The sequence below is a fragment of the Lygodium microphyllum genome, chromosome 17 (genome assembly GCF_053477565.2).
Source record: "Lygodium microphyllum isolate KBCC chromosome 17, Lygodium_microphyllum_v1.1.10, whole genome shotgun sequence".
NCBI lineage: Eukaryota > Viridiplantae > Streptophyta > Polypodiopsida > Schizaeales > Lygodiaceae > Lygodium > Lygodium microphyllum.
The window spans coordinates 132,910,911-132,982,999 of NC_141151.1; the positions used below are offsets into that span (position 1 = coordinate 132,910,911).

General features: G+C 41.0%; 1 protein-coding gene across 1 annotated transcript; it reads right to left on the minus strand.

Moving 5' to 3' along the window:
* Positions 1-18,774: 18,774 nt before the first annotated feature.
* LOC148022374 (cilia- and flagella-associated protein 65-like) lies at positions 18,775-53,109 on the minus strand. The gene is made up of 9 exons (XM_087697994.1): positions 53,011-53,109; positions 52,808-52,933; positions 52,528-52,683; positions 44,663-44,929; positions 44,189-44,464; positions 23,531-24,849; positions 23,178-23,385; positions 20,689-23,085; positions 18,775-20,595 (listed from the first exon to the last, which is right to left on the minus strand). Exons 1-9 carry the CDS (start codon positions 53,071-53,073, stop codon positions 20,305-20,307), a joined length of 5,103 nt encoding a protein of 1,700 aa, XP_087554120.1. The 5' UTR covers positions 53,074-53,109; the 3' UTR covers positions 18,775-20,304.
* Between the last annotated feature and the right edge of the window lie 18,980 nt (positions 53,110-72,089).

Genomic DNA, 72,089 nt, shown 5'->3' on the forward strand with positions numbered 1-72,089 from the left:
GCAATGAGATGGAGCTAATTTCTTTTGTACGCACAAGACCTTAGTGGATTTATGAGAATATTGTTGTAGAAGGTAAGCTTCCAAATAACATTCCTACATCAAAAGAAAGATTGATAATTGTTTATGTTAATGGAATGCTCTTGAAGGATTTAAAAATACATATAAAGAGGACTGATTGTTGGAGGGGTCCAAACCAATCTAGATTAATGGAAAAATTTTATGTATGGTGATGCCAAAATGACAAAAAGTTCTTCTAGAATTGGCATATCGAGCAAGTGCCATGATTTGAGTTGTTTTATAGGAGGGCAAAGCTAAAGTAGATTTTGTCTACATGCTTCCCATTCACTATGAAAAACCCAAATGTTCTTATAAGTAAAGTTACTTGGAGCTTGTTAGTGATTATGTGTTTTGTAGTCTAATTAATTAAGAATTATGCTATATTCTTTGTACATATATTTTCTCAAAAAGAGTGAGAAGTATGGTGGGAAAGTTTTCATGATGTTCCTTACGTTGATGCTAACTACTAGCCAAAGTGCCTATTTTTAAAGAACTTCTAGAAAGTCACAAAAAAACACCCTTAGTTTGATGCTAGTAACATGATACTTTTGAAAAACACATGTTACAAGTCTTTGAAGAATGAATATGAAAACTCCTTAGCAATCTATTTCTATGAGCAAAAAATGTAGCCACTTGATGATCCATCCTATCTGCTTGGATATATTGAGCATTGGCTTCAACGATGGATTAAATATCCTTGTCTACTAGCATACTGTAGGTGACACATGATGTTTGATATCGAAGATGACTTGTCTCCACTGGAGGGTAAATACTTTATTTAGATGGAAGGCTATTCATATTGATTTGAAACCCTAAATGTATGATTTATCCCAACTAGCATGTGATATTCTATGTACATTTTAATTCATATTTGTAATTCATCCCTAAGGTTTAAAAGTTATATAATAGCCTTGCTATTCACATCCACTCCTACCTACTAGATTGTGTACTTATTTTTTGTATCAATTGTTAATATCAAAGCATTTTTTTGGTACTTTGGATACCTCAACATTTTCTAGTATATAGTTTTTGACATGTTTTAATGTTTTGTTTGCTCTAGTATCCTGAGGAACTATTGGAGTCATTAGGGTCTAGTTAATCATGATGTTATAGGTGGAACTTTGTGGTGATTTTAGGGCTTTAAAAAAATTCAAAGGTGATTATGGTAACTTTGGTGTTGATATTAGTTGTATAGTACCAAGCTTAGCACTTCAAAGTATCAAATGGTGATTATGGTACATTTGGTGCCCATAGTAGCTATGTACTATCAAGCTTGCACTCCAAAGTATCAAAATTTCATGCTATTTAAACTTGGCATTGTATTAAAATAACAAGAAAAAAAGGCTTTAAGATTTTGGTATTGTGTAGCTTCAAGATTGGTTCTACGTTTAAGTATTAAGAACAAAAAATTTCAAGCTTTGATATTGTATATACAAACTTTGGTTAAGTAGTAAAGAAGTAAGAACAAATGACTTGAAACTTTTGGTACTACATTGTATCAAATTTGGTATTTCAAGAAACCAAATTGGGAATTGTATTAAAGTGGTAAGACCAATGGAATTTACGAATTTGATGCTATGTAGTAGTTTCAAGTTTGGTACTATGTTAAAGTACCAACAACAAAAGAATTCAAACATTTTGTATATTATAGACTAAATTGGACCATGTAATAAAGACCCAAAAACAAAGATATTTCAACTTTTGGTATTATAGAGTCTTACATTTGGTATTGTGCATAGCATCAAATTTGATACTCTATAGAACCAATTTAGCACTATTAGACAATAGATATGTGTTTAGTTATAAATTTGGTATTCTAAGCATCGGGTTGCTACTATCACAACATAAGAAACTCAAAAGAAGGACGAAAACAATCTTCTTTAATAAAAAGAAGTACATAGTTGGATTTTTTGTATTGAAAGAAGTTGTCATAGAAATCTGTTTATACTTTCTACCCATTATCTGGCACTATCTATTATAGGATTGTTGCATCTTGATCATCATCGTCATCATATGGCATGCTATTATATATGCTTTCATAAACCTCCATAATAACCTAAATCTATTTTGGCATCCAGGGATAGGTCACATGGAAACCCTGATTGCTCTTACAAGGTGTGGGTAGATCATAAACAGAGATATGTGACCTAGAAGGCTATATGTGTTGATCTTGTCTTCAATTTGGCCATAGTACAAGCCTTCAACTAATTAACCCCAATTTTGTTGTGTCATACATCCTTTTGTGCCTTCACTCTCTGTTACATAATTTTGATGCATTTGATCATATGAAAAGCCTCACTTTTCTCTTTTGCCTTGACTACAAAGTTGTCTCCAATGGACAATAGCTCATACAAATGATTAGGGTTCCTTTCATAAGGTCAGAGACACTTTGCACTTAGAGTAAATCAAAACTTGAATTGCCAATGTCTCCATCATCATCATCCTCATCCTCATCAATGTAACATTATCTGATTCTAAGATAGGCTGGATGGTGAGTTATTTCCATTCTTTTATATAATGGCAGTTCTTACATCTTCTCCATTGTCCACAAATATGTGAATTACATAAATATGAGAATGTTAACAATGTAAAGCACATGAATTATCATTTGAATATCCATTACTGTAATGCAATGAGTGCGAGCTTGTAACATGCTTATAGCCCCATAGATCATTGCATTACCTATCTTCCTTAGAATCTAGGTGAAAAACTCTTTGTGTTGCATCTATGCACCATATCTCTAGACTAAAATGTCACATTTAAATAGTTGACTATACCAACTGCACCTTTCATAGGTTAGCCATTTGGTTTCAACTCCTTTGTGAGTGAGGATTTTCATTTAGATTTCCCTAGCTTCATTGTGCTCTTCTTTCCATGTCTTCCTTCCAAAAAGTTATGCAACATATGTAAATCTATCAAGTGATAATACCTAACCACAAGTAGAAAGGTGTTCAAACTATGAATTGAGATGCTACACTATTTGACCATACCCAGTGATGCTATAAAGAATGGCCATTCTATTTCAACCACATGTTATGGAGAAGAAAGCATTGCTATACAAAAGAGAACATTATGCACCTTATTGTCAGAAAAATGAAGCATCTTTTCCATAATATCTCTTGTGTTTTTGACATAAGTTACGTAAACAAGTATTGTAACTTGAATAGACCACTAGTGCATAGATTATATCTCCTTTTGTATCTTAAATGAGTGTTTCTTTGTAAACTCAATAAATGAAACAACATCAAATGAAAATTTCATTAAATATTCTTTAAATTGATGTGCTACCATTGGAAAATAAAGTTATACAATATGAAGTGTCTAAGGTGAGAGGAGAATGTGTCAATGAAAGTAGAGCTTCTCATTTGTTGTACTACTAAGTCCTTTATTTTATTCTCATCCCCACATGCATCCACTTGCCTTGTTGAGATATTCACAAATATCTTTATAGTCACGCCCCTACTATTCCACCATTGAGGTCTCATCGACACATTGTCAACCTATTAATGCCATATTACCACAATCCCCAAACAATGCCATATTATAAATCACAAGGCTTTGGACACAAGTAATTTTCCATATTGGTGATGCTATGATATACTAGTTGGTTTGCCATACATTAACTTAGATAATCCTTTTTGTAACAAACAAAACATGTGTAGGCAAGATCCTTTCCATGGTGCCTAAACTTGTTTTATGTCATAAAATTAAATATCCCCTTAAAAATATATCATTCGAACATGATATACACACTGACACGTATAACACTCCAATTTTCAAACAAAGTAATGCTTTAATGCCTCAAGGTATCTAAGAGATATTTGTATTTTTAGATGGACCCTTTTGAATCTCTAGTACAACTTAGTCTATGATGTTAAAAATTGAAACTAATGGGATTAGTTTTTCATTAAAGACAATTATTTGTACTGTATTAGAACATTTTGATTGCCTTATTTGGTGCTATAAAATATAGATTTGGAAATCTACAATACCAATTTGATACTTTAAAGTACCACATTACGACTTTATATTTGAAAATTTGGTATTATGCTAAGAAATCTAATAGAGTGTTAGACCTATTTGGTAACCCTTTTTAGTTCTATTTAGAACCAATTTGATACTATAGAAACATTTTGGTACTCAATTATAAAAAATAACAAAGTATTAGTACCCCTTTTGGTATTATATAGATCTAATTTGATACTATATAGACCCAATTTGGTATTATATAGATCCAATTTGGTACTTTACAAAATAATTTTGGTATTGTGTTATGAAATATAACAAAGTACTTGAGCTATTTAGTACCATAAAGTTCAAATTTTAACTTTTGTAAAAGCATTTGCTACTATTTTAGAAAATATAAGAGTACTAGAGCCATTTGGTACTTTGCTATACCAATTTGAACCTTTATATTATTCTTTTGATATTGTTCTAGGGAATTGACTTAAGTATTAGACCATTTTGATAATACACAATAATAACTTGATACTTATACTAGTATCAAAATCAAATGGAATGCTTTATGATATCTCCTATATGGAAGTAATGAGTAGCATTAGGAGAGTTTTGAGGTCTCAAAAAAGCCTTGTAAGAGATATTAAAAAAGAAAATATTTGAAAAAATAATTAGATCATTAAAGCAACTATTTTTTATAAATAAGCATATCTAGAATCGTGAAATATCATTATCATAATATTCTTGTGACTTACATTAAATTTAGAAATCTAGGCCTCCGTAAAATTGATAATGGCTAGCCCAATATTGATTCTACCTTTTTATCACAATAATGATAATGGATATTCAATTTTTTTTTTGACTTTTGGTTGTCTCTCTCCATTTGCATTTTCTTCTTTTGTTCTCCTTCTCCTTGCTAGTTTATTTCTAGTTCATTTTCTTTTTTGAATTAATATAGTTTTTTGATACTGATATTCAAATCACATCCTGAGCTACAGATCAATCATCTAGTGATCTGTGTATTACTAGCAAAAAAGCTCTTTATCATCTTCATAATGAGCTAGAATGTGAGTATGAACAACATTGTTTTAGAGTCCATAAAGCATGTTTGAAATTCCAAGAAAAGAAAAATATTGATCTTTGGTTGGATGAAAGGCTATATCCTAAAGATCCTGTAAAAAATAACACATTTTCTTTCTATAATAGCTCTTCATTAATGAGATCTACTGGTGATAACTATAATTATTTTTAGGATAGAACTCATTCTCATTGCAAAAAAAGATGATTTGAGATTGAATAATTACTTATTAACAAACATAGAGATGAGTTATTATAGAAACTACACAATTGTCAAGAGAAGATCCATTCAATAGAGAAATGTATTACAACAAAAACAATCTATTTTAGATCCTTGAAATCAATGAAGAGTTCTCAAAGACATAAAAAATATCATAATTTTGTTTAGGTTTCTTCTTCAACCAAATATATGTGAGAGAGATGGTTCAAAACCATCTTAATTTTAGTTTCACCTTTTATCTTTAGCATTTTCAGAGGATATTCTTGAGAGAGATAAATTCAAAAAAGCAAAGAGATAATTCTTAAATTCTTTTATTAAGCATCATTCTTTGGATAGTGAGTAGATGTAGAAGACTTTGGATAGTAGTGATATTAGTCAACACACACACACACACACACACACACACACACACACACACACACACACACACACACACACACACACACACACACACATGTATGTATGTATGTATGTATGTATAAAGCTAATATATATATCTGTGTGTGTGTGTGTGTGTGTGTGTAAAGCTAATGCAATCAAATATGAAACAAGGTCAAGTGTGCAATTGTTTTCTTCTAGTAAAGACTGTTAGATAAAGAGTGAATGATAGAGTGATTAAGCTTTTGGGAGAGCCTTTTCATATTAGGGAAACTTCAAGGGTAAGAAAAAAGGAGTTTCTTTTCAATGAATTTAACAACAATTTTTAAAACTTGCCTATCTTGCAACATTTGATGATCAAATCCATAATCTATGTCTAGAAGAGGCACAAGGAGTAGCCTATCTTGCCTATCTTGCAACATTTGATGATCAAATTCCATAACCTATGTCTAGAAGAGGCACAAGGAGTAGCCAAGTTTGTGGTTGAAGTCTCTTTTTCTTTTGTACTTTGTTTGATTGCTGGTGGACACCCCAGATGATGAATTTCTGCTGTCACTGGCGATGCGTTTGACCGATCTTATTCAAGTATTTCAGTTGAAATCTTATCAGCAGGCCAAACTGCACAACTTGACTGACACATTGCAAGATAGTGCTTGTCAGACTCATAAGTTCTTTTGCACCTTGCATGCTTCTCCTGCTCGAGAAAATATGGCTAGACTCCAGGATTCAGAAGGTCGCATAGTCACTGATATGCAGACCATTGTCAATATGTATAGAAATTATTTTCTGGATCTTCTTGGTTCTTCTCCGTCGCCTTCTAACCAGGTTACGCATGCACGCTCAATCTTCTATGATCTGGTCCGCCAGCAGGTTCCACTTGATATGCAAGCTACTTTGGAGGAAGATATTTGCGAGGAGGAGGTTATGGATGTTTTGTTACACCTGCCTAAGGATAAAAGTCCTGGTTGGGATGGTCTCACCAATGAATTCTTTGAGAGCTCGGCCACCCAGCTGGTGAAGCCATTGGCAGCTATGTTTCAGCAGGTTTGGGAAACAGGGGTCATGCCTTCCTCATGGAAAGAAGGCCTTATCAAACTGCTTCCAAAGGTTCCTTCGCCATCAATGTTGCAACACTGGAGACCAATTTCTTTGATGGGTTCGATGTATAAAATCTTTTCCAAAGTGCTGGCGAATCGGCTTCACAAGCACCTTCCAGCTATTGTGCATCCTCTTCAATATGGTTTCATTAAGGGCCGCAACATTCTGCATAATATCTTAAATGTGCAAATGGCTGTTGACTATGCGAGGTACTCCGATCAGGAAGTGGTATTGATTCAATTGGATCTGGAAAAGGCTTTTGACTATTTAGATTGGTCTTTCATTGCAGAACTTATGTCTGCTATGGGTTTTGGTACTCGGATGTCCCGATTGATCTACACCATTAGTGCTGTGGCTTCTTCACGCGTTATGCTCAATGGTGGGGTTACAGAGCCATTTGTCCTTGCACGCTCGGTGAGACACGGTTGCCCTTTGAGTCCTCTCTTCTTTGCCCTGGCGACTCACCCGGTTCTTTCAATGTTATCTTCAATGGCAGCTTCTGCTCAGCTGGCCGGATTGTCTCTTCCTTTGGGACAGCACTTCATTAGCCAATCTCTGGCTGATGATAGCTTTATGATTTTGCGTGCGGACAAGGACAACCTATTGAGATATCGAGCTCCACTCGTGATATGCCAGGGTGACCATTGTGCATTTATGTCACCGATTTGTCAGTTGCAGATGCGGTTGGTACACTGTCCATGAATAATAGCTAGATGACAGCTATCCTTATCTACTCTAGTTCGTGGCTCAGTTAGTATGCCACCTTAGTTAGTTGAGTTTGGTTTGAGACTCATATATAGGGTTCTTCTATTTCTATGTACTTGAGTTCTTTTGGCTTACACAACTAAGAAGAGGAAAACTGTTTTTAGCCTCCACCTTTGTGTGTATTCCCCCATTGTGCAAGCAAGAAAGCTACAAGTGAGATTCCTTCCTTCTCTCCCACAATCTTGACATGGTATCAGAGCCTTGTTCGTGGTAAGGAGCTCAAGAAAGCAAACCAAGTTCACGGTGTTCTGGTAAGAGGACCAGTGTTGCTTTCATTTTTCTGTTTTGGGAGCAAGTCTCTACAGGTAGCACAGCCGGAAAGTGCAAGAGTGCATTGTCTTAGATTGAGAGACCCTTCGCAGTGTAGCAAGAGGGCCATTTCGGGGCCTGTTTTTTTGATTCGAGGCCATTTCGGGGCCTGTTTTGGAGGCGGAAGTTTTCTGCATGCACTCAGAAAAATGCGCTGTTTTATGCTATGCGACCACCGTTCTACAGGTTGGTGAAAAGTTACTGTAGAAATTGCATCGTATGCCTGTGCGCAGAGACATTGGGAGTTACAGAATCATCCTTGTTGCCTGTTGATGTAAAATCGTCACTAGGAAGTGACTGTGTGGTCAAATACCACTTTTGTCAGTTTTGTAGATTTGCCCTTGTGAGGCTGAAGTTGTGTTCTTTGCAGTGACAGAATTTTTTGCAGTATTCTGTAATGGCGTCTGATTCTCTTTCACAGATTGTCATTGAAAAGCTTGACAAGAACAACTTCCAAGCATGGAAGTTTAGAATGATGAATTTCCTTATGGAAAAAGGATATTGGAAATTCGTTGCAGGAAATGAAGAAGAACTAGTTCTTCTTGATGTTCCCAATCAATAGCAAATACAGGCATTTAAAGCATGGCATGAGAGAGCCAGGAAAGTTATGCAGTGGCTGTCTATCAGCATTTCAGACTCTATGATTGTGCATATTCAAGATGCAAGTACGCCAAAGGAGGAATGGGATACTTTGTCAAAAATGTATAGCATAAATACGCAAGCCAGGAAAATGCAGCTCAAGCAAGAGTTGCACAATGTGCAAAGAGAAAGTATGAGCATCAATGACTACCACATGAAGGTGAAGAAGATTGCAGATGCACTTGCTTCCATTGGGTCGCCAGTGGAAGATGATGATTTAGTTTCTGTGACCTTGAATGGTCTAGGAAAGGATTATGCACAGTTCCGAACATCCATTTCCGTCCATGAAAGATTTCTTGATTTTGAGGAGTTGATTGCTCTTCTAATTTCTGAGGAGCAGAGAAATGGTGATGCATCTTCTTTAAGAGGAACTTCAAAAGAAGATGTCTTCTACTCAAATGCTGGAAGAGGTAGAGGCAGAGGTAGAGGAGGCCGATCTGGAGGCCGTGGTAGAAATCAGAATATGCAGAAAACTCAAGAAAACCAGTCCTATGGAGGAGGACGTGGTAACTCTAGAGGCAGGGGGAGCCAAAGAGGTCGTAGTGGATGGCAAAGAGGCCAAAATGCAAACAACAATGTTGAATGCTGCTACTATGGTAAAATGGGTCATATGGCTAAAGACTGCTATAAAAAGCAGAATGACATCATAAATGGAAAATTACAGCAAGGGAATTATGCATCTTCTAGTAGACAGGGTGATGACAGAAATGAGCATTTGTTTATGATGTAGCACATGACCAATTCTGTGACAAGTGCAGAAGAAAGAAACGATGTGTGGTATGTTGACTCAGGTGCATCAAACCACATGACAGGTCATGCAGAATGGATGCAGGATACAAGGAAAATAGAAAAACCAGGATTTGTGGAGGCTGGTGATGATACTGCACATCCTATTGTGCAAATTGGAAAAATTCCTTTGTCTATGCAGGATGGGAAAAAGAAATACCTGTCAGATGTATTTTATGTCCCGAATATCACCAAGAACCTGGTTTCTGTTGGTCAAATGGTTGAGCAGGGCTTGCAGGTCAGATTTAATTCTCATGAATGCTTTGTTGAGGATATGAAAAATAAAGGTTGCTTGATAGCAAAAGGAAATAAGAAGGGCAGAATGTTTACGTTGGATGCAGACATGCCTGAATTGAGTGCAGCAATGTTTGCACATGGGACCGATGTAGTTGTTGCAGATATTGATATCTAGCATAAACGCATTGGCCATGTTAATGTACAGCGACTTAAATCAATGCAAGCCCAAAATATTGTTGCAGGATTGCCTAAATTCAAGGTTGCAGAAATGCATAAGGTATGTGAAGCCTGTCAATTTGGAAAACAGGCAAGGAAACCATTTCCTAGACATGTTCGAGAGAGTAAGAAGCCATTGGAATTAATCCACTCTGATGTGTGGACTACTAAAGTTGCATCTCTTGGAGACTGTCATTATTTTGTCACTTTTATTGATGACTATAGCAGAAAAGTTTGGGTGTATTTTATGAAAAAGAAAAGTGAAGTTTTTGGGCATTTCAAAACTCTTAAAGCTATGGTTGAAAAAGAAATAGGCCTGCAAATAAAATGCCTAAGGTCAGATGGAGGGGGAGAGTACCTCTCAAATGAGTTTGCAAGGTTCCTACAGGAGCATGGCATAAAGCAGCAATATTCATGCAGTCATACCCCACAACAAAATGGAATTGCAGAAAGAAAAAATAGGCATATTAGAGAGGTATCTCGTGCCATGCTCAACAAAAAAGACTTGCCAAATTTTTACTAGGCTGAAGCAGTTGCTACAACAGTCTACATAATGAACAGGACTCCCACTGCAGCAATACATGGGATGACTCCAGAGGAGAGGTATACTGGTAGGAAACTAGATATTTCTCATTTGAAGATTTTTGGTTGCATTGCCTATGTTCATGTGCCAGATGAGTTGAGATCCAAGTTGAATCCAAAAGCTGAGAAGTGTATCTTTATTGATTATTCTCTGCAGCAAAAAGGGTATAGATGTTATAACCCTTCTACTCGTAAGTTTACAGTGAGCAGAGATGTTGTTTTTTATGAGATGAGTAGCTTGTATAAATCAATAAATGTGATTGATAATGTAGAAGCACAAAATGGTAATGTTGCACAGAATTCACAGCAGCAGTCACAAAATATTAGTGGACCTGGAGTGTCCTCTAGCAGTGGTTCACATTCTTCACCATGGACAGGTAGATTGAGATCAGGAGAATCTCCTCAAAACAATACAGATAGTGGTATGCAAGTTTCACGAAAAGGAAAAGAGAAGGTAGATCAGCCCATGTTTGATGTGAATGCAGGTCAATCTTATGTAAATGGTAAATCCAGTGGCTCAGAACAGAGCATTGATGATGAGTTGGGTATTCCTTCTATTGTTACACCTAGAGTAAGGAAGACTAGGGATTTTTTGAGAGCACCTCGGAGTGAACCTACTTTGCGCAGGTCTACCAGAGCTAGGTATCCTGTGGATAGGCTGAAATATGATGGATTTACATCCATTCACTATGCATATATGGTCAAAGTGATACAGGAATTAGAACCCACTTCTTTTGAGCAAGCCATGGGAAAAGAAAAATGGGAGAAAGCTATGGATGAAGAAATGGATGCCTTGGAAGCAAATGCTACATGGGAATTGGTACCTTTGCCTAAAGGTAAGAATGCAATTGGTTGTAAGTGGGTTTATAAGGTGAAGTACAATGCAGATGGTTCTGTGAACAGATACAAGGCAAGATTAGTAGTCAAGGGGTATGCACAAACATATGGCATTGATTATGAAGAAACATTCAGTCCAGTTGCAAGGATGGCAACCGTAAGACCAGTCATTGCTATGGCTGCATCAAAGGGATGGTCTTTACATCAGATGGATGTAAAGAATGCATTCTTGCATGGTGATTTGCAAGAAGAGGTATATATGGAGCAGCCACCAAGTTATGTGCATGCTGTTCATCCTGAGTTTGTTTGCAGGTTGAAGAAAGCCTTGTATGGCTTGAAGTAAGCACCTAGAGCATGGTCTGACAAGATAGGACAATATCTTGTCACTATTGGCTTTCAGATTTCCAAGGCAGATTTCTCACTTTATGTGAGAAAAACAGAGAAAGGTATTATGCTACTTGTCATTTATATTGATGATTTGATTATGACAAGTGACAGTGATGAAGATATCCTTCATGTGAAAATGCTATTGAAGCAGAAGTTTGAGATGAAGAATTTGGGAGAGCTGCGTTATTTCTTGGGCATCGAGGTGATTAGATCACTAAGTGGGATACGGCTCTTGCAGAGACAGTATGGATTGGACATGCTGTCTAAATATGGGATGACAGGCTGTAAGCCTATTTCAGTTTCTTTGGAGCAGAATGTGAAGCTGAGCGTAGATGCATGTGAGCTTCTGGAAGACCCTACTATGTACAGACGCATAGTAGGAAGTTTGATTTATATGACTATTACCAGGCCAGATTTGAGCTATGTTGTTGGATTGGTAAGTCAATTTATGCAGGCTCCAAGGAAACCACATTTGGATGCGGCTAGACACATACTCAGGTATGTGAAGTCCACATTGCAGTATGGACTACTTTATGAGACTGGGGTTCAGATACAGTTGCATGGATACACTGATGCTGATTGGGCTGGTAGTATTTCTGATAGACGATCTACCAGTGGATATGTATTCTCTTTTGGGAGTGCTGCAGTCACTTGGAGTAGCAAGAAACAGCTTAAAGTTGCCTTGTCAAGCACAGAGGCTGAGTACAGGGGTGCAACAATGGCTGCATGTGAGGTAGCTTGGTTGCATAAGCTACTTTATGATATGCATCGGCCTACAGATGGGCCAGTTGTCATTTATTGTGACAACATGAGTAGTATACACTTGGCAAATAACCCAGTCTATCATGCTAGAACAAAGCACATTGAGGTGCATTATCATTATGTGCGGGAGAGGGTTTTACTAGGTCTTATTGATCTAGTTTATGTCAACACAGAGGATTAGGTAGCTGACATATTTACGAAGGCATTGGGCGCAGAGAAGCTGCGCAGGTTCAAAGACCTACTTGGTGTGCAGGAATTGGGATTGAGCTCGAGGGGGAGTGTTGAGATATCGAGCTCCACTCGTGATATGCTAGGGTGACCGTTGTGCATTTATGTCACCGACTTGTCAGTTTTGCAGATGCAGTTGGTACACCGCCCATGAATAATAGCTAGATGATAGCTATCCTTATCTACTCTAGTTCGTGGCTCAGTTAGTATGCCACCTTAGTTAGTTGAGTTTGGTTTGAGACCCATATATAGGGTTCTTCTATTTCTATGTACTTGAGTTCTTTTGGCTTACACAACTAAGAAGAGGAAAACTGTTTTCAGCCTCCACCTTTGTGTGTATTCCCCCATTGTGCAAGCAAGAAAGCTACAAGTGAGACTCCTTTCTTCTCTCCCATAATCTTGACACAACATTTGCAAGGCATTAGATGTTTGGACGCTCTTTGGTCATGCTTCTGGTCTTCACATCAATGCCTTCAAATCAGCCATTCTCAGTTGCATGGAGTCTGATTTACAGCCATTGGGCTGGCAAGGTCAGGTTGTTCCCCGTGGCTCCATTGTCAGGCATCTTGGATACCCATTGGGGGTTGATCTTCGGCCAAAGGAACTACTGGAGTGGATTTCACAGAAACTGGCAGCTAAGTTTATGTATTGGAAGTCGCAAGCGTGGCCATTCCATGTCCGCCTCAAAGTGGCTCAGACAATTATGCTGCCAATGCTCACATATTTCTTGCCATTGCTGCTGTGGACTCCTACTACTTTGAAGGCTCTCACTCACCCCATTCGTTTCATGTTATGGAAAAAGGATTCATTGCACGCAGGTATTTCGTGGATTTCATGGTCACATACATGTACCCCCAAACGCCTGGGTGGTGGAGCTATTTTGGATGCTGAAACTCATATGCTGGCTCTTCGTTGGTCTCTTTTTCATGCTATGTGTGTGGATCATCACCCGTAGACCATTATAGCCCGTTATTTTCTTAAGACAGCAGGCTTCGGCATGGTAATACATGACTTCGATGCTCCTGGTGACATGTCCTTAATGCAGACTCCCGGTTTTCTAGTCCCTCCTCTCTGTTACTGCATTTGGTCGGCTCCTGGAAAGTGGTGCTCCAAAAGGCGCATTGGCATCCAGTGGGGAACCGCTTACATACTAACTGCTTTCAACTGGAATTGTTGGTACTCTCGAGATTACTTTCATGGGAAGACAAACATGAGCTCAGACCAAGATTTAACTGCATGGCCCGTTTGGGTGTGACTTCAGTTGCAGATGCCACCCTTGCCACTCGTAATGTCTTCGCATCGTTTTGTACTGCCAGGAGACTTTTCAGAATCCCGCGCAAATACCGTGGTTTATGGGAACAGCTTTTGTCAGTGCTTCGGGGCAAGCAACCCTTTCCTGCCCTGGCTGTGGATCGTCCTTGGCAGGACTGAGACCTTGCAGGCCGGTTGAGTCTGGAAAAGGCCTCTGCTAATCAGGTGTATCATCTTCTCATTAAAGATCATCAATGGCGGTGTGAAAGCTAATACTGTATGGGGATTGCGGAAATCTCAGTCATGGTGGAAGGCAACTGTGATGGAGGGCTGGTTGAATAAGACACATTTCAAATGCAAGGTTTTTCTTTGGCGGGTGATGATTGGTGGTCTTCCTCTTGCCTCGGCCCTTTCCAAGCGTAGAATCTCGAACGACAATTGTTTCTTCTATACCACTACTGTGGAATTGGCCCGACATCGATTTATTTCTTGCCCGCTCGCCAAGAATATCTGGTCACTCTTGTCACAGGTTTGGCGTGCAGTGGTGGGGTCCTCACTAACCCCTTTCGATTGGGTTTTTGTGCGCCCAAAATACCCCACACTGCCACAGTTGCATATGAAGATCTTATTCCACTTTTTCAGATACTGGGGATGCTGGCACATTTGGACTACGCAAAATGCCTTTCTTTTTGATTCGGCCTCTAATGTACCGAGACACATTGCCTGGCTTAAAGGTCTCTTGCATTGGCAGATAGATCTCATTCGGCACTTGGACTTGCTCCCTCGGGAGGACTTACTTCCCTGGCATATGGCAATTTCCTCTGGGTCTTTGCCATGACTTGTGTAACTTTTTTGTGGCTTAGTATTGGGATTTTACACACGTTGGCTTAGGGCCCTCGTGTATCTTGTAATCATGTAAACTTGTATCTTTTTTTCATAATTAATACAATTACCTTTTACGAGAGAGAGAGAGAGAGAGAGAGAGAGAGAGAGAGAGAGAGAGAGAGAGAGAGAGAGAGAAGGTGATATGGTGACCGATCCTATCTCCATTATTCAGATGACTGTTGACTTTTATAGGGCCTTGTTGGGTCCACAAGAGATTCTTTCCGATGCTGTTCTCTCGGCTTGAACATATATTTGTGGCCTAGTTAGTAATCAGGTCAAACCAGAATGGGTGAATCTAATGGAGGCTAATATTTTTGAAGATGAAGTGGAAGAGGTGTTGTCTTACTTGCATAGAAGGAAAAGTCCAGGTTGGGATGCGCTTCCTAATGAGCTGTTTTCAGCCCATGTGCAACAGCTTAAGGACCCATTAACACACTTGTGTCAGAAGGTGTGGAACTCTGGTATGATGCCTATGGATTGGAAGATTGCTGTCATCAGATTGTTGCCCAAGGTTCCCTCTCGGACCTCTTTGAAACAATGGAGACCCATTTCTGTTATGGGATCATTGTATAAAATCTTCCCCAAAATTATTGCCAATAGATTGCAAAATGTTTTTCCGCTCTTCATTCATCCACGTCAATACGGTTTTATTATTTAGGTTGGAATATTATGCACAACATTTTGAATGCTCAGCTCAGAATTGACTATGCCAAAGCTTCTAGCCAGCAGGTTGTTATGCTTCAGTTGGATATTGAGAAGGCTTTTGATCATGTGAGCTGGTCTTTCTTGTGGCAATTAATGTCTACAATGGGTTTTGGGCCTTGTATGATTTCTCTAGTTGATACTATCAGTCAAGGTGTTGTGGCCCATATTGCTCTTAATGGAGGGATTATTGAGGAAATTGCCTTATCCCAGTCCCTTTGGCAAGGCTTTCCTCTTAGCCCTTTGCTGTTTGCTTTGGTTACTCACCCCATGCTCTCATTACTAGATAAGTTGGCAGTTCAAGGTGAGATAGTTGGCTTAACACTTCCTGGCGGTGACCGGCTTGTGGGTCAATCTTTGGCGGATAATTCTTTTATGTTCCTTAAGGCGGATGGTATTAATGTTAACCGGGCAATGGTGGCCTGGAATCTTTTTGCTTTGGCATCGGGTCTTCACATTAATACTCAAAAATCCACCCTTCTCTCTTGTACGGAGAATGATCTGTAGGCCTTGGGCTGGAATGGAATTATGATCACAAGGGAAAATATAACCAGACACTTGGGATACCCTATTGGTGTGGAGGTTGCTCCTCGAGCCTTGCTGGATTGGATGGCCTCCCGAATTCATGACAGGTTCATGTACTAGAAATCCTAGAGTTGGCCACTACATGTCAATGTATAATGATCAGTATGATCTCATTCTTTCTGCCACTACTTCCTTGGACAAAGAAGTCCATTTTGGATTTGGTTCAGCCTATCAGATTTATGCTCTGGAAAAATAAAGGCAATCGTTTGGGATAGATATGGATCTCCTAGCAGTATGTGACCACTCCGAAAAGGATGGGGGATGCAGCTTTGCTAGATGTCAATTTGCATAAGGCCGCTTTGAGGCTTTCCCTGTTGCAGAGTCTATGTACTCAATGTCATCCTTGGTCAGACATTGCCAAATTCTTCATAGAAAAGACTAGCATCTCTCATGGTAGCATGGTTATTCATGCTTCCTGGTGGCATGTGCTTAATTCTATGAGGCCTTTAAAGGTCTCCCAGTCTTTTCTTCTTTCTCATTTGATAGCTTCCTGGCAGGAGATGCTTCATTTTGCAGTTTGGCGTCCCCTAGATATTCATAAAGAGGAAAATTCGCTACAAGGAGAAATACTGGCTTGCTCAAGGTTATTGGATTGGCCACAAAAAGATTTGCAGTGAGACAAGTTCAATCGGATTGCTAGGTTGGGGTTGAAGACAGTCAGTGATGGTGTTATTCCTGGGCAGGCCCGTCTTTATTCCTTTAGGCGTATTCGTCAGTACTTTCGGGTGCCTCATGGATATAGGGACATTTGGTCGTTCATACACGACAGTCTTCAGAGGTTTTTTCCTTTGCCTGTATTATAGCCATTGGATCCTTGGTGTGGCTGGATGTTTGTGCTTCCTGATGATTTTGGGAAAAGGTTAGCTAATCAGATATATCATCAGATGGTGGAAGCCAAGAGATGGGTCATGGGGAAAGTGAATAGATTATGGCATCGTAGGGACAATAAAAAGTAGTGGCGGGAAAGATTTATCCAACTTTGGAAGTCTAAGGTTCCGTATCAGGGAAAAGTGTTCATGTGGCGGCTGCTCATTGGAGGTCTTCCAATGGGCGAAGGGCTCCGTGCCCGAAAGATCTCTGCTGGGCATTGTATTTTCTGCACTACGTGTGATGAGGCATTGCTTCACCCCTTTATCTCCTACCCTGTTGCACGATAGATCTGGAATTTCATTTCCCTTGTCTGGTCCTTGGTGACTTAGCACCACCTATCAATTCGTTCGTGGATTATGGGAGATATGTCCTCTATGCCCTCTTTAAGTTCAGATTGTTCCTGCCTATTTCATTTCCTTAGATGGACAGCCCTGTGGCATATATGGCATACTCACAATGCCTTATTTTTGATTCAGCATCGGGCATCCATGGGCATGTGGCCCGTGTGCGAGGAATAGTGTTATGGAAAATCTCCTCTATGATGTCAGTGGACCTGGTTCTTCCGGATATTGCTGCTCCTTGGATGGCGATTGTTCTCTCTACTCCAGCTACTCTTGTGTGATCTGATAGTACTGTTCATGTAATAGGTTCTTCTGGTTGTTCTGATAGCCTGCAGGCCTCATGTAAATATTAGTTACTTAGTTACACAGAGAGTGAGAGAGACAGAATATGCTGACCTCTTGGTCTGATGTAATAGAAAATAACTGCTACAGATAGAATGTTGACCTGATGGTCTGATGTAAATATTCACTATCTTATTCAATTCTCCTCACGAAAAAGAGAGAGAGAGAGAGAGAGAGAGAGAGAGGTCTATGTGTGTGTGTTTATGGTTCATATGTGTGTGTGTGCATGCATGTGTCTTGTGCCATCTCCTTTCACATTTAATGCTAATGGAGTTATAGATTGCTCTCTCATGTGCAACCACCTTTCACAGTCAATTCGGTAGTACTCTCTCCCTCTCTACACACACGCACACACACGAATATAGTGTCTTCACCTTTCATTTTCTGTTCCATAGCTCTTTTCCTCTCTGTACTATCCACAAATTAATTCAACAAGGATAATCTGTGGCAACTTCTCATTTCAAAAAAATAGGCCCAAATTAATTCAACACGGATAATTTACATGGCAACTTCTCATTTTAGATAGATAGGTCCAGTGAGAATTTGTAAGGTATTTTTAGCATAGGTATTGTCCAAGAAATCTACAAAGTTGACTATGAAGAGGAATTTTTGTCCTATTTTGGAGTCCCTTTGTAAACCCTCCTTCCTCCTCATCTTATTTCTTTCAAGCACAGCATAACTACATGCACACATTGAAGACCTTCAACTTACAAGGAAGATATGATTAATATAATGTGTGGAGGAAGAAGTGAGAAAAGTGAAGTTGTTGTGCAGAAGCACGATAACTTAACATCCCTAACAATGCTACTTTTCTATGAAGTAGCCTGGCCTTCTATGTGCATGGAGCATGCAAGGATTGCTAGTACAATTTTACATGAATCTCAATAACTTTGACTTGAGAAGAAAGTAGGTAGAGACTCTACTGTTGCCATAGGTAGGGTTAAATATGGATGTGTTAGTAGTAGCTTCCAATGAAAGAAGATCATTTTGACAAGGTTGTCAAGTGGATTCTAAGCATGCTAGCTTGTCTGGGGAAAGATCACATTGAGGTGGTTGTAAGAAAGCTTACCAACTATACCCATTAGTGGTAGACTTATGATCTGTGATAATATAAATCTGATCAAATTTTTAAAAGTGATGTGAGGAGGGGGATTTTCTTAAAATACATGTTTTTAAGCAAAATTTTGCAAGAACGTGAAAAATGCATGATAAGAAGGATTGACATATGGTTTCCCCCAAAAAAAATTTGAACCTTGCCCTCAATAGCAAGCTCTACCTTTTCCTTTGGTAGTCAAATGCAAGAAAATTGAAATGTTTAAATTCAAGGGAGGACATATTATGGTTGCGGGAGTGAAACCCCTCTTTTTAAGTCCTACATAGCTGATGATAAGATCCCTTAAATATGACACCAAAAGCTACACAAATGCAAGTTTTTTGTTGTGCCCAATCTAGCCATATGCTGGTAAGAGAACTCTAAATCACAGAATACCTAACAAGTTTTTTGGAAGGTGGTACTAAACAAGCTCTTCTTCTAATATGACCCCTTGAGCCTTATCTGCAGGATTGAGAAATTGCCTAATCATATATCATCAATTTGTGAAGCTCCAGCTTTGCTGCTCATAATTCAGTTGATGGACCTTACTTTTGCCTACAATTCCCTGTAAATCAATACCAGGTGCTCTTCATGCAACCTCTGCAGCTGGCTTCTAAGCTCAGCCTGATAACCATAAAAGATCATCCATACTGTAAATTTATTCTAAAACAGTTTGCTCCCATGAGGACAAAATAGTGATTTGTCCTGCCCATTTTTGACAGGAGAATTCAGGGGCAGTATGATCAGCACCTCAATCTTCAGCAGAAAGCACTCTTCTCATCTTTGGTGTCTGACCCTACATTGCGTAGTTTGATGTGAATTATGACATTTAGCTCGAGATTTTTAACTGAAACTTATTGCTGTAAATGGCTCTCTTTTCCATCATAGTTGCAATAGATTCTCTGCTGCAGGCATCATTGGCATAGAAAATTTTGTACAGAAATCATTGGCATGAATTCTCTGCCACAGACATCTGCATATGCATGTGAATCTACAATCCTTTAGAGCATACAAGCCACTCCTCTGCAGTCTAACCACCCCCCTGCTTCCTTGAAAAGTCACAGTGCAAACCAAGCTTCTTCCTCAATTTGCTGCTTGTGAACCTTTTGCGACATTTTCCCTTCTCAATAGAGACCACTTATGAAGATTTCATTGGTAACAATTTGAATCTTTCTTTCTCTGGTACATCTCCAACAACAAACTTTGCAGCCTTGTTACTGTAGTTGCTACCAAATGCTTCTGTACGACTGAAGTTTGATCTACAAAGCTAGAAAAACAGCAATCTGGGTTTCCTGCATTGCCTTGAAGCTTGTCTCAACCTTTCAGCCATGGATTTATACAGTTCATGAAAGGTGAGGGAAACCATCAGAGCCTTCAAAACTTCTGTTAAGGGATGCAGTTCTAGGACAAAGCTTTCCATGAAACGCATGATATCCTGATATTGTCCTGGAATGCCACATCATATCCTGATGTTGCACACGGGTGAATTCTTTGAGATAGACCGAGTATAACCATGTGCAATAGGGGCTCATACAATTGATGTGACATGCATACTTTTCTGACTAACTCAATAAGGGCTAAATTCACAGGAGAAACTGTCATGCTCACCTTCAGGTAGAGGTTGATATAGGACGTATATATGTGTATGGCATAGTGTGCCACTGCAAAAAATTGGTTGCCATCATGTACATCAGAGAAAATCATAGTGTATTCATGAGCAGAGTTTGGTTTTCATCATGCAGATCCTTCAGCACATCAAAGAGCATAAACTCTAGCATCTGCTTGGGAAGCTCAAACTCATCTACATGGTGTTGAGGGCAAACCATCTTGCAGGCCCATGCTTTTTTTGAGCTGCACAAGAGCTCCACGATCCCTGGTTGTTTTCCCTGTGAGCAATCACCAATGGTTGAAGGTATTCCTTGAAACTGCTCGAAGAACAATGGTCCCTGATCTTGTCCCTGTGCTTCCAACCAGCCTTCTTCCATGACTTCCTGCAGCAGACTGAATACTGTGAGAACTACAGAGATGATACAAGTTTCCAATGACAAGGGAAGGAGTACAAGGGATCTTTCATACAAACTTACCTTCACTCCTTGCTGTAGCATTTCTTTCAGAAGCAATTCTATAACTTCACCTTCTGTGCAGCATTTCTCCTGGAGATGCTGCTCTTCTTCTTGGGTGACAGGTTCTGTTGGCACCCGTGATTGTGCATCACCTTCTGCTGCTTGAATGGACAAGGAAACAGTCAAGTATAGCACACCTCTTTGCAAGGAACTCTCTTGAACATCAGTACTAGATGCTGCTGTGGACGCAAAACAAAGATGCTTCTTTTGAGCAAGTCTTGGGAACTTTTGTTTAACTGTGTGTGTGAGGTTTGTCATAACACAGTGATGAGCTTGATTCTTATTGAAAGTAACAGACCCTAGCTGGTTCCAGTCCTCTTCCAAAACCTCCTCATCACGCTCTTCCACTATGTTTCTATTGGTTTCCCTTACAACTGTCTCTAGGGGCATCTCCCAGACATGGCAGTAGAGCGTTGTTTCAAAGATTTGTGGGTGCATTCCTGCAGTGAATGTTATTTTGCACACACAGCTTTTACCACACTCTATCACCCCTTCTGAAGGTATGACTGAGAAGTGGCCATAGACGGACCTGTCTGCAGCAAAACTGCAGTGCCAGAAGAAGCCTATTCTGGCGAGACTAAAATTTCTGACAGCTACAAGCTTTCCCGAGGAAGATAACATTTGAACTTCTTTGTAAATCAAGTGTTCAGTTGAGAGCATTGCAGGCAATCCTGTCCATTGGCATGCCTTGGGGTTGGGCTTAGGGGTAGATGCTCCATCTCGAGAATCCTTCCTCCTTTCTGGAACCTCCAGAAGCTTAGTGATGCCGGAACCTCGGATTGACAGCAGCACACCTTCACCATGCTCCACTGAAATTAGCAGGTCCACTGAATATTCTTTAGCTTGGATGGGTCGAAAAATCCAGTTCAGCAGCACTGTCTCATTAGGTGGTATGATGCCAGACGGATTTAAGCATACAAGTACATTGAAATTGTAGTTGTCCTTTTGAAGACACATTAGTGGATCCAAATCAATGCTGTATTCGAGTTCTGACAATCCATCATTCCGAAGCTCAAATGTTTGGACTGGTGGATTTAGAGTTCCAATCACAACAGGCTTCAATACAAAGGTGCTATCTTGTGCTGTGAGGATCTTCATGCGCCTAGGCAAAGTCTCTCCCCAAATCCTGAGGGGCAGGGAGCTCCCATTTTCTAATTGCAAAATGGCAGGAAGAACATGCATCCCTCCCAAGTTGTGCTTGTACTCAAACCTGATATGCAAATCTTCTCCCGGATGCAGAAGTCCTTCCTTGGGAGACACTTGGAACAGCCCTTGCTCAGAAGTGGTCATATACAAGCGTTCCCTTTCATTCGGTTCCGGTTCTTCCACCCAGTTTTCCAAATCCAGCTCTTTATCATTCCACAATTTTATTTTCCATGACACCACCAAGCAACTGCGGGTTGTGAAAACCAGCTCAATGGTGGTTGGCTTTGTGCCTAGGTTACTGCGGCCAAAATAGATGCTGAAAGGAGGTGTGGGATTTTCTGGAGCTCCAAGTCCAAAGAAGTCTTGGCTGATCCCATTCTGCTTGACCTCTGCCTGAGCAAGTAGGAGGTCTAGCTCATCAAGACACAGCTGGCGCCACATCTGTGCTCCACTCAAGCCTTCAGCCCTAGCACCACAAAGGGAGAGAGAAGGGAACATCGCCCGAGCAGATAAAATACTATGGGGCATTGCTGCAAACTGGTTAGCCTTCTCGTCCTGTGGAAGGGCAGGAAAAGCATTGCAGACAATGCAAACACAAAAATTGGAAGCTGTCTTTGGCTTGAATGTTACGGTGATGTCTTTGAAAGAGCGACAGGGGATGCTTCCTTGAGAGCTATCAAATTTTACTGTGTAGTCATCTTGAGTTGTGTCTCTCAATGAGATATAATCCATCATGTAATCCAAAGTGCAATTTGTGGAATTGTAAAGGCTTAATTTGGTCCTGTGAGGAAAACCGACAATGAGTGAACCCAAGTTCAATTCCCGAGGTTCAACATTCACAGAGCCACATCTTCCTTGTCCTTGAAATGTGGCAGAGATTTCGCCTGTCTTAAAGGAGGGACACCTCTTGACTAACATTCCATGTGTGCTGTAAATGGCCTTCTCAATCACAGGTGTAATAAAGCATGGAGCTTGGATGCAGTAATTTTCTGCAGAAGCTGGACAAAATGAACATGTAAGCTTCACTTTCTGCTTGCCCATAATGATTCCACTTGAAGGATCCACAGAAAATACCCTTACAAATGTCGGTGGTATTCTCCAGTCAAAAGAGGCAGGAACATTGGACAAATTTTTCATAGTAATCACCCTACTGACAGAGACACCAATGTTACTGCACTTGAAGAGAATAGAAGTGCTGCTGTCCAATGTGATCTGCCCAAAGTAAAAGAAATTTCAAGCATTTCCAATTTTGTGGAAGTACTGGCTTTTCATGATTTCTGCAAGAACGTTATTGGGAACGATACCTGAGGAATATCACAAGTTGCAACTAAGGGCAATGACATCGCCTCTCCCTGCATATTATTTAGAATACAAGGAAGGTTCACCATATGTGAGCTGGGAGTGGTGGCATTAAATCTGAAACTTATAAGTTGGAAGCTACCTTCTGGAACCAGACCTTCGGAAGGCTTTACAGAAAACACGTGGCCAAGACACTCACGTTTGAAAGAAAACCTACAGTTTCAGACAGACATCAGGATAAGTAATTTATACACAGCTAATGCTAATGTGTACATACCTCAGAGGTTTTACTAGTTCTACTTAGTTCTTCACAGGTTCTACAGTAAAAAAACATATTGGTCAATCTAGTTTTATTCACCTTAAGGGTGTGCACCCTTGATTCCGAAGTGCAACAGTTTGGTATGCTGAAACCCCTGGCATCACAGGAGGGAAGAGAACCTTTGATGGAAAAAAGTATGCCTGAGGCACAAATTCCTGTGACTCACAGCTGAAACTATTTCCTGCTACCTGAAGGTACAACAGTGAAGGTGGCATGGAGAGGGTTTTGTCCTTGTCACTATGCGAAATGTATAGATTCAGTGTGTCCTCATAATACTGATTTTCCTTATCAGGCCTAAATGTAATATGGAATGTTATGCTAGCATGTGGTAGCAGTATGGCAGCTTGTGGTGAGACCTCAAAAATGCATTCTGCCTTTTTATCATCACTCCATGGTCCTGTGCTTCTCACAAGTTCAGGTGTCTTCATGTCACAAGTATAGGTTTGCCAATGACAAATAAATGTGTTGCTGGAATTATTCTTAACTGTTACATCCTTTGCGTTAGTTGTTCCAAAGTGTGAAGCAACTCCAAATTCTAGGGTAGTGGGTTCCATCTCTATTGAGTTGCATTGTGGAGTCTTTCCAAGAAAGTACTCCTCCCATAATTCATCTGCTGTGCAGGCCTGCTCAGAAACTTTATCACAAATCCTTTGGGTCTTTCCATAGTATGATCCATCTGATGAACTTGCGCATGTCGCAAATGGACTCTGTATGTGAGGTTCACCCATGTAGAGCGATAAGGAGGGACTGCAAGTCCTTGTTTCTTTGCAAGTTGACCCTTGGTATGGGTGATCCAGGAGCAAATCACTTGAACTGTTGGGATCACCCTTGTCAAAACAAGCAGTTTTGCCCAAACTGTCTGCTGTTGTTGAGACAGTTCTGTCAACATTCACCTGTTCTCTGTATTTGATCACGTGATGTGGTTTGAGTGTTGGAAAGTTTACTTTATCGTGGAAGCAACTCCCAACTAGGTCACAGTATAATGGATGCTGATCTTGCACAATGCAAATAGCTCTTTTATAGTAGTTTGCAGCTTCAATTGGAGAAAATTCTATATGAATAGAAACAGCAGACTGGGGCTTGATGACTCCTTTTACTGGCCAAATACGAAATACTCCAGACATGGAAACCATGAATTGGAAGCTTACATGGACATTTGACATGTTGATTACATTCAGAGAACGAAGATTATCACATCCAAGTGGTACACTACCAAAATCCAAAGCATATTTGGAGATGGCAACATGAGGTGGAAGAGCATAGCCTGTGCAAGTTAAAGAATCCACACATTGCAAAGAACTTGTCACATCTATCTGCCCAATGGAATGAGTGCCTGTTGAGAGCGGACAGTACAGCACCTGTATAGGTTGCTAGAGACTCATCAAACTCTGTAGTGCTTTAAGCAAAAATATCACTTGATTACTGCTTTTATTCATCTTAAGTATTAGCATGATGTCAAAGTCATTTATGCGAGTTTGAGAGCTTTCTATTGATTTTGAACTGAGTTATACAAACATATGAAGCTTTTTACCAACTTTTGGTTTTAAAATGATTATTGACCCTTTCCATTAATATTGGTACAAAACTTGATTTACCTTGTTAAGCAATCCAGAGAACAATTCTTTTTATCCTTTCTTAACAGATTTTGGAAGTCTTTTCTTGACATTGGCTTGCTATACCCACCGACTGAAGTTTGCAATTGAGGAGAAATGGAAAAAGGGGCCTACAATACTGTGGTGATTCATAATGAAGTCCAAAGTAAGCTCATCATGCTGGAAACACGAGTTAATGCTTTGATGATGTCAAATGGAATATATTTGCCATCTTCATCAGTTAGTTTTCAGAACAGAACAGGTCATCTGATCCTCCTGATCCATTAAATAGCTTCAGACAAGAACAGATCAGTCAAGTCTCCTGATCTCTTTAGAGCTTTGAGCATTCAGCACGTTGCTACAAGTAACTCCAAAGTTCAAATTAATCCAGGAACACTGGAGATTTTACATACTGTGAAGCTTGAGTAAGTGTTAAATCGTGTTGAGTTAGGTTACATTTCTCGCAGAGTTTGTGCTTGTGCAACCATGCTATCTCAACCACGTATGAGCTCAAGATTAAGATCTTGGGGTTTTGAGCCATCTTCATCTTTGGAGGATTTTAGTTTAGTTTTTTTTTGGTGAAGATAATTGAATTAAGTAGTAAATATTTACATCAGACCATCAGGTCAGCATTGTCCCTGTATCTCTTACTGTCTATTACATCAGACCATCAGGTCATCAGAGAAACTGACGAAAGACTATCAAGACTTTTTACATAAAGAAAAAAATAACACAGAAAGGACAGTTGGAGTAGAGCGAACAATAGTCAGCCAGGGAGCAGCAATGTCAGGAAGAACCAGGTCTGCTGATATCATAGAAGAAATCTGCCACAGCACTAAACCTCGAACATGGGCCACATGACCATGGATGCCCGAAACTGAATAAAAAATAAAGGCATTCCGAGTACGCCAAATATGCCACAAGGGAGTCCATCTAAGGAAATTAAAAAGGCAGGAATAATCAGAATGCAAGGAAGGCAGAGAGGGCAGCTTTCCCATAATCCATGAACGGGCCGTTATCCGGTGCTAAATCACCGAGAACCACATGCGGGAAGTAAAACTCCAGATTTGTCGAGCAACCGGACAAGAGAAAAAAAGATGAAGCGATGTTTCATTACATGTAGTGCAGAATACACAATGACCGGCAGAAATCTTTCGAGCACGCGACCCCTCTCCAGTTGGAAGACCACCAATCAACAGTCTCCACAAGAAGACTTTACCTTGATAGGAAACCTTAGACTTCCAAAGCTGAATGAATCTTTCCTGCCACTTCTTTTTGCCATCCCTTGTATGCCATAATTTATTCACCTTTATAGTGGCCCATCTCTTGGCCTCCACCATCTGATGATATATCTGGTTAGCAAACCTCTTCTTGAAATCATCCGGAAGCACAAACATCTAGTCATGCCATGGATACAATGGTTGTAGCATAGGCAAAGGAGAGAACCTCTGAAGTCTGGCCTATATGGATGACTAGATGTCACAATATCCACGGGGTACCCGAAAATGCTAACAAATACGCCGAAAAGAATAAAGACGGGACTGCCTAGGAATACAATATCAAAAACTATTCGCAACCCCAAACGAGCCATCCGATTAAACTTGACTTTCTGCAAATCTTTGTCTAGCCAATCCAACAACTTGGAGGATGCCAGTACTTCTCCTTGTAGCAAATTCATCTCCTTATGAATATTAGGGGGGCGCCAAACTGAGAAACGTAAGATCTCCTACTAGGATGCAATCAAATGAGAAAGGAGAAAAGATTGGGAGACCTTAATAGGCCTCGAGGAATTAAGCACATTCCACTAGGAAGCATGAATAACTGTGTTGTCATGAGAGATGCTAGTCTTTTCAATGAAAAATTTAGCAATCTCTCTCCAAGGATGACTCTATGCAAAAGGGCTAACCTCAAGATTGACATATGCAAATTAACATCCAACAAAGCTGTACCCCCCATCCGTTTAGGCATAGTTACATGTTGCCATGAAATCCACACTTGTCCCAAATGATTGCCTTTTTTTTTTCCCACAATATGAATCTGATAGATTGAACCAATTCCAAAAGGGACTTCTTAGTCTAGGGTAGTAGTAGCCAAAAGAATGATATCATAATGATCATAATACATTGAGCAACTTTAAGTCTGACATGTAAAGGCCAACCTTGAGATTTCCAGTACATGAACCTGTCATGAATCCGAGAGGCCATCCAATCCAGTAAGGCACGGGGAGCTACCTCCACACCGATAGGATATCCCAAGTGTCGGTTTATATTTCCCTTTGAGATCACAATTCCATGCCAGCCCAAGGCCTGTAGATCATGCTCCATACAGGAGAGAAGTGTAGATTTCTGAGTATTAATATGAAGACCCGATGCCAAAGCAAAAATATTCCAAGCCATCATTGCCCAATTAACATTTGTTGGGGGTAAAGGCACCTTCGCCTAGCCGCCCGTGTATTACTACACTGACAATACCCGCCACTGCACAATGTAGGTGGCGGGCACTTGTCACAGTCACTTATTCTTTATTATTTTAGTGACAGTTTGAATAAAGGAAGGCCGGGCCACACATTGTGGTTGTTGGAGTTCCCACTTTTGAGTCTCTCTCTCTCTTGACTCTTGTTCTCCATCCGCCATAGCTCTCACCGCCAAGCTTCTTCCTCCTGGGTTCCACTTCCCTTTCAACTGGTATCAGAGCAAAGGCGGCAATGTACCAGGCCGTCACTAAGAGGACCTGGTTAACCACCACGGCTCGGCCAGCTAGTGAGAGACGAGCCATGCTCTAGTAGGTCAGCTTCCTCCGAATAGAATTGAGGACTGGAAGAAACTGCTAGGCGAGAGTAATGTCGAGTTCCACCTGGAACCCTAGGTACCGGACGGTCTATCCTCTGCTCACCCATCTAAATCCCAGGTGGACGCCCCACTCCATGCTAGAGTCCGGGTCTATGAGGAAACCAACCGACTTTTGCCAGTTGATTTTTGCTCCCACTACAGAACAGAACACCTCAAGAGCCAGCCTCACTCTCTCCAGCATCAACTCATCGTCCTCTATGTAGAGTGTTGTATCATCTACATACTCTAAGTCTAACAACTCGGTCTCCTCTCTTACTGGAAGTCAGAGGCCACGTAATCCACTCACACGTGACCTGAGGAAGTGAGACATCGCCTCTGCAAAGAGAAGGAACAGGTACGGGGCCAGGGGGCAGCCCTGTCGGACCGATATCTTGGAAACATATAAAAGCACATGTAAGCAAGATAGTCCCCTTCATAGACTTGGGGGAGGCCATCAGCATTATCTCAAAAGGTACATAAGCAAATGTTAGGACATGGATATGATAGAGAAGGTAGTAGTGACGAAATAGACAAGAGTGCGGATTGCGGATGAGCTCTCCAACATAAAAATCGACTAGCAGAACTAGAGAGGCAAGTTTCTTTCTTTCTTTTGCAAACTAGGTGCTTTCTTTAGTGCAATCATGGAATGGGTCAAGATTGGGTCAAGATCCAACAGCTGGTCACAAACACCATCAACAAAGCCAAAAAAGAATCTAATAATGCACTGAATACAGTAAACAGGCAGCTGAATGAAGGGACCAAGAAGCTCGACCTAAAGATAGAATCCCAAGATGAAGAAATTGCATCCCTTAAGAAGTTGGAGGAAATGCAGCTCAACTCCAGGTTGGAGGAGGGAGAGATCAAGCCCAATCTAGTCAAGGAGATCAGATAAATCAAAGAGGAAGTAAATCAGCTCCAAAAGAGAGAGGGGGAGACAAAAAAGGAAGCCAGTTCTTGGGCAGAGATGCTCAAGAAAACTCAAAAGTAGGTGGAAGAAGCAGAGTAATAGATCCAAGTGGCCAAGAAAGGAAACAACCAGCCCATACATCCACAACTACCATCATCAATGTGACACGTTGGAATAAGAACAAAAACCGAAAGTAAGAGCACTTAATGTTTGGGTGGTTGAGCTGAAAATGCATTAGAAGGTGGAAGAAGACACCAAGGAACTATATACCTTGATTAACATCAAGAAAGATTTACGCACATCTGCTTGGAGAGTGGGTAAGAAAACTACCCATGATAATATGGGGGAGAGTTCGAAAGAGTGCCCTCATCCTCCCCATGACACTGTAGAGGCTAGGAGAGATTTCTTAGCCCAATGGCAAACATTGAATGGTACATGGGTGTTTTTGGGTGATGACCTCACACTGACCCAATTGGCCTACATGAGGGAGTGTATGCCAAGAATTAAGGTGGCCAAGGAGGAGGGCCAATTGGCATTTTATAGAGGAGGAAGAGTTGTGATCATGGGGAGATGCACCAAATGACAATGTGAGACCTATGGGACTAGCCTTATATTAGTAGTTTTGGAATTGTAATGGAGCCTTGAAATTGGATGTGGGAGCATTCAAGGAGACATTCAGAGGGAGAGACATAGTATTCTACTCAGTGACACATCAAGGGCTGCATACTACAGTCCCATGAGTGACAGGCTATAGATGGGAGTTAGCATAGAAGAGAGAGACATGCATACATCGCAGTAGCCATGGTTCAAGTGGAGTAGTAGTGTTGTTCAGTAGAGACCTTCACCCAATAAGTCTCATACATACATGGCCTATGGGAGACATAGATATGTACGACCAGTTCTTGAGTCCTTCCAATAGCTTGCCAAATAGGGAGATACCTCATGTTGGTATGCACACATGTCAGCCTAGTTTGAGCTACATGGCTTTAGCATAGTCAAACTACCCCCCTTAGCATGGACAAACTACTGCCCTTTCAATACTCCCTCGATGCACCATCTCTACCTTTGAGCTGCTCAGATACAAGAAGGATCATCAAGGTAGACCTCCCTCAGCTGGACACCAGGAGGACATGGTTAGCACCAGTGTAGGAGTTGGGGATGAAGATGGCCTTCTATAGAGAGCATCTTCTCCATACTACAGATGATGGCTTTATTGTCCACCTGAGATACATGGACACCCACATTTCACATGGGATTACATGTGTTACTGGACAGCTGCACATCTCCTCATATTAGTTAGAGATTGAGACTAACAGATATAGATCCATACCACCAAAGGAGTGCATAAGTCAGATATGTCAGTTAGAGCCAGAGACAAAGGACCATTCCATGTGCTGCTGCCCTGCATACTATGAGATTCGTAAACATCGATACATCATTTCATTTCTCTCGTGTGCAAGAGACCTTTCAAACTTTGATCTCCACCCACCCTGAGCATTCATGCCTGAGTGAGTCTTTACCGAGCTCAATTGGCTCCCATGGCATGACATATACAAGATCTAATTCTCAAAATAAAACTCTTTTCCCCTATTCAATTGAGATGTCTGCTTTGAAGAGACTAGCACCTCTAAAAACCACCTTTCCCCATTAAAAACTTGGTGTGAGTGCCATTGATCATGATTTTGAACCATTGTGCCAATTCAATGGGCTTGGGAGGCTCCTGTATAAACAAGACCCTAGCAGTCTTAGTGTTAAACATTTAGGATATTTTTGCAGACTTGTCTGCACCGAGATGATTTTCTTCTCTTTCCCTTCCATCTCATGCTCCCATGACAATTAAGGCCATAACCTAGAAGATTGGTGACACTTCGTGGATCTCGGTGCTGAGTCTCACCTAGAACTCAGCTTCATTGTCAGATTGATGCTGCACTAGATTTTTGAGGAGCCTTGCCCACCACAGCTATCATTTTGAGCTTCCTACTCTCTCTCTCTTCTTGTTAGAGTGCATTATTTCTTTTGTTTCACAGCTGACTGAAATTTTCTTCCAACTCTCAATATTCATGCAATCGAGGTTGACTTGATGCTTCCTGAGAAAGAGCTAAAAATGCATGGGAAAAGGAACCTACAAGCTGCCACCTCACTCACCTTGTAGAGGGCTCAAGATGTGGAGTTACTTTATGAGTAGTAACATGAGCCTTTATTTTTCTAATCTATCTAATGACTCCCCACTCTTCTCAATACTTGTTACTAGGTTTTCTTCCTTTGTTGGTGAAATTCCCCAAGTTATAAAGTCTAAGGTGATGGACTTTCAATTTTCTGGTTCGTCCAACCCACTTGTGGATACTTATTCCTCAAGTTAGAGCTGCACAAATCAAGGAAGAACCTATGGTCTACTATTGATAGAGCCCACCTGTTGTGCAGCAAGTATTGCATCCTCAGCAACTACATGATGACCAGATACATGGCAGTGATAGTTGAGATGTCTCCAGTTATTTGATATGCCACATCTTTCAGTCTTGAGGAGAGCACATCGTCAGCAGCATAATGGAGGTTACTGCTGCACTTTATTTTTAAAAAAAATTGAAAGAAAATATAATTTAACTAATAACACCTCAGGAAAATTCTGAAGATAAAATGTGAAGTATGAAACAAGACATGTCAAAGGACTACTAAATACATCATAAATACAATGGCAATTAGTTTGGTGGGTTGTAATGCCAAACAATATGTGACTGGAAAAGTGGAAGAAGGTGCCAGAGTCTCAAGTGTGAATACAAGCATCTCTCCTCCTCATAGACTCAGAGTCATCATGTAGTCTCTCCCATTTCCAAGTGTATGGATAGTCTCTATCCAGATCGTAGAGAATCTATGCAGTAGAGATGTCTTATAGATCCAGGTGTGACTGCACCTTGCGGTCCAAATGAACCAAGCAGAAATGCTAGCAATCAGCTCCCATATATACAATGCCCCTCAGTCCACTCTACCTGGGAGAAGTACCACAAGGACCATGCTCAAGGGCTCACCACAATGAGAAAGTAATGAATCTCTTGAAGGTTCTTGTATCCATGCCAGTCCCCCCTGTTTGTGACCCAAGCTACTGCCCCCAGGTAATTATCATATTATTAGCCAACAATGGAAGACCGCCTTGAGGGCTCTCCCTCCAGACCTCCTAGGCCCTGGTGAGAAAGTCCCATGGATAGTGCCTCTGAGTGTCCTTTGGCTTTCTACATCTCACACATGCTACATGAAACCTGCCATATCCAAGCAAGGTACTAACTCCTAAACTCCCATGTCACAACTCTATAGAAACAGAATTTGTATCCTTTTTCATTAATTTGTCTATATAATGATTTATTAAATTTATTTCCTTTGCACTAATTAGATATAAAGAAAAGTGCATTGGAGCTGGCCACTGATGAGTGGTCACAGGTTATGGTGGACCCACGCGGTGGGTTAGAGAAAAGATAGTTCACACTTCCACCTATATGACCCGATTGGGCGCCTGTGACTAGAACTCATGCATATCAGGGTTAGACTCGCACACAGAAAGGATTGATGCCTTGAAGTGTGGGCTAGATCCACCAGAACAAACAGTTACAATCAACAAGATGGCATGATCATGAAATGCTTGTATAATGTGCATGTGTGGGCTGAAAGCTTGAAATGCACATTTCTTTGCATAAGAAAATCACATGAAGATTCGGATACCATTTTTGCGATGTACACGGAAAAAGCTTTCATATGATACCCATATTGGGGGGGTCCCTAAATTCTAGGAGATCCCTAAATTTTAGGAGGTCCCTAAATTTTAGGAGCCTCGAATTAGCCTAAAAATGCTAGTCCTAAAAAATAGGGATGTCATTCTAAAAATAGTAAGTTTTGTACTCTGACTGTGCTTACTAAATTTGGTTGTTTCTATTCTTGACAGTATTCAACCCAAAAAGGAAGGCCATAGAGAAGAGACAAGTGTCAAGACACTTGTCACACAAGTTTCCAAGTGTCCCACCACTTGTCACATCTCATGACATGTGGCTGGACACTTGTCTTGTGCTACTCCACTTTCCCCTTTTGTACTAGCTCTCCCCTCTCCTATAAATAAGAGCTCGTTTTTCTTCATTCAACATCATTTTTCTTTGTTGTAAACTCATGTACAGCACCCCACAGATAGCCAGAAACTGGCCCCATCCATCCCCATCATCATCTCCCACTTCTCCATTATCAAATTCCTCCATATTCCCTCTTCTATCACTGTTGTTTTACAAGACAGCAAGCCTGTAAATTCATTACAGCACCTCCTTCTTGAGCTCTTTCTTCCATTTTAGCTACAAGAAGCAAGCTCTATCCATGTACTGCTGATCAACGATGGAGAAAGGCTGAATTCCCCTTTTTCTTCTCTCATACTGTAAAGAAATCAGTTTTTATCATTGCATAATAGATAATGCATGTGTGTTTGTACATCTTTGCATGATCTTGTGAGAGTGAGAATTACTTCTTCTCACTCTCAGGTTGATTGTAACTGAGCTCTTCCCTAAGGGACTTGGGTTGAGCAGAAATACATTCCTTCGGGGGGGGTTGCCCATCTTCAACCCTCAATCTTGTCTCCATTACTTTTACATTTTCATGGCTGTAATTTTGTGAGTAATTTTCACTTTCAGCTTTAAGTGTTTATTCTCTTTTATATTAAGTCTCGAAAACAAGCGAATATCATAATTGTTAAGCATACTACGTTGTTCGGGGCGTTTACAGTGGTATCAGAGCTTTGGCTCGGTCCTCACCCCCAACACTGGTAGTGCTTACAACTATAAGTTTGTTTGTTTTCAGCCCTTGCATTGAGTGCTTGAGCATATTTTTTTTCTTTAGTCTCAATGGATCAATCGAGTGCTATCCTTCAAGCCATTCAAAGTCTTAGAGAGGAGAATCAGCAAATTCGTGAGCAACTTCTCAAACTAGAAAAAGTTGAGAATCCCAAAGAATTCAAGGAAAGAAGCCCATCTACTTCAAGGAGACAAAGCCATACCAATGAAAGGAGCCGATCAAGAAGTCCAACTACTTCTAAGAGGCAGTCCCATTCTACTTCAAGACAAAGAAAGAGATCGCGTCGAAGCTCATCCTCTTCTTCAAAGTCATCTGGCGCCTATTCTGATGGATCCTCTTCTAGTAATGAAGAGTCTTACCCTTCTCGTGGAAGACCTCATCATCGTCAAAGGCGTCGACATTCTTCACCCTCGTCTCCATTTTCATCCCCATCAAGCACTTCATCATCTTCAACCTCAAGATCCGAACATGGACGAAGGCATAAGAAGAAGAAGAAGACTAAGTCACTATCTCCACTTGAAAAGAAGATCAAGTTCAGTATGTATGATGGTTCCCGAAATCCTGATCTTCTTCTGAAGTTTATTCGTCAATTTCAAATTTTGTATGGTCGTGACAAGTATAAAGAAAAAGAAAAGATTAAGTTTGCAGCTTTACATTTAACCGACTTAGCCCATACTTGGTGGACGGGGTTGGAATATGATCATGCTGCCCCAAAATCATGGCAGTCCTTTGTTCGCCTGATACAAAGCCAATTTCTTCCTGTTCATTTCAAAAGAGATGTAAAAATGGAATGGGATCGGCTTTGGCAAAAGAAAAATGAGTCACTTGGTGACTATACCAAGAGATTTTGGGAGCTACTTTTGAAGGTCCAACATTTCAAGAAGATCACCAGTTCGGAAAAGCTTAGGAAGTTTCAAGGAGGTTTGCATTTTAAACTTCGTACTGCTCTTAATCATTATCATTGTTCTAGTCTCAGGGAACTCATTGACCATACTGAGACATGGGAAATGGAGCACAATGGCAACAAATCATTCCAAAAGAATGATAAGAAGAGAGTAGCTGATGATGAGGAGTATTCAGCCCCAAATGAAGGACAAAAACAGTGGCAAAAGCAGCCATCAAATCAAAAGAAGATGAAGCCCTATGCACCTCCTAATGCTCCTCAATTTCGCTCCAATCTATACCCACAAGCAAAGCAACTTTCCGAAGAAGAAAAGCAACGCTTCATGAAAGAAGGGAAGTGCTTTAAATGTGGACTAACAGGCCACATAGCGAAGCAATGTCCAAACAAGGGACAAAGCAAGGTTTCTGACAACAAGCCTAAGTCGCCAGTGAAAATCAATGCTATTAGTGATGTAGTTGCAAACACAACTCACACTCCAGAGACGCGCAAATTATTAAAAGCTTGGGGACAGTTGCAAGGTAAGCAAGCACTATTCTTGATAGATCTTGGGGGGCAATGAAAATATTATTTCCTTACAATTAGCTAAAGAGCTTGGATTAAAGAATGAAGAGATGGACACTCCGGCAGAAGTTCGCCAAGCTTTGAATGCTGATGAAGGTGACACAGTGAAGACTGTGATACCCTACATTGGCAAGCTCAAGTTTCAAATTCAAGGCTATAGTGATGAAGATACCTTCTGTATCGGAGACCTTGATGGTTGCGATGTGATTCTTGGCATGCCCTGGAATCATAGAGTAGATTCAACCATCTTCTCTCAGAAAAAGAAGGTAGAACTCACCAACAAAGGCAAGAAGTACGAGATCCAAGCTGGAGTTTCTGGAGACACCATACCTATGGTAAGCCATATGCAAGTCTCTAGAGCAATTAAGGATTGTGTTCAAAGTTGTCTGCTTTATGTCACTAATGTAAAAGATAATATGAATGCTGAAAACCAAGAGCAACTTCAGCTCTTGGAAAAGTATAAAGATTGTTTTTCGGAAGATCTTCCTTATCAGCTTCCCCCAGAAAGGCCAGAAGACCATCATATTAATATTATCTCGGGTAGTTCTCCTCCTAATATAGCACCATACCGTGTGAGCCGTCCTCAACAAGAAGAAATCAGAAAGCAAGTCGAAGACCTACTCAACCGTGGGCTAATTAGGCCAAGTAGCTCACAATTTTGTTCACCGGTTCTTCTTGTTCAAAAGAAAGATGGCACATTCAGGATGTGCATTGATTATCGAGCCCTCAACAAAATCATTGTGAAGAATCGGTTTCCTATTCCCAGAATTGACGACATTTTGGATCGTCTAGGAGGCTCAAAGGTTTTCAGCCGCATTGATCTAAAGAGTGGTTATCATCAAATTAGGGTAATACCACAAGATGTACACAAAACTGCTTTCCGCACTTCATACGGTCTTTATGAATTCTTGGTGGTTCCTTTCGGATTAACCAATGCACCAGCCACCTGTAATCGAATGATGGAGCGCATCTTTAGAGAGCATCGACAATATATCGGTACTTTCTTTGATGATATTCTTGTCTTTAGCAAGAATGAAGAGGAGCATCATCAACACTTGGAAATTGTTCTACAATTACTACAACAAAATCAACTCTTGGTAAATGGTAAAAAGAGTGAATTTTTCATGCATAAAATAAATTACCTTGGGCATGTCATCTCTTCTGAAGGGATTCAGATGGATCCTGAAAAGATCAGGATAATCCAAGAATGGCCTCATCTTCGTGATGTACATGAGGTGCGATCGTTTCTTGGCTTATGTTCTTATTACCGCCGCTTCATCAAGCATTTTGCACATATGGCTTCTCCACTTCATGACCTTACAAAGAAGAAGATCTCTTTCCAATGGAAGGAAAAAGAGAAGGCAGCCTTCACAAGGCTGAAAATAGCTCTTACTTCTGGACCTGTTCTTATCATTCCAGATCTGGTAAAACCATTTGTGGTGGAAGCAGATGCTTGCGGTGATTGTATTGGTGCAATGCTAAATCAAGAAGGCCATGCCGTAGCCTTTGAAAGCCGCCGTCTAAATGATGTGGAGAAAAGGTATGACATTTATGAAAAGGAGCTCTTAGCAGTGGTTCATGCTTTAAAGATATGGAAACATTATCTTTTAGGCAATGAATTCCTTATTAAAACCGATCATCAAAGCTTGAAGTATTTCAAGACTCAAAAGCATTTGCAGGAGAAACATGCAAGATGGGAAAATTTCTTGTCTATGTTTCATTTTCAAATTATGTACACTCCAGGGAAACAAAATGTAGTTGCTGATGCACTTTCTAGAGTGCCTCGCATTGCAACTATTACAGTGGCTCATCATGAAGATTTTCAAACGATGAAGAATACTTATGATGAAGATACTGATTTTGTAGCAATTTGGTCAAATTTACAGCAAGGAGGTTCTCATCCAGATTATTCCATCAAAGACGGTTATCTTCTCATGAACAATCGCCTTTGTGTCACTCTTCCTATTCGACAAAAGGTGCTTAAAGAAAGTCATGAACCCCCTTATGCAGGGCATAGAGGGAGGGCAGCCACTCTAAGTGCAATTGAGCGCTACTTTTATTGGCCAACATTACGAAAAGATACACATAACTTCATTGAGGCTTGTCTGGTATGCCAAAAATCCAAATATGATAGGCAGAAGATTCCAGGATTGTTGCAACCTCTTCCAGTGCCCAAAGATCCATGGGAATCTATCACAATGGATTTCATCTCAGGTATTCCAAGAACACCTCAAGGTCATGATATGATTTGGGTCATAATTGATAGATTCAGCAAACAATCACATTTTATTCCATGTCATAAAACATTGAAATCCGCACAAGCTGCAAGACTTTTCATTCAACATATCTTCAAATTACATGGTATGCCTTCTGAGATCATTTCAGATAGAGACTCCAAATTCACAAGTAACTTTTGGCGTGCTTTATTTGAGAATTTGGGAACCACTTTAAAGTTCTCCTCAGCTTTTCATCCTCAAACTGACGGCCAAACAGAGGTGATGAATCTCACTCTTTTGGATATGTTGAAAGCTTATGTTAGTGAACATAAGTCACAATGGGAGAAATATCTTCCATTATTGGAGTTTGCTTACAACAATACAGTGCACTCATCCACAGGGAAAGCTCCAAATGAAATAGTACAGGGTAAAGTGATTCCCCCTCCAATTATTCGCACTAAAGATAAGATTTTTGCTGCTGATGAGTTTGCTTCAGATTTAAAAACCGCAGTGGATCAAGTTCGAGCCACTATCAAAGTTGCCCAAGAGCGACAAAAGAAGCAAGCAGATAAACGAAGAAGACCTTTGGCTTTTGAAAAAGGTCAATATGTCTTGCTAAAGTTTGATAAAAGCAGGCTCAAACAAGGTTCTGGTCAAAATTCAGCTTTTCCAAAGCTCTCCAGTAGATACTTTGGACCCTTCAAAGTGATTGAGAAAATAAATGAAGTTTCTTATCGACTTGAGCTTCCTACTCATTGGAAAATACACAATGCTTTTCATGTAAGTTTGCTAAAACCTTACATAGGACCAGAACCAAAGGAACCCATTACTGAAGATCCCCCAGAAGTTGAAGAAACAGAGCAACTCTTGGAACCTGAAAAGATTTTGTTTCTCAAGGATCGAACCACGAGAAGTGGCCTTGTGACACGAAAATTCTTGCTAAAATTCAAGAATCTACCCACCACAGATGCACAGTGGGTAGATGAAAAATTCATGAAGGATTACCCAAATATTCTATAACAATATCAAGAAGATTTTCAGCTGAGGACAGCTGAATAAAAGCCAGAGGGCTGTCACAACTCTATAGAAACAGAATTTGTATCCTTTTTCATTAATTTGTCTATATAATGATTTATTAAATTTATTTCCTTTGCACTAATTAGATATAAAGAAAAGTGCATTGGAGCTGGCCACTGATGAGTGGTCACAGGTTATGGTGGACCCACGCGGTGGGTTAGAGAAAAGATAGTTCACACTTCCACCTATATGACCCGATTGGGCGCCTGTGACTAGAACTCACGCATATCAGGTTTAGACTCGCACACAGAAAGGATTGATGCCTTGAAGTGTGGGCTAGATCCACCAGAACAAACAGTTACAATCAACAAGATGGCATGATCATGAAATGCTTGTATAATGTGCATGTGTGGGCTGAAAGCTTGAAATGCACATTTCTTTGCATAAGAAAATCACATGAAGATTCGGATACCATTTTTGCGATGTACACAGAAAAAGCTTTCATATGATAGCCATATTGGGGGGGTCCCTAAATTCTAGGAGATCCCTAAATTTTAGGAGGTCCCTAAATTTTAGGAGCCTCGAATTAGCCTAAAAATGCTAGTCCTAAAAAATAGGGATGTCATTCTAAAAATAGTAAGTTTTGTACTCTGACTGTGCTTACTAAATTTGGTTGTTTCTATTCTTGACAGTATTCAACCCAAAAAGGAAGGCCATAGAGAAGAGACAAGTGTCAAGACACTTGTCACACAAGTTTCCAAGTGTCCCACCACTTGTCACATCTCATGACATGTGGCTGGACACTTGTCTTGTGCTACTCCACTTTCCCCTTTTGTACTAGCTCTCCCCTCTCCTATAAATAAGAGCTCGTTTTTCTTCATTCAACATCATTTTTCTTTGTTGTAAACTCATGTACAGCACCCCACAGATAGCCAAAAACTCGCCCCATCCATCCCCATCATCATCTCCCACTTCTCCATTATCAAATTTCTCCATATTCCCTCTTCTATCACTGTTGTTTTACAAGACAGCAAGCCTGTAAATGATCAACGATGGAGAAAGGCTGAATTCCCCTTTTTCTTCTCTCATACTGTAAAGAAATCAGTTTTTATCATTGGATAATAGATAATGCATGTGTGTTTGTACATCTTTGCATGATCTTGTGAGAGTGAGAATTACTTCTTCTCACTCTCAGGTTGATTGTAACTGAGCTCTTCCCTAAGGGACTTGGGTTGAGCAGAAATATTAAGGAGGGCTTTGGACCACTAAGACGGGTGATGGACTATGAGGACCAAAGATGTTTGGGCCTTTTCTTGCTGGAGCTCCAATGACGCAGAGCATTATTGTTACGAGATAGGAGGCGACCCCAGCATCATCCACCCCTCTAGAGAGCAGTTATAGACTACTTCAGCGAAGCTAAACCCCCAGCCGCGACCACCCCAGACACTACATCTTCTACTGATAGGCGTTGCCGAGATACAGCATCAGGAGGCATCAGAGATGACAGAGCTACAACGCTATGTAGAGCATGACGCCCTAGAGTACCTACTCGGCAACATAGGCGTGCCCATATGTGCCACATTCGCATCATGATTGCTCGTTATAGAGGCAGATTGGCGCGGTGACTCAGTCGGAGGTAGCTTGCAAAGTCTTGGTGGATTCCATAGACTGAGGGGGAGATACCCTGCACTCTTGATCTTTTTAAACTTAGTTTTTTTTTTTCCAACTTTTTCAATTTCCATACTTCTCATTTCAATATACCATGTAAACTTACACATAAATTTTAACTCTTCTTATCTGATGAGAGATTATGATACCATTTGTATTGGTTATGGTCTCATAGGCCACTTTGGCCTTTTAGTGACGTTAATAGATCTGTTTTTTTTCGTTAAGATAATTGAATTAAGTAGTAAATATTTTACATCAGACCATCAGGTCAGCTTTAGAAATAACAAAAAATAACAGACATGAAGGAAAGTCTACACAGACTCTAACACAGAAATGTCACACTGAAAGTACAGCTGGTGTGGAGCAAACAGTGTCCAACCAAGGAGCAGCAATATCGGGAAGAACCAAATCAACAAACACCATAGAGATGATTTGCCACAACACTAAACCCCCGATTTGAACCACATGACCATGAATACCAGATACTAAATCAAAAATGAAGGCATTCTGAGTACGCCAAATATGCCACAAATCTGTCCATCTAAGGAAATGAAAAAGGCAAAAATAATCTGAACTCAAAGAGGTCATGGAGGTCATCTTCCCCAAAATCCACAAACGAGCTGGAATCCGGTGTTGAGTCAACGAGGACCAGACAGAGAAAATAAAAATCCAAATCTGTCACAGAAAATAAAAATCCAAATCTGTCTTGCAATAGGGCAAGAGACAAAAAGATGAAGCATTGTCTCATCACATGTAGTATAGAATATGCATCACCCAGCAGAGATCTTACGAGCTCACAGCACATTCCTAGTTGAAAGAGCCCCAATAAGTAGCCTCCATATAAACACTTTTCCCTGATAAGGAACCTTATATTTCTAGAGCTAGATGAATCTGTCCTGCCACTTCCTTTTGCTTTCCCAAATATGCCATACTTTATTTTCCTTATCCGTGACCCATCTCTTGGCCTCTACCATTTGATGATATATCTGATTGGCTGACCTTTTCTCGAAATCATCAAGAATCACAAACATCCAATCACGCCAAGGAGACAAAAGCTATAATGTAGACAAAGGATAGTAGCTCGTAAGTCTGTCTTGTATGGCCGTCCAAATAACATGATACCCTCTAGGCAATCAAAAGTGCTAGCGAATACGCCGAAAGGAATAAAGATGGGCCTATCTAGGAATGACTCCATCCTGGACTGATTGCAACCCCAAACGAGCCATCCGGTTAAACTTGTATCTCTCTGTAGATCTTTATCAGGCCAGTCCAACAAGTTGAAGGAGGGAATTCTCCTCCGTGCGAGAATCTGGGGGGTGCCAAACCAAAAAATATAACATCGCGTGCCAAGATGCGCTCATATGGGAAAGGAGAAAAGACTGGGAGACCTTAATAGATCTTGTGGAGTTAAGCACGTGCCAAACCAAAAAATGTAACATCGCCTACCAAGATGCGCTCATATGGGAAAGGAGAAAAGACTGGGAGACCTTAATAGATCTTGTGGAGTTAAGCATGTGCCACCAAGAAGCATGAATAACCATGCTACCATGAGAAATACCAAAAATTTCTATTAAAAAATTTGCTATATCTGTCCAAGGATGAGTGTGTACACAAAGAGCCTGCAGAAGAGCTAACCTCAAAGCAACCATATGAAAATTAACATCCAAGAGAGCTACTCTCCCCATCCTTTTAGCAGTAGTCATGTGCTGCCATGAAATCCACACCTGACACAGGCGATTTCCTTTCTTCTTCCATAACATGAATCGGATAGGTTGAACCAAATCCAATAGGGACTTCTTAGTCCAAGGAAGCAATGGCAAAGAAAACAAAATCATGCTGATCATAATGCATTGCACAACTTCAAGTCTCACATGGAGAGGCCAACCTTGTGACTTCCAGTACATAAACCGATCATGAATACGAGATGCCATCCAATCCAACAAGGCACGAGGAGCTACCTCCACCCCAATAGGATAACCCAAGTGTCTAGTTATATTCCCCTTAGGAATCACAATACCATTCCAACCCAAAGCCTACAAATCATTTTCCATACAAGAGAGCAGAGTGGATTTTTTAGCATTAATATGAAGTCCCGATGCCATAGCAGAAAGTTTCCACGCGACCATTGCCCGATTAACATTCGAAGGATCAGCCTTATGAAACATAAAGGAATCATTTGCCAAAGATTGACCCACAAGTTGGGCCCCACTGGGAAGAGACAAACCAACTAGCTCACCTTGATTGGCCAACTTATCCAACAAAGAAAGCATCGGGTGAGTAACTAATGCAAACAACAAAGGACTGAGAGGGTAGCCTTGTTGAAGAGAGCGGGATAAGGTAATTTCATCAGTGATCCCTCCATTGAGTGCAATACGGGCCACTGCCCCCTGACCAATAGTATCCACAATAGAAACCATACGTGGCCCAAAACCCATGGTGAACATTAGCTGCCTCAAAAAAGACCAGCTTACATGATCAAATGCCTTTTTAATATTAAGCTGAAGCACGACCACCTGCTGGCCTAATGAACATTCAAAATGTTATGCATTATATTCCGACCCTTAATGAAACCGTATTGGCGTGGATAAACCAATTGCGAAAAAACTTTCTACAATGTGTTGGCAATAATTTTTGAAAAGATTTTGTATAAAGAGCCCATAACAAAAATGGGTCTCCATTGTTTCAAAGAAGTAGGAGAGGAAACCTTGGGCAATAAGCGAATGATTGCAATCTTCCAATCTGAAGGCATGACACTGGAATTCCAAACTTGCTGACATAGGCGAATCAACGGATCCTTAAGTTGCTCAACATTGGTTGAAAACCACTCATTAGGAAGCCCATCCCAACCAGGGCTTTTTCTTTTAGACAAATGGGACAACTCTCTTCCACTTCATCCTCTGAAATATCCACCTCCATTAAGGCTACCCATTCTGCCTGAACCTGATTACTAACCAGATCACAAATGTATCTACGAGCTGAGTGTACAGCATCAGACAGAATCTCTTGAGGGCCCAACAGTGATTTATAAAAATCTACACACATCTGAATGATGGATGCAGGTTCTGTTACCATAACACCTTGCTCATTCTTCAGACGCACAATATTTTCCCGGGCATAGTTATGATGTAATCGAGCAAAGAATTGGTGAGATTGACAATTGTTATCGTGCAAAGCTTCTGCTCTGGACAGCAATTTGTATTTAGCATACTCTTGTTCCTGAAAAGATTGGACTTGGCCTTTCAACCATTCAATGCATGTAAGCAAGTCATCAATGGTATTCCCGAACTGACATAAAGACAACGAATGGGCCAACAAAGATTGTGCATGCAGCAATTCAGCGCATAAAATGGAAGCATGCTGAATACCATACTGTCGGGATAACATATGCGCATTATCCCTAAAAATAGACCATGCTTCTGTTCCTTCTAATAGGACCCTAGAACGAAAGGAATCAATTATTAGCTGAATACATTCCAGAAACTAATTTTGTAGGAGAAAGGATTGATTGAAACGAAGAGGCAAGCGAGCTAGGAGAGCCTTATAGGCATGAACAGGTCGATGTGTCATTTCCAAGATCAAAGGATAGTGATCAAACAAGACATGCTTTCGCTATCCACATATCAATGATTGCAGGGAGAAAAGAATCACTTTGACAAACATAAATCCTATCCAGTTCGGCCCATGTGTTTGGATGGTGAAGAGAACGATAAGAGGGATGCAACAAAGACCACATGTCCTATTTCAAAGACTCAGCTGCAAAAGCATCGCAGGCCTGTCACTCAGGACCATCCATAACCGAGTGTTGACAAGTCATCTTTATCACGATCCAAAGATGGTTACATTACCTCCTGGCTTCTATCACATTCTGAAATGAAATGTCCCAATTGTCCACACCTTCCATCACAGACCAGCGTAGGGTCTATTCTTCCCTGCTCGAGCCCTGCCCTCGCCCACCTGTGAACAGCCGCTCGACCTGTAAAGCTTTGATTTGTTTTTCTGGCTAGTCTTCTTCAACAGGTTGGTTGTGGAGATGCAGTCTCTCTATATTCAACACTTTGTGATCTAAAGAAGATAGTTAATATATATTATTTCTCATTCTTTTCATATTTACATGAAATTTTTAACAAGTATCTATATGTTTGATATTCACATTGGAAAGAGAAGAACTGTGAATCCACGTGGCACATACCTTTACTTGCAAATGTTCTTTCGGCTGGACTGATGATTCTGTAGGGTCAACTATAAATACTCTTGATAAAGGCTGGGTGTAGCCCTCAGCTAATTGAATTTGGACTCGTGCCAGTACTTCAGATGTGTTCCAGATGTGAAACGACATTTCTTTTGCTGAACCTACTTCCACATTCCCAAATTCAAGATTTGTAGGTGTGATGCGTAAGAATGTATATTTGCCAGTTCCATCCAAGCTCATTTGTAATCTTTCATCGGAAGCTGTAATACAAAGTGCCTAAGCCAAGTTCACACATAAGGGTGAATCATTTCTCCAATAATTTTACATTTGAGAACGTGTTCTGTCTTGCTACCCATGCAGTGAAATCAATGCAGTTGCATGAAGCTATGCAATTTTACTTGTGGCTGTCCAATATGAGCTTGTTAGAAATTTACTGCTTTTGTTTCCTGCTTCCAGTTCCCAACGGTACTGTACCTCTGCAGAGTAATGGCAGGCCTTTTCAGGTAAGAAACTGCAGGTTGCAGATACAACTTGTCTTGGGAGTAAAAACCCTGCCTTGGGAGAGATTGAAAAGGGTGGCTGGACCAGCCAATCAAATAACACTCTCCCATCTCCAGGATTTCTAAATTGGAACAATTTTGTTGTTGTTTCTTTTACAGCACAGTTTCCAAAGCTTAGCTCCTCGGGAAATTGAACACTTTTTGTACAAACAATACCTTCTAAAGCTACTGAAAATGATCCCTGCATAAATATATTCAACACTCCTCAGACACAGGTTTCATGCTTTGATAGATTTCTAAAATTGATGTGCTCATTTCATAGATTCACCACAGAAAAACAAGAGATTCATTTAATGAAAAATAACTGGTCTCAAGAACATGTGATCCTACAGGGGGCATGTTTAAGATCATCTAATTGATAAGAGTAAATTTTTTATTCAGTCAATAATCAAGTTTGATTGAGACTGGTAAAGACTGCAACTTAGTTGAAGTCTCACCCTTGTCCTCAATGGCCAGCTTTTGACTGTACTTCCAAGGTATATGGCCAAAAATATGGTTAAATGAGCCAGTGTTGGAGAGAGAGTTTTGTTGTATGCTTTTGACTTGATAGTTCAAAAACGCCAGCTACTTATGGTAGTGTACATGTGGCATGCATGAGCTATGGAGCAATAAGAGGAGACTATCCTAGAGCCTAGGAAGTTTTCCTTGGACTGGTCTTTCAAGGCACTCATGGAGAGATGTTTGTAACCTCTGCAGACCTTTCTCTTTTTCCGAGAAAAGAGAATTCTATTAATAACACCTTGGAGAAAAACCAGAGGAAAAATACAAAGTACAAGGAACTCTGTAAAGAGTAACAGAGTACATCACAAATACAATGGTTGTGTGAACACTATCTCTTGAGAATAAGCTTCACCTCAAAGGCTATGGGCTACTACATCGCAAATACAATGGTTGTGTGGACAAAGAGTAACAAAGTACATCACAAATACAATGGTTGTGTGAACATTGTCTCTTGAGAATGTGCTTCACCTCAATGGCTATAGGCTAGTAAGTGGCATGGAAGGAGCATGTGGAATTTGCAACTATTGCCCATATTGTTAATAGGATTTGTCGCCTACCATTGGACGAGGGAGATAGTGTTCACACAACCACTGTATTTGTGATGTACTTTGTTACTCTTTGTCCTGCTGCCTACCACGCCTCAACCTGCTTTGCCTGCACTCTCTCCTCACTTCGCAGCCATGGACACTTCCTCAGCCTCCTCATCCACCCTTGCAGCCTTCGTAAGATTCCTTGCACAAGCAACCTCCATCTCCCCTTCCCGTGCACAACCTCAACAGGCAGACCAACGGCTATACCCTGCGCCAACAAACCACGAAGCACCCGCACCACCAACACATGGAGCTAGTGTATCACCCGAGATTGCAGCCAGTCCTCCACCATCCCCAAGGGGTTCCAGCGCAGCGCGCCCTCCCCCCCCCCCCCCCCCCCCACACTCAGCTGATGCCTTCCCACCGATCCGCTTTGCTTCGGACACACTCAGGGAGAGAGTGTTAGCTCTAGAAACATCATCCTTGGCCTAGAGAATGGTTGGAGATTGTCTGCATATCCACACTCTTAAGGACTCCATCCAATCTGCTCTTACTAGCACCCCACCCAGTATCATGCGAGTGGTGCCCCTTGGAAAGGGATGCTTCAGACTCCAGTTCAGCTCACCCGAGCAGATGGAGGAAGCGCTCACTACCAGCCCGCTTGATGTTAGGACCTCAGTAGCATACTTTGACAGATGGATCAAGGGCCGGGACTATTCCTTGCTTGGAGATGGCGCTGCCATCACCATCTCTTTTCCTGACCTTGATGAGTATTTTACACCATACCTTTCTGAGATTGGTAGTGCATTCAGCCACATCATACAGAGGGATAGGACTTTTGCTGACGCAGTCTCAGAAGGCCCACCCAGATACCCTTCGGTCCGAGTGATAGCCTCCATTCACGGGGGCTTTCTTATCCAACCAGTCTCTTATACAGGCCTCGTTGGTCAGTGCTTTGCTTGCAGGATGATTGGACATCTTGCAGTAGCTAAATGCCCCAAGACACGCCGACGCTAGACCTCCTCCAGGGGCGAGGGAGGTGGTAGACCCAAGACGTGTCAGAGGAGTGATGCAAAGCGCCAGAGAAGGCACAAGGCTAGACAGAGGAGGAGACCACGAGCGAAGAGAGCGCGCTACTGAGAGGCAAAGGCACGAGGGCCTAGAGCCAAGATGGTGGAGAGTGATCACGGACCTTAGATTGTCAGCCCACGCAGAGCCCCTACAGCCCCCCACTGTTGGGGGTAAAGGCACCTCCGCCTAGCCGCCCGTGTATTACTACACTGACAGTACCCGCCACTGCACACTGCAGATGGTGGGTGCCCGTCACAGTCATTTATTCTTTATTCTTTTAGTGAAAGTTTGAATAAAGGAAGGCCCGGCCACACATTGTGGTTGTTGGAGTTTCCGCTTTTGAGTCTCACTCTCACTCTTGCTCTTGCTCTCCATCCACCATAGCTCTCACCGTCAAGCTTCTTCCTCCTGGGTTCCACTTCCCTTTCAACTGGTATCAGAGCAAAGGTCTTGGAGCTTGCCCAGCATTCTCTTCAGCCCGGATTTGAAGAGCTTCAACCTGAGCTTCAATGGCAGCCATGGCACCTTCATTTGCAGGTATGTTTTGATCTCCCGCCTCATCCCCGAGCTTCTGAACGTTCATTGGCTTCTTCTCGGGCTGCATTGGAGCCCCCTCAACATTGCCAAGTGCCCCCAAGGATTATTGAAAACCCCCCAGTCCCCAAGAATAGCCAGTGCAAATTTCGGCGCATTTTTAGGGGGCTGGGCTGACGTGCTCCTGGCATTTCCCTGCTCTTCCTCGGCTTCCCGACACTCTTGGCAACCTACTCGAGCATTGTTGAACTCCCCGGCATTAGTGCTTGGCTCCCGGTGATCGATTCGAGTGCTTCCCCTTCATCCCTTTGTTGTATACACAGTCCCAGGACTGTCAAAACAGGGCAGCACTTGACATTTACTGTTTGATGCTTCTTGGCATTGCCCGTTTGATGCCTATTGATGCTCGGTGATGCCCAGATGTTATGGGATGCTATGTCTATGCTTTGGGACTGATTTGGAGCAAATTTGAGCATCATTTGAACTTCATTTAACAATAAATTGCTTGCTGTAATACAGTGGGCTGAAGTTCATTTACTTGGTGTATGCATCAGTTCATGGATACGGGGTGCTTACTGGAGGTTTGAATGATCATACCAATGCCTCTGGAGGTTGTCAAATGCTTCTTCTTGGTTCCGGAATTCTTTTGAGCTTGGAATAGGCTCCGCCTTGGTCGTCATTACTGGCATTTGGCTTCACTTGGCATGCTTTAAACCGGTTTATGTCTATTGTCACTGCTTGACATTTAAGCTTCTTGTCTTTATGCTTTCGTTAGATATGGATGCCACTTGGTTTGTCCATGCTTGACAGTTACTTGGAGCTTCGTCTTCAGATATATTTGAGCATTTTGGATCTACTGGGCATTACATTTGGTTGTCAGTTACATGCTCTTTGAATGCTTTCAAGCTTATGCTTTACGAGTCTGAGATAGCTTGGGATTTATGCTCCGAATGTACCCTACTGGGATTTGGCATGTCTGATACTATATATTCGATGTATTAGAGCGTTGCTTGCTCTCTTTGCATTTGACTTTACTTCCAGTGGGAACCTCTTGGTATATTCGGATGTACACAGAGTCTTATTTACACTTGAGCTTGAGCTTGTGAGATAGTTACATGCATTTGCTCTCTTGAGAGTTTTATATCTGCAATTAGTCTGTAGTGAGCTGATTTGATACGCCTATTGGGGCCGGCACCTATCTCTGTCTCACAGGTTTGTCAGCTTGGTATGCATCTTGGATGGTTATGCATTGAGCTTCTTGCTCTATCAGTTGTGCTTGTGCTTAGTCTCTTCTCTTAACCCGAGACCCATTACATGCATAACTTCTAGACCTATGAGATGTCTCTTGCTTGACAGGTGATTGGTTTGATAGTTCTTGGTACCTTCTTGCCCTTGGGCACTCAATGTTGGATGTATCTTGCTACGTGGCAATTGCAGTGACATATGTATCAATGATTGCTTCATTTTGGGACAGTTTTACATACTGCTACCATTTATTACAGCAAGCTGAAATCTGCAGATTTTGAGCACTTCTATGAGGGTAATGCTTACTATTTGATGTTATCTTGGTCATATTTGGTGGACAGGTGCTTCTCTTAGTGAAATCCACTCTTTCAGCCAGTTTTAGCAGTGGTTTTAGTGCATTTTCTGCTAATTACAGCAATCTGCAATTTTGATTTTTTACTTTGATTTGGGACAGTATGGCTGGTCATCTAAAAGATACAGCTCTCTTTAACATTGCCAAGTTGGATGGTACCAACTATGGATATTGGAAGTCCCAAATATGGCAGGTTTTGGTGCAAAAGTTACAGATTAAACCCTTACGTTTCAAGGGTGTTAAACCTGAGGATAGGAATGATGATGTTTGGATAGAAGTTGATGAGCTATACAAGTCTACCATTATTTTGTCACTCTTAGAAGGGGTCCATCATAATGTTGTTGAAGATGAGAATAAGAGTGCATGGGATTTATGGGAGAAGATTCAGGAGCTCTATGCACAACAGAGTCCTGCATCACAGATGTATTGGCTGAAGCAGTTAATGGATCTTCACATGAAGGAGGAGACCTCCCTTTCATCTCATTGCAGTCAGTTTCATGCTATCATGAAGAGTCTGTTGTCACAGGGTATCGAGTTCAAAGACAACTTACACCCGTTGTTTCTGCTTGGCATTTTGCTTGAATCATGGGATGTCTTCTGTACTGCCATATGCACGAACAAGCTTGATGGGCTGAAAATCAAAGATGTTGAGAGTGCTTTATTGATTGAGGAAATCAACAAGAGAAATAATGATGCTTCCTGCTCTTCACATGCATTGACCGTTAGAGGTGGCAGAGATGCCAAGCATGATAATGATCATAAGGACAGAGACTCTTAGAAGTCCAGGTTCAAGTCACGTGGTCGCAGTAAGTCTCGTGGACGGAAGTCTAATCTTACCTATCATTATTGTGGGAAAGCAAGACATATTAGGCCGCAGTGCCATAAAATGCGCGATGATAAGCGCAAGGAAAAGGGAAAAGAAAAAGTACAAAAAATATCTTCTGAGCACAGTATTGTACTTGCAAAGTCCAGTGTGAAGATAGAAGAGGTTGATGTCATGCAGACCACTGATTCAAATGATGATTATATACTTGCAACTTCTTCATGCGATGCCTTACAGGCTTCTAAGATACATTCTATGTATGCGCAGTGCTGACTCTTGGATTCGGGTGCGTCCTTTCATGTGACACCCTGTAGAGATTGGTTTCATACCTATCGTACCATGTCTGGTTCTGTGCATCTTGGTGATGACAGGTCTCTTGACATTGTGGGCATTGGAGATATTAGGCTGCAGTTTTCTTCTGGCAGTTCTTTTGTTTTGCATGATGTATGCCATGTACCTGCGTTGACTCGCAGCCTTATGTCAGCTGGACAGCTTGATGATGCAGGGTATTTTGTGTCTTTTGGAGACTCTGCATGGATGATTACTCGTGAAAGGCTTGTGCTTGCAAGAGGTGCTAAGTCTGGTAGCCTCTATCCCTTACTTGTGTCTGGAGCTACATTGGATCATGTTTTGTCTATGGGTTCTATCTCCCATGTATCCCTTTGCCATGCTTGTTTAGGGCATATGTTCCTTAAAGGAATGAAAATGCTCCGTGCTTTGCAGTATCTTCCGCCTTTTGACTCTTTGCATTTTGATTCTTATGAACATTGTTTATATGGCAGACAGACTAGAAATACGCATAAAAAGTCTCGTAAGAAACGCATGGGTAAGCCCTTGGCTCTTGTACACTTAGATGTATGTGGGCCCATGCCCTATCAGTCACTTGGTGGGGCAAAGTACTTTGTTACTTTCATAGATGATTACTCACGTAAGGTTTGGGCTTATCCCATAAATAGAAAAGCCGATGTCTTAGACACATTTCAGCATTGGCTTGCATTGGTAGAGAACCAGTCTGGGAAAAGCTAAAATGCCTAAGTTCAGATAATGGGGGTGAGTATGTATTACGTGCTTTTGAGCAGTTTTGTGATGAGCAGGGTATTAAGCGTCAATTGACCGCCCCTTACAACCCTTCCTAGAATGGTATGGCTGAACGCATGAATAAAACCATTCAGGAAAGGGTCCATAGCATACTTAGCCAAGCTGGCTTACCGCAGCACTTTTGGGCTGAGGCCATTACTATTGTAGTGCATCTCATTAACATGTCGCCTAGCAGTGGCATTGACTTTCAGGTTGCAGAGGAGGTATGGATAGGCAAGCCCCCCTCTCTTATGATCATTTGCATGTCTTTGGATGTGAGTCATTCTGCCATGTGCCCAAGGACGAACGCAATAAGCTGGATCCTAAAAGTGTCAAATGCATTTTCATTGGCTATGGAGATGCAGGAGAAATGGGTTACCGTCTATGGGATCCGCAGACGCGGAAAGTGATCCATAGCCATAATGTCATCTTTCATGAGGACAAAATATATAAGCAGCCGAGAAAATGGTTGAGGTACGCAGAGTTATCTTTCAGGAGGAGCCACTTGCTCCCGTTCAGCCCGCTCCACGGCCAGCTAGACAGCGTGCGGCATCACCTGATGCTCATGGCCCAGATGCTAGACATACTGATGTTAGACAGAATGTCGGTCAGGCAGTAGAGCCTGGGTTGAGGCGTTCTACTAGAGATAGACGACCTCCTGACCATTTTGCGCTCTCTATGGATTATGTATTGGTTATAAATGCAGGAGAGCCTCTCACTTATGATGAGGCTATACACAGGGGTAATTGTCACTCTTGAGAGAGAGCTATGCAATCTGAGCTTGACTCATTGCATAAGAATCAGACTTGGGATTTGATTTCCTTGCCTCAAGGTAAGAAGGCTTTGCCATACAAGTGGGTGTATAAGCTGAAAAGTACCCGTGGACATCCCAAGCCGGCATACAAGGCTCGATTGGTTGCTAAGGATTTTAACCAGGAGCATGGTGTTGACTTTGATGAAGTCTTTTCTCCTGTGGTCAAGATGACCACCCTACGCTTAGTCTTGGCCTTGGTTACACAGCTTGACCTGGACTTATATGAGATGGATGTCAAGACGGCCTTTTTACATGGGAACTTGCATAATGATATTTACATGGAGCAGCCTAAGGGCTTTGCAGGCCCTGACAGGGAACACCTAGTGTGCAAGCTAAAGAAGAGTCTATATGGCTTGAAGCAGGCACCTAGGGAATGGTACCATAAGTTTGATGCATTTATGCAATCACAAGGCTACAACCGCAGTGCTATGGATCTGTGCTTGTTACAAAGTAATTTGATTTGACAATATTGATTGTCCATTGCAAAATCCAAGATAAAAAATACACTAATTATGAGTTTTCCACATGGGTGGAACACTTCTAAAATATCCCTCTTTTACAAAAATATAAGGAGACATAGGATTTCCTTGATGCAAATTCTCCCAAACCAACGTAAAATCCCCATCTGTAGCATGTTGACAGCCATAACTTACAGCCAATCCTAGTAGGTAAAAAAGCCTGTTTGGCAGCTTGACAGTGACTGGTTGAATTTCACTATATCTCTTGCTTCTTTTGCAGATCAAATGAAAGGGCATTTGATCACTACTGTTATTTTTTACATTTCGGGAATGATACGGCTGAAACTTGTCTGTTGATGGTACAATAGCCATACCTTCGTTGCAGAGAAAGTAAGGTTGCCTTCATAATTGTCTAATTTTGTGGGTTTGAAAGTGATGTTGATAACAGCGGTGACATCAGGGTTGAGTCTGACTGGATCAGCATATTCTGTTGAGAAGTTGGGGGAACTGGGAGGGTCCCAATGCAGAGTCTGCAGAGCACAATCACACGAGTATAGAGACAATCTTTGAATTGGAAACATATAGAAAGTTAAGGACACAAAACGAACACCACCCTGTTCAACAAATTAGCAAATAATTGTCTGATCGTTATACCTGCACCACCCTGCTAACATTCTTGATTGACAAGGCCTTGCGGTATTCGTTACCAGGCTGCCAGTTTGTCCATGCGACCCGATCAACACAGCGAAACCCAGCCTCCATGATCTTTCTCTCGATTGCCTTGATTATTGGGGACAAGATTTATAATGTCAATCAGCACATAGGAGAGAGAGAGAGAGAGAGAGAGAGAGATTCACCACATCCCGCCTTCCAGAATGCATCTCGGGGTGTGATGCATCCATGCAGGGTGACGAGGGCATGGCCTGCAGCAACTTTGGTTTAAGTCAGGTTCATACCATTCTTCGTTGGACAAAAGTTTATTGTGGAACTTTGTGAAACTAAGGGTGGGTTGAGACTCCACACTCGGAAATGAGAAAAAAGACATGCTTCTAGATGTATCTAGTTTCTATTCTCCCCGTAAAATGCACCGTAAAACTTGGCTTTTTCAATCAGTTCCGCATTGGTTGGGCTGAACAACTTTGAAAAAGTGAATTTCTCAAGGGTTCAACCCTCGCAGATGAACTTCAAAACCAATAAGACACTCCCACGTAGCCATTTTGCCAAGAACCACATCCTTAAAAATAATGTGGCTTCCTTTTAATCTAAACACTCTTGGCAGACACAAGGATTACCAATTGTGTCGACCGTCAACTTGCCACCCTAAGGCTGGGTGCAAACATGTCCGGACAAACGTAAGTACATTTTGCCTTGGACCTAATATTCAATTCACACATCTCCGAACGGCCTTCATTGAGATGTGTATGAAGATTGTTCTAATTCGAGAATTGTGATTGGAGGAGAGAAAAATGTTTATCAACCGTCTGCGCAAGCTACGGCGGACACGATTCAACGCGGACAAAATTATAGCAAACGATTTTCCTCTTTCTCACCTACACACCCCTTTATCCTTTGGGGACTCGAATGGGTTTGTAAAGGGCCTAAGTAATTTCAATCTCTCAAGCTAAGTAAATTTAGGGGTGAGTTTTAGCACAATTGCTATTTTTTAGAGGTTTCTAAAATGGTGTGGCCAATTTTTTAGATTTAAAAACTCACAAAATACCCTTCTATAACAAAAACTAGACATTTTGATTAGAAAACTAGACATTTAAAAACTCACAAAATACCCTTCTATAACAAAAACTAGGCATTTTGATTAGAAACTTCACCTGAAAACACTCAAAATAAAGGTTCTATAGGACCATTTCGTTCCATCTTTTAAAAACTTGGTCATTGATTTTATTAAACATTTGCCCGCTTACTTACAATTAAGAAATCATAGGGTCCATTCCTTTTTATACCTCGCTTCAAGCCCTTAGGCCCTAGTTCGTGTTGAGTTCTCATAATGACACTTGTAGTCCTTCATTATACAACAACAAACATTATTTGTAAATTGAAGTGAATACAAATTCTAATAGCGAAAACAAGTAGAGAAAGCATGCACTATACAAAGATTGGGTCTACGATCTCACCCCATACATCAATGAGCACCTCCCCAATGCATGTATTTATGGATTTTTTTGAAGTGAATTGATATTTTATTATGCCTTTGGGATGTGGTGCATAGGGTTTGAACTTACACACCCCCATAACTCAACCCACACCCAAACCGCTACGCCATAACCTCATTGGCCAATTTTATGGATTTTTTAATTAGCTCTTGTGCTCAAAATACATTGAAGGACATCTCTTTTTCTTCTTCTTCTTGCACGACATAATTTTGCCAAGAAAAATGAAACTACAAACCTATTCAAAGGTCTTTACAACAAAATTCATATTTTAACGCTTTAAGGCTTTCATACAAGAAATGACAACAAAAACAATAGTTTATCCCTTTTTAAATTAGGCTTTCTTACAAGAAATTACAACCAAGAAAATAAGTCGTGCATGTGTGCATACAATATCCTTGCTCTAAGGAGCACTTTCAAAAGTATAATAATCTTGCATTGAAATTTCTCTATTTATCTTCCTCTACTAAATGAAGGGTCGTCTACAACTAGAGTTAGTGGTGGGGTTCCCTTTAAAGGTTTTAACAAACTAATATGAAATGAACTACAAATTTGCTAAGGAGGAATGCCTAATCTAAATGCATTATCCTTAATCTTATGAACAATATAGAATGACCTATAATAACTTGGAGCCAATTTAATTTAGGATGCCTTTCAATGGATTTCAACCTCCTCTTTTCAATATTAGTTCCTACTACATTATCTAAAAGTTGATTGGTGAACTTTAACAATGATATCCTACACTTGGGCTAAAAAAGATAGTCTTGCTCAATATCATTGTCCAACATAAGAAATTTCAATAAGAATAGTTCAATAGCCTTAGAAGGCATAAAGTTGTAGTAACATGAGGTAAATAGTAGTAAATGATATCCTACGCTTGGCCTAAAAAAGATAGTCCTGCTTAATATTATTGTCTAGCACAACAAATTTCAAAACAAGAATAGTTCAATACCCTTAGAAGGCATAGGGTTATAGTAATGTGAGGTAAATAATGTGTAGGGAACTTCCATACAATGATGCTAAACTAAAACCTAAAGACATGAAAGAAATAAAATTTATCTGATATAAATATATAAGCTCAACATTAAATTTAAAAATATGTTATATCAAATTAAAATTTATATTTAATTATATTTTTCCAAAATTTATTTCCTAAAATATAAATTTGAAATTTAAATATATTTTTCTTAACTTAATTTAACAATTATCTCTACTAAATACTTTGTGTATTTGAATAAATGATTTCTAGATTCAATGAATGAAAATTTACATGTTATTTCTAGATAATGTTTATCTTATCTTATCTATTTTCTTAACATTAAACTCTGACCTATTTAAATTTTAAATAAGTAAGCATAAATTTTATTCATAACTTATGAATTAATATTATACTTCAAGGTTAACTCAATTTATCACAAAAAATTTTACTTTTTTCTTAAAATAAGAATATAATTTTTACAAAATTTCTTAGCTTTTATTTGACGGCTTCATTAGCATAGAGTACCTTTTTTATAGGTACACTTTTATGGTATTTATTTTATTACAGTAGTATTTTACTAATAAATAACATCTTGATTACATTAATCCTTCAATTCAAATTAGTTGTATAATTAAAGCATGTCCAAACCTCAAACTTGTAGCGACTCATATTTGATGTTTCTTCTAGGGTTAGTTATGCTTTGTTTGTTGAAGATGAAGGTGTGTGTCATAATAATCTTGGGATGATCTTCTTGAGGACAAGACCAACCTTAATAGGCTTGTTAATGAGCCTCACCTCCGTCTGTTGGATAGGAAAGAAAGTACCAAGGCCTGAGACACAAAGCCATGTTAACTGAGGGCTCTTTCTTCGTAGCATAGTGTGAATGGTAGTGACTCACAAGGCAATCCATTATTGATGGTTTTGGTAGCAATGCCAATCCAATAGTGGTGTCTAGCACTGATCCTAAAAAAACTATTGCCAAGCAAAAACCACCTTTGGGATTTTGAAACAATTTATTGACATCTCTTTTTTTTCAAAATTATAAGTCAAGAATTTACAAAATGTTATAAGGCTCAATAGTAAGCATACAAAAGGCTTGAAATAAAATCTTTGAGGTGATTCTTTTCCAAACAAACCATGAGCAAATATGACAATGTCAAAGTTGTTGCAAATGAGTATGGGCCATCTATGAAAAGGGGGGGAATAGATTGTGGCAAGGCACCAATTTGTTGGTGGCTTTGGCTACACAGCAATGCTGGCGGTGTTAAAGATGCGGGATCTAGAGCATGACAAAGGCGGTAGCTATGGAGGATGGAAGATAAAGACACAACTCATGTTGACATGACAATGTAGACAATTGTTACACAAGTGAATTAGGTTTCAAGATTGAGACTTGAACTCATAAACACAATATTGTGTATGGACAACAATGACACAGACACTTGACATAAGAGACAAGTACTATTGCATTATCATCATGTGAAAGTGATAGTTCAAGTACATCATTATATAGAGTTCTTTGGTAGCACTTAACATCCACTGTGCATATGGGATTTTGTCTCTCTTCCTAGAATGGATTGCATCTTCCTAGCCTAGCTGTCTATACAAAGGGACTAGAGTAGGTGTGATTGCAAGTATCTCAACACCCCTCCTCAATCACACCAAAAGTACAAAGTGTGTAGAGGCTTTAGTAAAAGCAACACCTGCAAAGTGTGGGCACACCATAAACATGGCAAAACACCAGAGGCTATCGCAGAAAAGGCTAAGTGTGGGTACCACAAACATGATGGACATCTAGAGGCTGTAGCAAGGGCCTTACAAAGTGTACAAGGATAACTGAGGAGTTTTACAAGTTTATGTTTGAGACATTAGGACTAGGAAACACAAAACTAAAAAAGTCTATCTGAATAGAAGGACTGATGAGGTTTGTCCTTCTCCTAGTGGTCTTCTTCTTCTTCTTCCTTTGCTCCATTTTCTTCTTCTTCTTGGACTACAACTAGATATGCCTTTTGGGACCTCTTTCTTGCATGGCAGAACTTCTCGGTGTGTCCGGTCCTTTTGCAAAAGTCACAGAAGAGCTGATCCTTCTTGCCTTTGTACCTGTTGCCAACATATAATGCATGCTCATCTCTAGAGGTACTTGGTTCTTCCTTAGTTTTTAGCTTCTTTTCCTCTTCTAACGGTGATGCCTCGATATCAACAAGTTTAGGATTTGGCATGTTGATTAAGGTTGTTGATACATTATTATATTAAGGAGGCAAACTCTTAAGTAGAACACCAATGCAAACATCTTCTTCCATTTTAATGTTGATTCTTGCAAGTTGGGTTAGAAGTCCTTCCATGTAATTTAGATGTGTAGCAAGTGATGTGCTGAACTTCATTTCAAGCCTGAAAAACTCAATCAGGAGACCATACTTTGATGATTTAGATTGTGCACCGAACAAGGTGTCAAGTCTCTTCCATGTATCCTGTGAGGTCTCACAGTTATCCACATGATGGATATAGCTGTCGTCTAGCTCCAGTTTGATAATGGCCTGGGCTTTGTCATCATTCTTTTGCCAAGTAGTTGCAAGGTTAGCATCCCGAGGTTTCTTCTCTTTGCCATTTGTGATGGCCCAGAGACCCTTCTTCATCAAGATGAGCTTGATGTGGGTCCAGGTGTGAAATCCAACTCCCTTGAACCGAGCTGTCGGTGAGTCTTTTCCCATGCTGGAGAGCTGGAGCAGCAGCAAATCAATTCCAAGATTCTCAGATTTTACAAGTGAAAGAGTATATTACAATGTGTCAAGAGACACAAGTAATGGTAGTGTGAAAACACACTATGTCTGACTTGATGTTGAGCTTGAATCTTCCTGTTCGGGTCTTCGATCCTTTGTCAATCTTTCTAGGTCCTTCCCCTCCTTGATTTGATGCTAGGGAAGTGGATGAGAGTGGCAGTGGGTTGCTCTAGGTGGCAGGAGAGAGAAAATGATGAGATTTTTGAGCTTTGATGAAAATGGCTATGGCTGACAGTTTAGGGTTTCAGACAGGGGCCTGGTTTTTTGCTCTGTGTGAGCTGTATACTTGATCATTTCCCAAACTTTTTTTATGGAAAGAAATCTTGACTCATGGGCTTTCATTGCCCCATAACCATCGTCATGATCTGGTCGAGCAACAAGCGCGTAGGACGACGAAATGAAAACATGTGCAGTTAGGACAGATTTTGACGATTTTAACAATGCTTGGGGCAAAGGTGGCTAATGTCAGCGGCTATGATGCTGGGCTGCTGCGCCTTAACCAGAGGAAGAGATCTTTAGAAGGAATCATCAGCATATATGCTTTGTATTGAGAGATCCAATGACTCCAAGTGAGCTGGGTCCTGTTGGCTATGGAGGATACCCAAAGCAGAAGTTGAGAAGATTGACAATGCTGAGCTCCAGGGTGTGCAATGCTTAGGTGTGAGGTGCCAAAGAGGAGCTTTGGAAGTAGAGGAACATTTTTCCAGAAGGAATTGCAGTGAGATATGACTTGTGGAGAGAGATCCAAGAGCTTGAAGCAGGCAGGGTGCAGGCTGGCTATGGCTGCCAAGGAGGGTCAAGTAGAGATGGAGGTGAGAAATGGAACTATGAGCTGGACTTGAGTTGACCTGAGGTTAAGATGAGCTGAGAGAGAGTAGAGGAGAGCTAAACCATGCTCAGTTGAGCTCTGATACCATGTTAAAGATGCGGGATCTAGAGCATGACAAACTCGGTAGTTATGGAGGATGGAAGATAAAGACACAACTCATGTTGACATGACGATGTAGAAAACTGTTACACAAGTGAATTAGATTTCAAGATTGAGACTTGAACTCATAAACACAATCTTGTGTATGGACAACAATGACACAGACACTTGACATAAGAGACAAGTACTATTGCATTATCATCATGTGAAAGTGATAGTTCAAGTACATCATTATAGAGTACTTTGGTAGCACTTAACATCCACTGTGCATATGGGATTTTGTCTCTCTTTCTAGAATGGACTGCATCTTCCTAGCCTGGTTGTTTTATACAAAGGGACTAGAGTAGGTGTGATTGCAAGTATCTCAATAGGTGGAGGTAGAAATAAAGTCATGTTGCAAGTGACTGAGCTATTGGAGAAGTTGGGTAACATTGATGGTGACAAGGGTGGCTGGTCTGGCACCGCTTTGTTGAGAAAGGAGCCAGGGGACTACAAAGCCAATGTGCCGAGAGTTTACATAGTTTACCAAGTTGTAGTAGCTGCCCTTTTTTAAATAAATAAATAAAAATTGTGGTTGCCTTAGAGAGTAAGAAAAAAAAGACATTACCTTTTTTGCTAACTAAGCTTTTTGGTGGAGGAGGGTGGTTTTAGAGTGGTGCCACCGACTATAATAGATTGATGGTGGCCAATTTGGCTACCTCCCACTCTAAGATAAAACCAATATCACCTTCAAAACCACTATGGGGAGTGGTTGCTTTGTGCTACGTGGTTCTAGGAAAAAACATGTGGAAAGAAACCTTAGGAATAGTCCATTTTCCATAAATTTGCAGAGAAGTACAACATCATTATTGACAAAGAACCTTTGAGCCAAAATCCTTTGTGCAGAGTCTTACTCTAGTGGATAATAAAGCAATGTTTGATTATGGAGATGATGTAGCCCTCCAAGATGGATGCATGCTTTCACTGTGATGTTGACATGCCCACCAATAGCCTTGCTCTAAGACCAATGTTATAGTCCTTCATCATACAATAAAAAAGATGAATTGAAAGTTTGCTTCAATTAATTTCTTCTACTTGGAAATTTACTTCTGCTTCTACTTGGAAATTTGCTTCTGGGTAGTAGGGGCTAGAATTCCATTACAAGACCAAGAATGTGGACGGAAGGTGTTCAGTAATGTCATTTTGACAAGCTCAATGGGACAACCAAAGCGTGAGTTGAATTTCTCCTACAAGAAATTAGCCAAGATTTTGGTGTCATTATTTTTGTTGGTCCTTACCTCTACCCACTTAGTCATGTAGTAGGTTGTGAGAATAACATAGTGGCCCTCACCTCTAACCACTTAGTCATGTAGTAGGTAGTGAGTATAACATAGTGTGCTTGTAAGTATTTGGGAATAGGGCTAATAGGTTCCATAAAGTTTATCCTCCACTTTTCAAAGGGTTGTCGGGCAATTATAAGGGGAAGATCCATCTTATCCTTTCTTATTAGAAGCTTAAATCTTTGACATTCATCACAATGTTTGACAAAACGGCGTGCCTCATCTCAAACGAGTGTGGGCCATTGCAATTGATAATATAGAACTTTCCTTATGTGGCATTTGCATTGAAGTATACTTATGCAATTCCTATATGTGCTTCTTGTGGCACACCCTTAATTTCATATTGGCAAACACATTTGTGAAGAAGATTATCCTTCCTTAGTCAATATAGTTGAGAGAGAGTTGACTAGCAATCATCTAATAAGGTTGCGTCTTGATCAGAAAGATAGGTGAGACACGCCTTTTTGATGGGTCTCTCTAGCAATCCATTTTCTAGTACATGGACAATATTGTATGCCCGTTTCTTCCGCCTTGAAGAGTTGGGATTCTTGTTGAATACGAAACAAATGGGCATCAAGGATATTATCATCAACTCCAATTGCTTCCCTTCTGTTGGTGATACAAGACATGTGGTGGTAATAAAATGTTATTTCCCTTGCACATGACTATAAAAAGAATCAAATTCTAGCAGAAATAGAAGCCATCAAGCAATGTGACCAGTAGTACAAGACTTATTAACCAAATAGAGTAGTGTTTGATGGTCTACAAAGAAATGAATGGGGTAGCCATGTCGAAACTTCTTGATGGCATCCATCATTGCTAGTCCTTCTTGTTTTGTTTGTAGAGTAGTTCCTTTTGGCTTCAATAAGCTGTCTACTAGCAAAACTCACTAAAAAGTCCATATTATGCTCATCAGGTTGGCACAACAACATAGTTTTAATTGCAATTTTGAATGCATTGATATGCATGTGGAATGTGCTTGTCCAATTTAGGGCTCATAAAATGGGTGCATTCATGAGAGCCTTGTTTGGAGCTTCGTACGAAGCCTAGCATTTCTTTGCCCAATCCCAAACAACTAGGAGTGTATAAAGTGGTCATGCTATGGAAGCGTGCTTTAGTACAAACTGATAGTAGTAGGAAATATGTCCAAGGAAACATTAGATGACTTTGTGGTAACGAGTGGGTGGAGGGAGATCCATTATTGCCTTAAACTTGCGCCTTAAACTTGGTTGTATCTATTGCAATACCATTCCAAGATACCATGTGGCCCAAAATGATACCGTTTGAAAATTGACACATCAAGGGATTGAGAGATAGGTGCTACTACCAACATCGCTCTAAGATTAACGAAATATTTTCGAGGTATTCGTCCCAGTTGGAGTGAACATAGAGGTCATCCCTTGGGGAAGTTACTATATGTATATCCTCTACATCACGTGTATTCAAGGCCTATTTATAAATATCCTTATCTGTGATTATTTTTTGAATAAAACATAACCCTTTTCTATTGAATCTGTAAATAACCCCTTTATATTACATCATTCTGTATGTAAAAAATAGTATTTTAAATATACCTTATTTTGAACCCACGTGATGCACACATATATTCATGAATAACTTACTCGAGGGTCATCCACAAATAGCTTGAGCCAACATCTTAGCATGTCTTAGAAAATAATACACATAAGATTTTGGAAAGTGATTGGTGTATTCATTAAGCCAAAATGCATGATAATGTAGATGAATATCCATCATTTGGTGCCAAGATCGGTCTTGGGCACTTACATCTAGTTATAGCCTAACAAACCATCCAAGTGCACTTACACCTAGTCATAGCATGAAAAACCATCCAAGTAGTTATAAGCTTCATTTGCTACTGTGTGTTTAATCATGTGGTCCCTATGTAGGTACAATAGTAGATAATGGTCTCTTTTGGTTACGGATTTGGTTTCCTATAGTTAATGCATATTCAAATTTTGCCATCCTTCTTAAGTACCATGATGATGGGAGATACCTAGTCTATATGCTCCAACTCGTAAATAAATCCTACTTTTTGTAGCTTCTCCAAATCCTACTTTTTGTAGCTTCTCCAAATCTTCTCACATGTGGTACATATAGCAAGGATTCATGGAGTAGGGTCATTATCTAGTAGAATGGGTATTTGATTTCAAAGGAATAGTATATCTCAGTACTGTAGCTTGTATGCCGCATCTCCTAAATAAATCCTACTTTTTGTAGCTTCTCCAACTCTTCTCCCATGCGGTACATATAGCAACGATTCATGGAGTAGGGTCATTGTCTAGTAGGATTGGTATCTGATATCAAAGAAATAGCATACCTCGGTACTAAAGGAGGTATACCCTTGAGGTCAAAGAAATTCCATGTGAATACATCATAATACTCCTTAAGTAGATTGAAAATTTGATGTTCATATTCTACAATGAGGTCCTCAAATAAGATTTATTTAGAGGTTTCCCCATGTTTAGCTAGGTTGATCTTCTTCACTTCACCAAGCCGATGAGCTCTTAATGGGTTCACTAGTTTGTTTTGCATAATGACTCGATCTCCTTTTTTTATCATGTAAATCATTTTGCAACTCTTCCATCAAAGAGTAGTACACCAGGAAATATTAATGAGATGCACCATAGTAGTAAATTTGCCTCAACCCAAAAGTGTTTTGTTAAGCCTGCCCAACTAAGCATACTATAGACTCTTTCGTGAATAGTCCTATTCATGCACTTCACAACACCATTCTAGAATGGAGTGTATGGGGTAGTCAACTGATGCTTAATATCCCTCTCATCACATAGTTGCTCAAAAGCCTTAGAGACATATTCACCTCCATTGTTAGAGAGTACACATGCCAGCCTCCTATACCAAACTAGTTCTCAGCCCCAATGACCAAAAAACACCAAAATGTAGCCAAAACATCTAATTTTTGCTTAATAGGATAGGCCCAAACCTTATGCAAATAATCATCTATGAATGTGACAAATTTCTTTTGGCCACTAAACAACTGACAAGGCATGGGGCTACAAACATATGAATGCACAAGAGCCAAAGGCTCACCCATATGTGTAGAACCCGGCTTGTTACGCAAGTTAGGAGTTTGCCTTCCATAAAAACAATGATCACATGATTCAAAACAAAAAGATCTAAAGGCAGGAGATATTGCAAATAGATCAATACTTTCATTCCTTTCAAGGGCATGTGCCCAAGGCGATGGTTCCATAAAGATACATGTGAAAAATCAGTCACAACCAAAACATGGTCAACAAACCCAAAAACAAGAAAAGTGTAGAGGCTACCAACCTTGGCACCTCTAGCAAAAACAAGACTATGACCTGTGATCTTCCATGAAGAATCACTAAAAGATATATAGTACCTTTCATCATCCTACTGTCCTGTTTGAAATAAGGCTTTTAGTCAAAGCTCGGACATGATGCACATCATGAAGCACAAAAGAAGCACCAATACCAAATTGCAGTCTCCAACATTACATATACCAATGATATCCAATGTGGTGTTATCTCCTAGTCTAATAGAACCTATAACAACACAATAGCTATGAAACCAATAACGATGTGGGGTAACATGGAATGAAGCCCCCAAATCAAGAAGCCAACACTGAGAGTAAGTGGACGAAGCATCAATCAACTAAGTAGTATCAAGTGATGAAGCAACAAGAATATAATCATCGAAATTATACTCCAAGGCATTGATCTTCTCTATCTTCACATTGGACTTGGGCATAATCACTACAAGGATTGTAATGTATAGCGATGGCGGGTAGTGATGCAGGAATAGCGGCGTCGCTATTTGCGTCGCTCGATGCAAATAGCGACACCCCACAAGGAAAAACAATAAGCCGAAACTCGAGCGTGGTTCATTTCGCGCATTTTCGTCAAACGTTCCAAGAGGGAGAGCGACTGTCTTGCATAGGGTGAGAGAGGGAGAGGAAGAAAGCTTGCCGCCGCCGCCATTTGCGAAGAAGAGGAGGAGCCTTCATCGCGAAGAGGAGCTGCCAAACCCTCGCCATATCTCATCGGTGAGTCCATTCTCTTCTTCTTTTGCTTGTTTAGTTAATTCTCTCCTTTTTTTGCTTGTTTAGGAGAGGAAATGAGAGAGAAAGAGAGGGAGAGGGAGAGGGAGAGGGAGGGAGAGAAAGAGAAAGAGAGGGGGAGAGAGAGAAAGAGAAAGAGAAAGAGAAAGAGAAAGAGAGGGAGAGGGAGGGGGAGGAAATGAGAGAGGGAGAGAAAGAGAAAGAGAGGGAGAGGGAGAGGGATGGGGAGGAAATGAGAGAGGGAGAGGGAGGGAGAGTGCATTCTCTCTCTCTTTTACTTTTGCTTATATGATTTGCGTATATATATTGAGAGAGGGAGAGGAAATGAGACAGAAAGAGAGGGAGAGGGAGAGGGAGAGGGAGGAAATGGGAGAGGGAGGGGGAGGGAGGGAGAGGGAGGGGGATGAAATGAGAGAACGAGAGGGAGAGAGAGTGTATTCTCTCTCTTATTTATTTATTTTTTGTAGAATTTGTATATAATGAGAGAGGGGGAAGAAATGAGGGAGAGGGAGAGGGAGAAAGAAAGGGAAATTAAAGAGAGGGAGAGGGAGAGGGAATGAGAGAGGGAGAGAGAAAGAGAAAGAGAAAGAGACGAAAACATAATAGGAAAATGAGAGGGGGAGAGGGAGAGGGAGGGAGAATAAATGAGAGAAGGAGAGGAAGAGAGCAAAAGGAAATGAGAGAGGGAGAGGAGAGAGAAAAAAAGAGAGAATGAGAGGAGAGAGAAAAAGAGATAAGATGTTAAACATAATAGGCAAATAAAAAAAGAGAGGGTGTGGGTTAGGGTGAGGGCGAGGGAGGGAGAGGAAGAGAGAAAAGGAAATGAGAGAGGGAGATGAGAGAGAAAAAGAGAGAAAGATCATTAAACCTAATGGAAAAATAGAGAAAGAGAGAGTCAGGGTGAGGGAGGGAAAGGAAATGAGAGAGGAAGAGAAAGAAAGAAAGGGAAATGAGATAGGGAGAGGAGAGAGAAAAATTGAGAGAGGGAGAGGAGAGAGAAAAAGAGAAAATTTTATTAAATCTAATAGAGAAAGAGAAAAAGAGAGGGTCAGGGTGAGAAAGGGACACGAAATGAGAGAGGGAGAAAGAGAGAAAGGTAAATGAGAGAGGGAGAGGAGAGAGAGAAAAAATGAGAGAGAGAGAGAGGAGAGAGAAAAAGAGAGAAAAATCATTAAACCTAATAGGGAAAGAGAGAAAGAGAGGGTGAGGGCGAGGGAGGGAGAGGAAATGAGAGAGGGAGAGGAAAGAGAAAAAATGAGAGGGAGGAGAGAGAAAAAGAGAGAAAAATCATTAAACCTAATAGGAAAAAAGAGAAAGAGAGGGTGAGGGTGAGGGAGGGAGAGGAAATGAGAGAGGGAGAGGAGAGAGAAAAAGGAAATGAGATAGGGAGAGGAGAGAGAAAAAGGAACGAGAGAGGGCGAGGGAGGGAGATGAATGAGAGAGAGAGGAGAGAGAAAAAGATAGAGGGAGGGAGAGGAATGAGAGGGAGATGAGAGAGAAAATGAATGAAAGAGAAAAAGAGAGGAGAGAGAAAGAGAGGGTTAGGGTGAGGGAGGGAGAGGAAATGAGAGAGGGGAAGAAAGGGAGAAAGGGAAATGAGAGAGGGAGAGGAGAGAGAAAAAGAGAAAAAATCATTAAATCTAATAGAGAAAGGGAGAAAGAGAGGGTCATGGTGAGGGAGGGACAGGAAATGAGAGAGGGAGAGAAAGAGAGAAAGGGAAATGAGACAGGGAGAGGAGAGAGAAAAGGAAATGAGAGAGAGAGAGAGGAGAGAGAAAAAGAGAAAAATCATTAAACCTAATAGGGAAAGAGAGAAAGAGAGGGTGAGGGCGAGGGAGGAAGAGGAAATGAGAGAGGGAGAGGAAGAGAGAAAACGAAATGTTATGTGCTAGGTACTGAGTACTAGGTACTAAATACTAGTGTTCTATGATACTATATGCTAGGTCATAGAAAAAGAGAGAGATGGAAGGAGAGGATAACAATCTAAGAAAAGAAAAGAATGATAACAAAAACAAATTGTTTGTTGTAATGTGATCATTGATCAGGCGATTGCAGATTTTCAGCAAACGGTAATTTGAAGTTAATATCAATTATGCATTGTACTCGCAAGCTAATTGAATACCATATACAATAAGATTGGGTCTCACTGGCAAATTTTCTATCCAGGGAGGTGATGTCTCGTCCCAAGGGGGAGTGCACCCTTTGTGGCCAATTAGAAGAGTACGTGGGCGTGCGATGGATGGAGTGCAGGAGCCAATCCACCACTCGCAAGGCCAATCTATACTGTCAATGCCAGAGGAGACAGGCAACCTTCCAAACCTACCTACAATCTTGGAGCCTGAGATGGAGGCAATGATCGATGCATTGATTCCCATGGATGTCGAGACTTCTGATCCGCTTAGAGAGAAAGCATCCATACCATTAGATGATGGGTGCCGAGTATCTCGGCTGAAGACACTACTTGCACTCTTAAGTGTGCAAGCAAAATACGGGTGGAGCGATACGAGTGTGACCGAGTTGTTCAGGTACCTTGTACATACGCTTCATTGATTTTTTTTCGGTACTATTATTACAAACATTTATGCTTTTTCAAGGTGTTTTATGATTTTTTTCAGGTTATTGAAATATCATATATTACCACCTGCAAATACCATGCCTGAGTCTCGTGATGATGCACGATATGTTTTATGAAAGCTTGGCATGGACTACAATAACATCAATGCATGTATCAACGATTGCATAATGTTTCGAGGAGAATACGAGACTATGGAGACATTTCCAAAGTGTGGTGCTCACGGGTATCGACAGGACTTGCAAGGGCAAACCATCCCTCAAAAAGTTCTCAGACACTTTCTGTTTATTCCCCCCATAAACCACATGTTTCATACGTCCAACATGGCAAGCTTGACAACGTGGCATGCGCAGAATAGGTCCACGGATGGAGTTCAACGAATATCAGCGGATTCATGCGCATGGAGCCACATTGACTCTACCTTCCCAAGCTTTGCCTGAGAGCCAAGGAATCTTCGGCTCGGTCTTGCAATGGATGGCGTGAACCCATTCGGTTTGTGCTCAACTTCTTACAGTGTGTGGCCTATAGTCCTTGTCAACTACAATATCCCTCCATGGCTTTCTACGAAGAAAGGACATCTCATCCTTAGCTTGCTCGTCCCCGGTCGCTACAAAGTCAAAAATATGGACGTGTATCTTCATCCATTAGTCGATGAGCTTAAGATTTTGTGGGAGGAGGGGGTCACCGTGCAAGATATGAGCAGGCGCGATGGTCGGCGGTTAGCCAATATTCGAGCCATTCTCATGTGGACGATGCATGACTTTCTGGGATTCGAAGAGTGCTCAGGTGAGCAGGCCTCCATTCTCACTGGTAATATCTATATTTTATCTCGTTCAAGCAAGTATTCACTAGGTCGTGGTGTTGGAACATGTTTGGTTACCTCAGATTATCATGCATGTCCATTGTGCGAGACTCCTGAAGGTCACGAACCATGAAGAAGATGGTATATTAAGGGCACGTTGCTTTCTTGCCAGAGGATCATGAACTCAGGGAAAGTTTCCTTGGACGACCTCCAACACGTGTGAATGCCGCAAGATGGTATGAGCTGAAAATGGTCCATGCGAAATCACATCCAAATGGAATGCGGCGGTTCTCAGTTTTCTACGAGTTGCCATATTGGACCCACTTACACGTCAACCACTTGTTGGATCCCATGCATATTTTCAAGAATGTGGGCAGCTTGTTATGGGACCACATCACAGGAAAGAGAGACACTATAGGGGCACGAATGGATTTGAAGGAGGTAGGTAAGATGGAGGCGCTTTGGCCGCAGTCGATTGTTACTGATGGTCGTGTGCAGCTTCCTCGCACTCCTTCGGTTTTGTCCACTAAAGAAGAGCACATTGTGAAGCAAGTAATCAAGTCTATCCGCACTCTGACGGGTATGATGCGTTCTCTCAGGTCCGCATTTTCTAAAAACGACCAATTATCAGGGCTAAAATCCCATGACTAGCATAACATATGTCAGGTTTGTACTACGAATGGATTGTAATTAGCATGGGCATTTTGCTATATGGAATGTAGCCATTATTCATAATGCTTTCTCATTTGTGGCAGTTTGTACTACCGATCGCGATCGTAGGATGTCTTACTCCAGAAATACACGGGGCCATTTACAGGTTGTCGACTTTGGTGCAATGGATCTCACAAAAGGAGATTAAGACGTCCTCTATTGAATTCGTGAGGCAAGGAGCAGTGGAGACGGTCTGTCTCTTTGAGAAATACCTGCCCACCAGAATGCTCACGATACAAATCCACCTTCTTGTGCATTTTGTAGATGAAGTGGAGATTGCTGGACCTGTCCATATGCAATGGATGTTCTTCTTGGAGCGCTTCATGAAAACCTTGAAAGGCTTTGTGCGAAAATGAGCTCGGCCAGAAGGTAGCATGGCTGAAGGTTGGTTGGTGTCTGAGGCGCTAGTGCATATTTCACAATGGCTACCAACAGTGGAACCATACAATGAAATGCTATGGTTGCGCTGAAGGACAATGATAGACTGACTGGAGATGTGGTGATTGGAAATGGGTTAGAAAAAAGAATGGATGCCTCAATGGAAGAGAAGGTGAATCGCTTTTGTATGTTGCACCATGCCTCTATGGAGATGTGGCTCGCCAAGTACCAGATCGCTAGGCAAGATCGAGAGAAAGTGCGAGCTGAATTCCAATGTAGTATGTATCATCGACCGATTCCATATCCTGAAGGCATGGAGGAGATGCTGTGGTTCATGTCAACGCGATGGTTGCATGGAGCTTTGACCGCAGCGTCTTGCGAAGGGACAGAGGTCTCAATGGAGAAGTGGGAATTCTCGAGGGGATGTAGTCCAAAGGTGATGAGGGGTTTAGAATCTGTCATATCTAAATTTTATATGCGACATCTAATTTGAGTATTTTAATGTACAGTACAAAATATATAGTGCAGCGTGGTCACGCGGACAGCAATTTTGCGTGGAGCGTATTGACAAAATGTGCTCCACCATGGACTGTGGTATCATGGCAAGGTTCGAGCAAGAGAGCTGGCGATGAGCAACGGATCCAAACAAGGTTGTGGATGAGATGGAGTATCTTGGGAACTTGCAAAGTATTGTTACGATGGATTACCATAGCTTCTTCATGATACTATTCGATGTGCAGTGGTTCAAAGTGATACTTGCAGGAGCTGGAGCAACAGTTCGACGAGGTCCATCTGGATTTCTCGAAATAGATTCCGAAAAAATATAGATGGATTTGCGCGACACCTTTGTATTGCCGGCCCATTGTGAACAGCTGCATGGACTCATTTGCTTGCTAATTGTATTACAACATGGTTTATATAAAAATGGTTTGAACTCTCTTGTACGTGTTTGTGAACAGGTAATCTTCTATCCAAACCCCCGACAACCTTGATGGTGGTATGCTATACCTTCAACTCCCCGAAGTGCGAGAGTATATGATCAAAGAGATGTTTCGAGCATAGATGAAGATAATATGCAAATAGAGGGGTCGATATTACAAGGGGTGGAGGCCGTCGAAACCTTGGAGCCAGCATCGGCTAACAATGATGGAAATATAGGAGTCCAAGAATTCTTTGAGAACGAGGTGGACTCATTCTTTTGTGGTGACATGTCTATCGACCTTCCAGTGTATGCGGAGTTGTGTCAGGAGATCAACATGGGACCATAGGATACTTCATACTTGGAGCATCCACTTACTCAATTCATTGACCAATCGCTTATAAGGGTATATAAGATATGCATTTTAAGTGGGATTTTTTTAAATGATTTATATTATTGTGCTTTGTATGATTCAAATTGATTATTCTAACATCATTTTTTGTCTGTGCAGGTGAAATTTTCAGGATGAGTCGAGGGATGAGCGATGAGGAGTTACAGGATAACTTCACACGCATATCTCCAGACCAGATCGCGAGATTCAGAGAGATGGTAGACCAAGAGCTGTCTCGGTCTTTGTCAAGGCACTCTACTAGATCTACTTCAGCGCGATTGGATGCTTCGGCTTCGAGCAAACGATCTTGACGCTCACGACTTGGGCCAGAGGGAGGGAGTGCATCTGGATCAGGGGGATGCTGCAGAGATACAGAGGCAGTGAGCCCGCGGTCGACACGAGATACAGGTGCGATTCCTTGCTCTCATGGCCCTTCCAGGGAGCGTGGCTCAAGCTCAGGTGGATGCTGTGGAGGCACGAACACGGTGTCTCCGTCTCATCGTTCAGCTAGAGCTGTGTCACCTTAGGGATTTGTCACACCTGTGGGGATGTCTACTCCAGTTACTCTGGCTTTTGCTCAGCCATCAGGTGGCACCCTTGTGGGTTCCAGTCCGAGAGATATTACCCCGGTCGGTACACCGGATGCACAGGGGTCTCCTGGATATACCCAGAAGCATGGATGCAGATGGGAGAGGACCCATCTTAGGCACACTCCAGGGGGTTATGGATATCTAGTCGATAGTAGGTCAGGAGACATCATTATGAATGATGAGGGGAGGAGGGTGATGGCTCGCATGAGAGAGTTGTGCCAACAAGTTTTTCGGCACAACGTTATGGTACACAAAGGTACCAAAGACAGTAATAAATGTCATTTTCAGCTCGTCTTGCTCAGTAATGCCATTTGGTTATACTTCGCAAAGTAATTCATGAACGAATATATTTCCCTACCCACTAGTTGATCCAAAATTTGGTCAATAAACGACAACAGGTACTAGTCTTTAACGGTCTACTTATTCAACTCTCTAAAGTCTATGCAAAGCCGGATTTGATTATTTTTCTTCTTCCTGATCACTACTGGTGAACACCATTCAATGTGCTGAACAGGGAATATCAAACCCGCTTTCCACAACTTCTGTAGCTCCTCAAACAGCTCGTCCCTTAGTTCAAAAGGATTGTGCCTTACTTTCTTACGTACGGGCCGACTTCCTTCCTTTAGAGGAATGGTATACACAGCTAGGCTAGGAGGAATTTCTCTAAGTTCATCATAGCTCGAAGCAAAGATATCGCGGAACTCTTGAATTACGGACACAGTTCTCTATTTCTTCCAAACTGAGCATGGAATCTAATTTGATTGGCTACAAATCGTTTGGCGTACTAAGGTCCAACTCAATTACATCCACGTCTCTTATCCTATCCCGCGGCTTTATCGGCTCATTCAAAGCTATCTGATAAATGTCCTCTATAGTGGATCCTTCTTTAGATTCATCGCTTGATGATGTCTCACTACCATATGGATCATCTAATATTTCTAGTTCAGTAGAGGATAAAGGATCTCTCTCACACTGAGGAGACTTTACACGATTGGCACCTCTGCCTAGAATCACTCGACTAGCAGATATATCAACTTGACAATCTATTCGTAAAATCCATGGCCTGCCTAGCAAAACTCAATAGCTAGGACATCCTGCAAACCTTGTCACCCTAAAGTCCAAATAGCATTCCATGCTTTCAACGGTAACATGGACTTTAGTGATGCAACCTTTTGGTTGCCTTAGCCATCCTAAGAAGTGTGAAGCCATCTTTTTGGATTTCTAGACCTAGTCTCTCCATCAAGTTTGAACTCATGATATTGACGGAGGATCCAGTGTCCATGATAGCATACTCGACTAATATTCCATCCACATATGCTGGAACCCTGGGACAATGCTTTTC

What these genes read in the sequence shown, in the direction of transcription:
- LOC148022374 (XM_087697994.1), bottom strand. Translation starts at nt 53,073, where the DNA reads ATGCCCTCGTCACCCTGCATGGATGCATCACACCCCGAGATGCATTCT. An exon ending in ATGTTAGCAGGGTGGTGCAG is followed by an intron (nt 52,684 to 52,807) that starts GTATAACGATCA and finishes TGTGCTCTGCAG; the next exon opens with ACTCTGCATTGGGACCCTCC. An exon ending in TGCTACAGCAAGGAGTGAAG is followed by an intron (nt 20,596 to 20,688) that starts GTAAGTTTGTAT and finishes AGTCTGCTGCAG; the next exon opens with GAAGTCATGGAAGAAGGCTG.